This window comes from Meles meles, chromosome 16, assembly GCF_922984935.1.
Source record: "Meles meles chromosome 16, mMelMel3.1 paternal haplotype, whole genome shotgun sequence".
Classification (NCBI taxonomy): Eukaryota; Metazoa; Chordata; class Mammalia; order Carnivora; family Mustelidae; genus Meles; species Meles meles.
The window spans coordinates 76,860,105-76,914,218 of NC_060081.1; the positions used below are offsets into that span (position 1 = coordinate 76,860,105).

The window sequence follows — 54,114 nt, forward strand, 5'->3', positions numbered from 1 at the left end:
CACAGGAAGAGCTTGAACCTGGGCTTCACGCCAGACTTACTCTCAGCCTCGACTCCAAGACCGTAAATGTCCACCATGTGGGGAAAGGGGTAAACCACTCCTCCAGGGCCACCACGGGAAAGACAGTGCAGCCCTTTCAAGAAGGACGAGGCTGCTCTGGGTTTACCCACAGGGATAGACGTCCTTGGTAGGACAGTGACTGAAAAAGCAGAAGGACACATTAGGGTCCCATTTGAGTCAAAAGAACAGCTAGATGGCATCATTCATGCATAGGAACCTGCCTGGAAGGTCACAAAAGCACTAAGACGGGCTGAGGTTAGCAGAGCCTTCCCTGGTCCTCTTGCTGCCAGTTCAGGGCACATGGAACTCTTCAGTGACATCTGCCCAACAAGCCTATTTGAAGTCACCTTCCCCGCCCCCCAATTCTCCCCAATCCTTTACCTGATTTCCACAAGGTATTTCCTGCTGGGGAACCCATGGAGTATACTTACTTGTTTACTGCCTGTCTGTATAAGGGTGAAAACAAACTGAAAAAAGTTAATTTTCCGTGGTGCAAAAAGAGAAGAGACCCCCTTCCTTCTTAGGTATTTCCTTTAGAAAACTTAAAAAATCCCTTTTCTGCCCCTATGAGATGCATGCAAACCTTTTTAAAGGTGAAATAAGTTCTTGCCAGTTGTACAACCCAGAAACGGGTTTCTTAAGCACCTGAGAGCCATATCTGGGAAATGAAAACATGAAGAAAGATAGTATCCTGAACTCCTAGTCTAGCTGAGGGTCTCACTTAGGTGGCTAGCTCCCTGCTACAATTGCAAGCTTGTCGTACAGACATGAGAAGTTTATTATTCCTTCAGATAAAGACAATTAGCAATCACAAATGGCCATCCCAATTACCAGTGGATTTAAGATGAAATAACGTGTGACAAATAGTGCTGTCCAAGCCCCTTACTTGAGACCTAGTTATCATTTATCTTGACGATGTGGGTGTAATGCGTTGCATCTGCTGAGCTACATAAGAGGGTACGATGTCTTTCCGTCTTTGCAGTCTATTTAGTGAATCGCCTGCGATATGCATCACATTCTGCCTTAATGTTTATTCAACAATAAAACTGTGCTCTATCTCTTTTCCTTTTGTGGAAAGGTTTTCTGGATTGGCAGGCGATTTGTTTATTTTTTTATTTTATTTTTATTTATTATTTATTTATTTATTTATTTTTTTGGAATTCTATTTCCCCCACATCTTTTCCCTACTAGAGCATAAGCTCCACGGGATTTGTCTTCCTAGTTCAGGTGTCCACAGCACCTGGAAAGGTCCAGCACTGAGCAGGTGTTCAAAATGTGTTTATTGAATGAATAAACAAATTAACCTGCCACCTTGTTTGAATTTTATTTCTTGCAATGAGCAAGTATTGTTATAATAAAAAAAAATCAATTGAGCTTTTAAAATCACCGCAATTGCCAAGAGAACAGGTGAGCTGCTGGTTTGCTCTATGGATATTGATTTTATGTCCTGTGAGTCTTCAGGCTTCTCAGATGTGAGCTGTAGTCTTTAAAGCAGGACTAGGAACTCCTCCAGACATTCTCATTAGCAACTGTTTCAGACATTATACAAAAAAAGAAACAAAAAACCTCAGACATCACAGTCCCAGTTAATCCAGAGCCTTTCTATGCACAGAGAATGATCTGTTTGGTTTTGTGGGGTTTTTTTTTAATTTATTTGTCAGAGAGAAAGAGAGAGAGAGAGGAGCAGCTGGCAAAGGGAGAAGCAGGCTCCCTGCTGAGCAAGGAGCCAGATGTGGGACTCGATCCCAGGACCCTGGGATAATGACCTGAGTCAAAGGCAGACACACTCAACCACCTGAGCCACCCAGGCATCCCAACAACAATCTGTTTTCATCTCAAAGACGGTCCAGAGGAGAGTCTTCGATGCATCTCAGCAGCTCCATCCTCCAACTCCAAAAACTACCACTTATCTCAGGGTGGGGTTTAAAAGCAGCCTGTCTCCCTGAGCGGCTTCACTGAACTGGACATTCAGGTCCCACGCCTTGGGCCCTCCACCACCAGACCTTTATTTACATCTAGCTCACACCATTCACTGTCCTCTCTGAATGAATGAATGAATGAATGAATAGAAACAATAACGGTCCCCGTGTGTACTATGATTATCTTTCCAGAGGGCACTGTATGCTCTGGGCCCTGTGCCAAGCACCCTATGTGCATCATTTCCCTGAATCTTCACAGCAACCCTGTGAGGTGGGCAGGTCCCGACCTGTATAACTATTCCCAGTTCGCAGAGAAGAACTGATGTTCACAGATGCTGGGTGACTTGCTTAGTCTCACGGTTAGGACACAGGAAGGTGGGGGGACACCCCAGGCCATCTGATCCAAAGCCCCAGCCCTTGGCTCCAAACCACAAAATGTCATTAGTTCCAAAGCACTGGGTCAATCTTCTACCTTATTTGTGGAAAAAAAAAAAGAAGAGAAAACCCAATCAGGCAGGAACCTAGGGCAGGAGGATTCAGAATCCCCGTTAACAGCTCACATTGTCTGAGTCTGAGCTCCTGCCCCCGGTCAGGCTCTGGGGTGAGCACTGGAAAGATGATCCCATTCCAGCCTCACACCAGTACCAAGGTGCATACTCTTCTGTCACCGTTTCAAAGATGAGGACCGAACGCACTGAGAAATGAAGTGACTTCTCAAGGTGCCACAGTTAGTAAGTGGCTGATTCAGAATCAAGTCCAGGCCCATCTGCCCCCAGAGCCCATGATTCTTCCTCAAAGATGGAGAAAAGCAGAGAAGGTGACCCAAAGTCGGTCCAAGTGCAAACAGGGCGGGAGTTACCACGGGGTGAGAGCCAGAAGGAGAAAGTGAGAGGCCACCGCTACCACTGGTGACATTTCTCCACACCAGCTTAAGGGCGGGAGGGCTGGAGCGGGGGGGGGGGGGGGGGGGGGGGGCATTCCCTAGGAATGGAGGAGCTTGAGGGCTTTTTCTGTGTTTGTCGTCTCAGTGACTAGAGCCCTGACCTGTACTTTTTCTCTAGTCCCCTTTCTGCCTAACACAGCACCAAACACCATGAACCCCCAGTTGCTGAACAAATGAGTAAATGAGTAAATGCCCACCTCCCTTTACAAGGAACTGCATAGCTCAGGTTTTCATGGTTTCCAACTCAAAAGTGGTCTACAAGTGGGACCTGGGTGGCTTAGTCTGTTAAGCACCTGACCCTTGATCTCAGCTCAGTTCTTGAGCTCAGGGTCATGAGTTCAAGCCCCACCCTGGGCTTGACACTGGGCATGAAGCCTACTTTAAAAAAAAAAAAACGAAAAACACAAACTTGTCTGCAGAGTCATGTTTTCCCCTCTGCCTTCCTCCTTCTTCCATTATTCCCCGCAAAGCCACTTGTGATGAGGTGGAGGGAAGGGGGCTGGGGAGTGAAGCCTCTGGGGCACTTACACCACCCCTGCCATGCTCCCACGGGGTGACTTTTCATCCTGCCAGGAAGCCACAGAAGCACTGTTGTTATTTCCGCATTACAGAAAAAGAACCCTGAGGCTCCAGGAGGTTGCATACCTCCAGAACACATGGCTAATGGTCCAGAACTCACCTCTGACCTGTTTGCCTCCGAAGACCCTGCCTCACGGAGGGACAGGAATCAGCAGGCACCACGTGATGGCCGCAAATCCCGCACACGTCATCAGCACCCAGTAAGAACACAGTGACTAAGCCAGTAAATGAATGGATGAGATTGTTTCAAGGAGAGGATTGCTAACAGGATCTGTTGCTGCAAGACCTTACAAATAATGGGTATTGAAAAAAGGGCTAGGAGACTTGGCCATTAAGTCTGAGTTATTTAAAAAAAAAAAAAAAGGAATTCACCTATATATGTCCGTTATAATATATATTAGTCTGCTTGGGCTCCCATAACAAAACACTACAGACTGGGAGACTGGGGATTTAAACCCCAGAAGTTTATGTCTCACAGTTCTGGAGGCTGGAAGGGTGCCAGCTCGGACAGGGTCTAGTGAAAGCCCCCTTCCTGGCTTGCTGACGGCCTTCTTGCTGTGGCCTCACACGGCAGACAGAGAGTGAGCTCGGGGTCCCTTCCACTTCTTATAAGGGCATGAATACTGTCCTGAGAGCCCATGCTGTAACCTAACCTAACCCTATTTACCTCCCAAAGTCCTCCTGTCCGAATACTATCGTAGCGAAGTTTAATGCTCAGCACAGGAATTTGAAGAGGTGGGTTGAGGGGGGACACAAGCATTCAGCCCATAACATCCGTTACTAGGAGGTTGGATTACACAAGTCAAGACACATCAACACTATTGGATACTCTGTAGCTTTTAAACAATATTGCACTATTGTGGTTTCAGCAGGAAAGATATCAGTGACATAAGAAGTAAAAAGAGTCATGTTACAATTCAATTATACAGCACGACCTCATTCTTTTGTTTTTCAAACATATAATGTATTATTAGCCCCAGGGGTACAGGTCTGTGACTCATCAGTCTAACACATTCACAGCACTCCCCATAGCACATACCCTCCCCAATGTGCATAATCCGGTCACCCCATCCATCCCCCCACCACCCCCAGCAACCCTCAGTTTGTTTTGTGAGATAAGAGTCTCTTATGGCTTGTCTCCCTCCCAATACCATCTTATTTCACTTTTTCCCTCCTTTCCTCCCACAACCTCCCCCCCCCACCCCGAGCCCTGCCTCTCAAATTCCTCATATCAGGGAGATCATATGATAATTGTCTTTCTCTGGCTGACTTATTTCGCTTAGCATAATACCCTCTAGTTCCATCCACGTCATTGCAAATGACAAGATTTCGGGTTTTTTAATGGCTGCATAGTATTCCATTGTGTGTGTGCGTGTGTGTGTGTGTGTGTGTGTGTGTACATCTTCTTTATCCATTCATCTGTTGATGGACATCTAGGATCTTTCCATAGTTTGGCTATTGTGGACATTGCTGCTATAAACCTTCGGGTGCACGTGCCCCTTCAGATCATTTCCTCTGTATCTTTAGGGTAAATACCCAGTAGTGCGATTGCTGGGTCATAGGGTAGCTCTAATTTCAACTTTTTGAGGAACCTCCGTGCTGTTTTCCAGAGTGGTTGCACCAGCTTGCATTCCCACCGACAGTGTAGGAGGGCTCCCCTTTCTCCGCATCCTCTCCAGCATCTGCAGCACGACCCCATTCTTTTCAATACCAGGGACAATGGGTACTTCGGCAACACCTGGATCCTGTGGTCCAGCCTGACCAGAGGGCAGGTGGACCGCTGAGATTTTGACAGCCACTCCTGAGCTACGACAGGAAGAGAGGTGCACTCCTCAATACAAAGAGGGAGCTGAGTAGACAAAAAAAGGAAGAACTAGCAGCCATGTTTCCATCTCTTGAGTCCTTACTCCATGCCAGGCCCAGTTCTACAAGCCCTGAAATGTATCATCACGTTTAACCTTCACAGTGCCCTTTGAGATGGGTGCTCTTACTCCCACTTCCTACAAGGAAAGAAGCAGAGACTGCATTGGAGTCACTTAGCAAAGGTTCATGGCAGAACCAGTTTCTAAGCCAGGCCTGGACTGCACCAAAGCCATGAGGCTAACCACCAAATCCTAAAACAACAAGACCTTCCCTTCACTGTGTCACTCGCTGCCAACACAGCAGCGGGCACACAGAGTCATCAGAATAATAAACGCTGATTGGAAATGAACAGAGAGGGACACAAGAAATGATGGATGGGCTGGGGTGGTTGGTTTTGCCTTGGGAAAAGGGACAGAAACAGATGCGAGGACTCCAGACAGGCCAAAAACATTTGGAACAGTCATTGCTTCATCTAAAAGAGAAAGAGAATGGGAATAAAAATGCTCTGGTCCACAGGAAGACTTGCGTATGATCAGAGAAGATGCCTTGGGAGAAGACTCAGCATTTGCTCCCAAACACTGCCCACTCTCCATTTTAACACAGTCCCCCTGCCTGGGCTCAGGAATCTATCCCCCACATTACTATAGAAACAAGCCACATGAGTAATCACAGGCCCCCAAACCCAGAGCAGATTAATAACATGTTCCCTTAGAAACCAGGAAAAAGGGGTTCCTCTGATGGGAAGGAGGAAACTTCTTCCTTCAGCACCTCACCCGCTTCCTCCTCAACACTGGACACACACACTCAAGTGGTCCGCTTCCCATTTGCACACATGCCCTACCGTATTATTCACTCTCCACCATACGTGCACACACAGCCCCCCTGTGGCACCATCTGTGAGGTACCACCTCCCGTCCCAGCAGCCATCCCCTCTAGCTCTCTGCCAACGGAACCTCGGCTCTGTTAGGAAGACACTGTGCATGCTGCTTTGCCAACTCTGCTTTCTTTTGCCGGATTCCCTTGCAGCTTACAGTGATCATGTGACAGGCGGAGTTCTAGCCAATGAGACAGAGGGGCTGCTCGTTGGGGGGGTTCTAGAAAGGGTTTTTATTTGCTGTCCTACTGAATTTGGGCAAATTGATCCCATCTCTTTCCAGAACCTTCCTGGGAGAAAAGCCAAAGTTTCCCAGACTCCTTTGCAGCTGGGCTGCCGATTGGATGCATTTGCACAATATTTTGAAGGCAGAAACGGAGCAGAGGCATCTTCCTGTGGTTTGACCTCTTTGCTGCTGCTAAACAAGTTTGCAGAGATTAGGGGTTTTCTGCAACAGAATTCAGGTGCCAGTCGCCAAGCCATGGGTATGGACAAGCAGTTGTGGCAGAGACAGCAGCCTGACTGCCTTTCCAGGGCCTGGTGACCTGTTTTGTGGAAGCTGGAAAGCAGTCCTGAACCCTGGATTAGAGCTGTGGCAGTGAGTTCTAGAGCACATTCATTCCACTGGCCAACTCCTGATGCCCACCTTCCCGGTGTTGCTGTATCCAGGCAGTCTTTCCTGGGGAAGAGCCTAGTGCCCACTCCTCTAGCTTTTCCAATTATTTTCCAAGCACTAATTCCCTGTGCTAAATTATTTCCTGCCTAAAATAGCGAAGATCTAGAAACATTTAGAATCCTCTAGTTTCAACCAAAAAATGCTAAAGATGTCGGGCATGAAAAGTGTATGAAGATGCCTCAGGGAAGTCACCATTTCTTTGAAACTCAGTTCTTCTGTAGTGGAGACCAAAGATTATTATTATCATTATCATCAGTTAATAGTTATTGAGTACTGTGGCAGATTGCATCTCTCAAAGATGGTCACAACAGTATTTCCCATCCCATAAGCCTTCCACAGGTGACCTCGCCACTTTCCATCATGTCGTTGGAATCTAACCCCTCGCTTTTGAATCTCGGCTGTCCTCTGACTCTCTTGTAACCAACAGAATACAGCCCAGTCGACACCGCCTGAACTCCAAGGATGTGGAAAAGGCACGAATCTCCCGCCCCGCGAACTCTGCCTGGCGCTCGGGGTCCGGTCCCGCCCACTCTGCTCGAGGCTGGAGCTCCGGTGGGGCGGGGCGGGGCGGGGCCTGGGAAGAATCGCGCGGCTCGGCCCCGCCACTCCACGTGAGCCTCGGGCCCCGGAGGGGCGGGGTCTGGAGGGCTCGCTCCGTTCCGGCCCCGCCCACCCCGCGTGCCGTTCCGGAGGGGCGGGGTCGGTGGGCAGGGCCAGAGAGGGATCGCGCGGCTCCGGCCCCGCCCACGCCGCTCCGGTCTCCGGCTCCGGCGGGCCCCGCCCACCGGCGGTAGTTTCCCCTCCGGTCCGCTGCGCCTTCGTAGCGCTTCGCCGCGCGCCATGGCCGGGGTGCTGGCCTTCCTGGGCCCCGCCGGCAGGGTGGGCGCCTGGGTCCGGCCTCGCGCTTCCTGGCTCCTAGGCGCCGCAGCCCGCTGCGCGCCGCGCCCCCTGTTGCTGCCGCTGCTCCGGCCCGAGCCCGACGCCCCACTGATGCGCCTGGTCGGCGGGGACAGCCGCGGCCGCCAGGTAAGCCTCCCCACCTCCATTCCGGCCCCCGGGCGCCCGGATCCCGGTCCATCTCCGCCAAAATAGAGCTTTAGTCGTCCAGCTCCGAGACCTAGACACCCCCACCCCCTCCAGGGTTCCCGAGGCCCCAATCCCTGCAAGCCAAGGAAGTGATCCTCCCAGGTGACAGCTGGAGAAACTGAGACTCAGGGAGGTCTGGTTATCTGCCCAAGGTCACACAGTCTCTGGCAGAGCCCCAGGTTCCCAAAGCGTGGGCTGGCACAGTGGCGGTAGCCGAGAGAACTCTAACTGGGGCCTGGACTTGCTCTCAGCGTGCTCACACGGCTGTCAGAGTCGTTTCCCCCTTCAAGCAGCGCCAGAGCCTCCTCCACACTGGGCCAAGGAGACCGGCTCCGGGGGTGCTGCTGTCTTGAACACCCCACCACTTGCTGCTACTCCCTTGTTATCTAAGCAAAAGAGCAGGCCTCCCTGCCAGGCTTCAGGCGAGACTCAGGCAAGAAACATTCTGTCCTATTTCATCTTGGTTACCTTCTTTATATGATAAGGGAAACTGGTTTCCCTTCAGAAGGTAATCCGGACTTTCTTGGAAAAAAAAAAAATGTTTTTAAGTTTTGTTTTGTTTTTTCTTCTTTTGAAGTTTGTCTCCTTAAAGAAAAACAGTAAGTAGCGCAGTCTGGAGACACAGGACTGACGAGTGAGAACACGCAGAACCTGGCCTCCTGCAGTCCCTTTCTTTGCTTAAGAATGGAATCCCTGCGCCTGCACTCACGAGCCCTGTGACCTCACCGCACGTAGGCTGCAGGCTCTGAGCCTGTTTGCTGACCTTTCAAAGGCTACAGATAGCGGCTTCCCAACAAGAGTTTGGGGGACGATTCCATGAGCTGAGGCAGGCCTGAGCATGGTGCCGGTGGAGTTTCCTGAATGAATGTTGCGTGGGGACTTGACTCACACCCTTAACATGCCTCCTGCCATCTGCTCCCCCATCGAATGGCAGCGGATCTTGTCTCTAAACCCTGAGCCCTCCACACACATCTGGCTGCCTCCTGGTGATTCTTCATGGATCAGCCCTCTGTTCCTCCAGGAAGCCTTTCCTGACCACCAGAGATGCCCTGGGTGCCTCCACTGGCCTCCCTCGGCCCCCTGGGTGTGGATTCTCTCCACAGTCATCATCTGGGATGGTCTCCAGAGGCTTGTCTGTCCCATCAGCCACATCAGTTTTGCCCCCCAGCCCAGGCGTGTGTGTGTGTGTGTGAGCATGCGTGAACATGCGTATGTGTGGGCATGATATGTGCATATAGTAGTAACGAGTGTGGTCTCAGACTCCCCATATTCCTGTCTATTCAATAGTTCTGTGGCCTTGATCGGATTCCCCCACTTCTCTGTTTCTCAGTTTCCTCGTCTGTAAAATGGGATGTTAATAATTCACATTTCCTAGAGCGTGAGTGTGAAACCTGCCATCGGGGACATTCCAAATTAACGTTAGCTCTTGGTGTTACTGTCGCGATAGATGTATAAATCACGGCACCCCACAAGCGGTGCTTGTTTCTCCTGCTATCCGGTAGATGAGAAGGATCCAAGTGGGGTCAGAACCTAACAGGATGTTAGGGCAAAAGGTGCTCATTACTCAAAGTGTCATCTTCTTGAGAAAATACGTCGCCGTTGGGGCCTGGGAGCAGGTGCAGGGGTCTCCCCTGTCAGCTGCTCCTGGCTACCCACAGGCACCTTGTTTTTGGCCATTGGGAGGAGGGAGTGCAGCTAGCGTCTCCAAACATGCCAAGATTTTAATTAAGTACCCGAGAGGCCTTCCCACGTCTGTCTTCAGCGGGGTCTCCACTCTAACCGAGAGGAAGGAGGGGTAAAGCCACAGGAGAATCCTGCCCCTTTCCCCTAACCTGATTCGCGTCATGTCACCTCGCAGAGCAGCCCAGCTCTACACTTACACTATGGGAGGGAAATCTTAGACAAATGATTGGCTCTCGTTGAGCCCCCATGTCTGCCTTTCCAGGGATCCCCTCCTCGATGAGCTTAAACTGGCCGCATCCCTCCCCACAGTCCTGCCAGTCTGCCTCCCGTCCGTGGTGTTTCTCCATTGCACTTGTCCTATCTAACAGCCCTGATGCTTTCCTTTTCTGTTTATTGTCGCTACCCTCCCCAACTAGACCATAGGCTCCCTGAGGGTAGAGTTCTTTTTCATTCATTGTTCTGTCCCCCCAGTTAGAGCAGCACCCGGCGTAGAGCAGTTATCCCTGAATAAGTGAGAAGCACAGCATAGTTGTTAAGAGCAAAAGCCTTGGAGCCAGTAGGTTTCAATCCCACCCCTGACAGGTAATTCCCGTGTGACCCTCTGGAAGTTACTCAACCTCTCTGGGCTTCCAGGCTCCTCCTCTGTTCAGGGAGGACGACAGGACTGCCAATCTCAAAGTTGTTGTGAGGATTATCTGAATTAATATTTTCAAAGTACTCAGAAGAGTGCTTGGAACAAAATAATTACAATGGAGTGTTGTGTTTAAGTAGTATTATTATTATTGAATGAAAACAGGTGGTACTCCAACCAATGTGAGCAACTCGTGAGCAACATCTTTGCCTTACTCTTCGAACGTTCTATTCTTCGAACGTTCCTGCCCCTCCTGATAGAGCCTTTTATACCTTAATAACTATTTGGCTTGGGGTTGGGGGGCGGCAATTGTGCAGGCACACGCAAGGATTTGAAAAGGCACTTTGGCTGAGTCTAGACACCAGGGCCCGTATCGTGTGACAGGCACCCAGGGCAGTGCCTGACGACATAGCACAGGGACTTAGGGGAATATTTCACAAAGACGTGAATGTCTGAAAAGTTTCCGTTCCTTGCAAGCCACCCCCTCAGAAATTCCCTTATTTTAGCTTCTTCAGTCTCCTCCAGGCTTAGGAAGAAAACGGACTGGTTCACAGTGCTTAAAGATACTTCCTTTTACCACGATAAAAGGAAGATAATTGTCAAGATTCTAACTCTAGGTTCATAAAAGGAAGATAATTGTCCCAAGATTCTAACTCTAGGTTCACAACGAACCCGCTACTGGGAAGTGGTCCATTGTGTCTGAATATTTTCTCCCTCCCATTGTTTCACAGCAGATGCGGGTCATTCTGTGGCTGGAAGTCTGGCTGCCTCTTTATTTTTCTTTTGTGGCCAAAAGGCCTTTTGCCAAAATAGAGGTTGTAAAGAAAAGAGCCCTCAACAGAGACAGCTCCGCTGGGCTCTGGTGAATGGACAGATGGGGCATAATTAAGTTTGGTCGGGCCAAGTGTCAAGGGTGGGAAATGAAAGGGGCTTTCTCCCTCCTCAGCCTCAGAACGCCGTGTGGCACTTGGACTGGGGGTTGTAGATTATTGTCCTATCAGGGCCTGACGTCTGGCAGCTCTCCCATCGGCACTGCGTGCTCGGCAGCCAAAGGCGGGTGGGGCCGTGTTTATCAGAAAGAACCTGAGCTCTGAGCTGCCATTCTGGAGGGTGGGAGGAAGAGGCAGGCGAAAGCTTTGAAGAAAAGGGGAGGTCACACGTGCTGGCCAACCTTCAGGAGACTGACCAGTTCTCCTTCTCCCCGCCAAAGCCTTAAGTCCTGGAGAAGTGTTCCAGAACTTTCAGAGTGTCCAGCTCTTACGGGACGTGAAGCCCTCTGGCCGGCCAGTTTGCCACTCCCCCCCGGCCCTGGTGAACCTCATTCTCCCACCTGTCAAAGTGGAAGCCACAGACATGCCCACATCATGGGGGTTACCGTGAGGGTTTTTATGAAATGACACCTTTAAAGCGCTATGCCCAGCACCTGGCTCAGTAGAGGGACCTAAGCTGAGGACACAGGAAGTTTCCCCGGAACCTTTCGAGGGAAGTTGTGCGCCACTGCCTAGCAGAATGCACTCTCTGAGGGGCAGCTGGCTGGCTTGGTCGGTGGAGGCCGCGACTTTTGATCTCGAGGTTGTGAGTTCGAGCCCCACGTTGGATGAGGCAGGATTGGTAAGCAGGGGTTTACCTGGCAACCCTGGACACCTGATAAGGAATCCCAGCGCCCAGGCCTCTCCCCAGAACACGAAATCAGACGCTGGGCACCTGGACACACATACAAGTGGACCAGCAGCACCTGAGCCCCCCGGAGCTCATGAGCAAAGCTCCCCCAGCCCGGCCCACCCCACAGGCAGGGCAGGGGCTCCTGAAGCAGGGCAGGGCTGAGAGGTCCCTTACAGCCATGGGGAGCCTTGCGAGGTTTGGAGGTGCTGCTCTGGGCCCCTATGGTTGTTTCATTTTCATTTGGGGAGCCCTGTGCCTCCCTCCCAGGGACTCTGGGCGTCATACTCCTCCCTCTTGCCTTTGAAATGCTGCTCGGGTGCAGCCTGCTCTAAAAATACAAAGAAAAAGCCATCGTGCTACAAGGCAGAAACTGGAGCTCATTGACCCAGATACTTCCTCCCAGGAAGAGCTCTGAGACAGGTCATTAGGATTCTAGAGATCTTTTCAGAAAAAAAGACACTCTCCATATTGAGGAGAGTTTTTTAAAAGAAATCCAGCGTTCTTGGGTTTTTTGTTTCTCCCAAACATCCCAGGCCATGTAGGTGCTCGATAAATGTTAAGAGAAGCCAAGTCCAGTGGCTTGTTTCTGTGCAAATTCAGGCCAGTGCATTTATGGCCCGGGACTTGGCCCTCCCTGTATCTGCTCAGATCTCTAGGGAAAACCTTGATTCTGGTAGTAAATATACCGTAGCTTCTGCTCCTTTTTTTTTTTTTTTTTCCACCCACTGTCCTTGTTTTGTGGAGTCTAGAATGGTTGTCACGTGCTCAGGCTGTGGACCCCAGTGACTGGGGTTCTAGTTTTGGTGACTTTGGGCCAATTCTTTGGCCTGTGATGCCTGTGTTGCTCTTCTGGAAAGTGGGGGGAAAAAAACAGTATCTACCTAGAGGGTGGTCATGAGGATGGAAGCAGACAGCAGATAGAGAGAAGCATCTGAGCGCTGCCGGGCTGGGAGACAGTGCTCAGGAAAGCATTATCAGTGGCCTCAAGTGTGTGTGCCCCAAGGTTTTAGTACTGTTGATGCTCCAACAGCTGGCCAGGAATCCAGTGGCTTCAAACAGCACACATTTATTATCTTTCAGGCCTGGAGGCCCAAAGTCCAAAACAGGTCTCACTGGGCTAAAGTCAAGGCATGGGCAGGGCTCGTTCCTTCTGGAAGTTCTGAGGGAGAATCCATTTCACGCCTTTTCCAGCATCTAGAGGCCACATGCACTCATGGGCCTGTGGCCCCTTCCTCAGATCTCTGACCCTGCGACTGTAGTCACATCGTCCCTGACCCCCTGCCTCCCTCTCTTCTCCGATAAGGACCCTTGTGAGGACTTTGGTCCTACTCAGAAAATCCATGATGCTCTGCCTGTCTCAAGATACTTAGTCCCATCTCCAAAATCCCTTTGCCATGTAAGGTAACATAGTCACAGGTTCTGGGGATTAGGACCTAGAGATCTTGGGGGCCATCGTTCTGCCGATCATAGCCGGCACCTAGCCTTTCAGCGTGCTCAGTGACAAAGTGGGTACCAGCCGACCAAGGAGGTGGGGAGTAACTGGTCCATCGCTGGGCAGGAGGAAGGGTGGAACACTGCGTGATATGAAAGCTGACGGCCGCTCACCACCTTGCTGCTGCTGCCCCAGAACATCTCCCCTTCCTATTGTGCGCAGGACCCCAGCAAGATCACTGTGACGCCAGCCCCTCCTGTCGGCAGCTCAGAGGGGGAAAAGCAAAGCAAGTCACAGCAGCTGAGGAAGATTTTCCAAGAGTATGGTGCCGTCGGCGTGTCGCTGCACATCGGAATCTCTCTGATCTCCTTGGGGATATTTTACACGGTGGTTTCAAGGTAAGAGCTCTGGCGGGAACATCTCTTTGTTCTTCATGGTCATGTAGGATTCTTTGCGAATGAGAACATTTTTCCTATGAATGTGTATTCATCTAGCTGCTTCCAGCGTGTTTTTTAAATACTTTAAATCTGGGCACCTGGGTGGCTCAGTGGGTTAAGCCTCTGCCTTCGGCTCAGGTCATGATCTCAGGGTCCTGGGATCGAGCCCCGCATCGGGCTCTCTGCTCCGCGGGGAGCCTGCTTCCCTCTCTCTCTCTGCCTGCCTCTGCCTAGTTGTGATCTCTCTCTCTCTCTCTGTGTCAAATAAATAAAATCTGAAAAAAATAAATACTTTAAATCTTAGAGCCACATCGGCCGCCTAATTTAACCCCCTGTGATAATCCTTTTTGTTGTTGATGGTCTCTTTCCGCAGTGGCGTGGACATGTCTGCAATCCTGCTCAAACTCGGATTTAAAGAGTCACTGGTGCAGTCGAAGATGGCAGCAGGCACGAGCACCTTCGTCGTGGCCTACGCCATCCACAAGCTGTTTGCCCCCGTGCGAATCAGCATCACCTTAGTGTCCGTGCCCTTCATCGTCAGATACTTTCGCAGAGTGGGGTTTTTTAAACCTCCAGCTGCAAAGCCTTGATGAATGCTTCCAACCTGTTTCTTTTAAATAAAAATTTTGGGTTAGTTTTAGGATAGAGCTTTTGGGGGGCGGGGGTTAGGAGTAGGGCGGGGACAGGAAGCCAATTGCTCTGTTCTCATGAATACGTTTTCCCTTTGGCAACAAAATTCAGGTGTTTTAATAACTAATTATTTTGCTTTACAAATGTTGTTAATGCTGTTCCTCGTGGGGCTTGTACGCGTAATCTGAAATGTCAGCGAAACGTCACAATTGAGCTGTCGTCACAGACCGAGTTGTCATCTCAAACAAAACTGTCGCCTACAAATGGTCCTTCTGGAAGATCACTGTTGAGGTTCTGGTCTGCGAAAGCCCTCAGGGGTTAATCTTCGCTCAGATTCTTAAAGGGCACCGATTCATGAAGCCGGTTTTTTGAATTCCCCGTCCCCCAGTATCTGGTGCCAGGCCGCCTGCAGTTTCATACGCCGCCGCTGCAAAGCAGCTGCCGGTGTTACCGTTAGTGAAGCCGAATTGAGGACCTAACAATATGTAATCAATATGTAAATTAGCACCAACGCTTCGACGTTCATTACCCTTCTTTTAGGGAGGAAGAATAACCGAGTATTTCTGGTGTGTTTCATTGATGCTAAAACACCTTCCAGTCTGGACATTCTCAAATTTCACTGCAGTAGGTCAGGGTCATTTGTCTCTGCTGGGGTAAAAAAGGAAATTCTGTTCAGTAGTAACGGCATCACGTGGCTCCTGACGGCCTTCTCCACAGGTGAACTTGGACACTGCACTCATGGAAAGCTAAGACAATCTTTGCTTAACCCTCCATCTCTCAAACGTCAGACATTCCAGAACTATCGTCACCATGTGTACATTGTGTTGCTACTTATATTTTTTTGAGTTGAAGTTGTTATGTAGAAAGAGATTTTATATCCCTCTCTAAAAAGGAAAATGAGGGGCACTTGCTGTAAATGGGAGGCAGCTGGAAATACAACAGAATACAAGCCGGGGAGGGAGGGGGCGGGCAGGTGTAATTACCTTCTGTTGAGCCGGTTTGACCTGAACTTCCCACCCTCCCTCCCTGTGCTGTGAGGGACATTACTAGTTAAAAACTGAAACAAGGGCGCCTGAGTGGCTCAGTGGGTTAAGTCGCTGCCTTCGGCTCAGGTCATGATCTCAGGGTCCTGGGATCAAGTCCCACATCAGACTCTCTACTCAGCAGGGAGCCTGCTTCCCCTCCTCTCTGCCTGCCTCTCTGTCTACTTGTGATCTCTGTCAAAAAATAAAATCTTTAAAAAAAAAAACTGAAACAAGCACACAGATTCAAATGGACATTTTTGTCCCTGGAATGCTTAGGAGCAGGCAGACTGGAGGGAATGCCTTTCTGTGGGATTCATGTAATGCTCCCTTCCGGTATGTATCCACCCACAGCATGGTCCACACTGCGACCCCCGATTCAACCAGTTCTGCCGGGCCACCCTGGTCGAGGGAGATCCACTTTGGGAGTTGGGGGGGAGGGTTAATTAAAGAAAGGACAATCAGAAGACTAAAGGAACTATAAATTGACCATCGTGGTTTTACCACCCGGCTGCTGACCGTTCTCTCATTAAGCCTCAGTAACCTGTGTCCGTTACTTCAGTTAACTTTTACAAGAAGCTTTATGGAACAAATTCTCCACTGGCAAGATCATTAAAAGTGGATTCTGTCCCCCGCCCCTGCCCTTTTAAAGCAATTAGCCCATTTCCAAAAGGCTTTATCGACTTCAAGTTGGAACTGCCTTTGTGGGATCTAATTCCAAGGACAGTTGGCTTCATGCTCCTAACCACCTTCCCGACAGTCTCCCCACCACTCAGATCCCTAGTAATGCCTATGCAAAAAAAAAAAAAAAAAAAAGCTGACAGTGAGTCCTACAGGTTTAAGGGCTGAAATCTTAAACTTTGACTCCACGTTTGGAGGAATGGAAGTGGACTGACAGGAAAGCAATAAAACCAGTCACCAAACCAAACAGCCATGGCCTTTTCTTCTAAGCCCACCTCCGCTCCACTCCTGCGGCTAGTGGCCCAGCAGAACCGAGAACCTGGAGAAGATGAGGAGATCAAAGGATCAGGGAATATGTGACTTCACCAGCAAGATGTACAGATTGCTTGTATTTACACTGTTTTTATGGAACTAGGGAATAAAACATGATCTATTTTAAAAATGTAAGCCACTGTTCACCCCGATTTTGTATTTGACCAAATGAGCCGCTTAAATTCCCTGAAACAAATAAACATCTTTGTAGTGTACAAAGAACTTTGGATTCCTCGTCTGGTTAAGCCATAACTGTTGCCGATTAGGAAGCAGCCCTGCGTGTGACTGGTTTGTTAGTGGTGCGCTACTACAATGAGCTACTTTCTTTGCTCATGTGGGATTCTGGGGAAATGACAGAACTTTAGCTGGTGTCACTGGTAACGTTAGTCGTGTCATACTATCCCTTGGGTGGATGGTGCATGAAAGACTACTTTGGGAATGTAGAAGTTGGTGAACTCAAGGCTGAAAAGCTCCTTTATCCCGAGGGGGCTAACCAGATGGACACCTGCGGCTTTACTCAGTTGTGTCCTGAAGCTTCTGTCCCAGTGTCACCAAAGCCGACATGGAAGTAGTCAGTCATTTCTAGTATCTAGCTCCTTGTGTTGAACAAAGGTCGGCCATGAAAGCGTCGCTCTCTATTATTAGTTTTCAGGAACTTCAGCATTTCCAAGGTCAAGTTCGCCCTCTTTGGTCGAGGAGCTGAGGGCAGCTAGAAACAGATACGTAGCCTTATGCGACAGGAGTGCACAGCACACAAGATCAGAAAGGGCTGCGCCGGAACTGCTCCTTTCCAGGCCAACAGTGAACCGATAGTGAACAGAATTACCCGAGCAGCCTAGATGTATTTGCGTCCTTACTTTTAAAGTTTATTAAAAAAAGAATGAAGTTTATATACGTGCCATAACTCCAAAGTAATAAATTTTAATAACTTGCCGGGTGTCCCTTGGGAGCCAGATAACAAAGGAATCCTCTACCAGGGGTACTGAAGGGGCAGCAGGCTTGATCCCTCATGGCTGGAAATGAGGGGTTTCTATTAAGCAAACATTCCTTCAGAGAATTAAGACCCATGCTTGTACAATCAGTTTGCAAGGAACTAGTTTACCCCACGCGTAAAGCTCTTTGCATCTTACTGAAAACATGGTCAGAAGCAGGTCTGCTTGAAGACTTTCTCTGTCCTGACCACCTGCAGCTCTGGTGAACCCCGAAAGGTCCCAGGCCAGGCCAGCTGTACCCACTTCTGTGAACTACTGTGGACACAACAGCTGATTCCCCAGGGTGAGGACCCACCCAACATTCCGGCTCCACGCACTGGACTGCGCTCCGGCACTGGATGTCCGGAGCCTGCAACAGAACTCACACTTCCTGGCACATAGGAGTTTCCAGGCTAGAGAGAGGGTGCTGGCTTCATGCTCCTAACCACCTTCTCCTAGCCACCCCCACATCCTGACTCCTGGTTCCCCCTCCAGCACCCAGTCACACGGCCCCGTGCCTGCCCCCTGTGCTGCCATGTTTCCTGCTGCTCCTTCCCTGGGCTACGGGGACCTCTTGCCATCCCTGCCTCCATCCTGTCAATCCTCCCTGTCTCTCAAGTCTGGCTCAGATGCCACGCCCTCTGGCTGCCTCTCCTACCTGATTACCCACCATAATTCGTGGGCTCCCTGACCTGCTCCTCTTCCCCGCCTCTGGTTGGTGGCTACCCTACTAAGTCATGTCCCCAGTTGTCAAAGGGGATATGCTCACAGGCCGGGCCAGCTCCAGAACCGCAGCCCTGACAGCACCACCGAGGGGCCTTCCCACCCTCCCAGTGGGCCCACGCTCAGCCTGGCGTTTCTCAAAGGGTAGAATGAGCTGCAAAATGCATTATCATTTCAAAGTTAGACACAGGAGAACATGAAGTGTAATCATTTTATAGATGACTTAATGTGCTTTACAAAAATTAAAACCTCAAAACCATGAAATAAGCCCTTTAACATTTAGAAACAGCTGAGACAGGTCTGTTCTAGCCAGCCCCAAGATGAGGCAGAGCACACGTTTCTGTATCACAAAGTCTCAGGGGCGACGAGAACTTGCTAACCAGGCTTCACCGCTCGTGTCTGGCAGACGTGTTGGACACGGAGCGCAGTCCTCAAGGGATGCCATGGACATGAAGATAGAAGTCTACACAAAAATCTTTATTTTAACATTAAAAGAAAGAATCACATGTTCATCCTGACGGCTTTCCCAGGCTTGGCCACCCAATAAGTTACACGCACACGAAGGGACGCAGAAGGTTATTGCACGCCTGTGTCACTGACGGAGTCACGGTGATGTGGCCACTCTCCCCGCAGTCAGACCCCGAGCCGGTCCCCCCCCACAAGGAGGCCTCACTCCAGCCGGGCTGTGGGGAGGCTCCAGGTGAACCTCGCCTCCAGGTTGTGAAACTAGTGACATTGTCACAACTCCTGTGGCTCCTTTCACTCCAGAGCAGTGTTCACTGGAGTGGACTCTTGGGTGGGGAGACTGAGGCAGCGACTGCTCAGTAGGCCTTTGTCGGGAGCGTCCTCGGGCACGGGGAGGCCTGTTGCTGACACCAGATGGCAGCCCTGCCTCTCAGATCCCTCCCCCTGCACCGTTCTTAAGATTGTTTGCTAGTTGAGTCTTTGCTTTTTTGGCTACTTGATGGTTTTGATGAATTCGCTACAATCCAGGGGTGTTCTAGTACTTCTCTGAGAGTCGGCCTTTGGCTGGGATTATGTTTCAACAGTCTTGAAATGAGGTCCCTGGCTCCTTCCGGCACGAAGTCAGGGAATGTGAATTCAACCTGGAGTACAACAAGTTGACAGTCAGAAAACGCGGCTTCGAACAGTGCGGCTAGCCAGCTCACAGGCGGTTAAGGCTGGTAAGAATTCTACCACAAGCAATGGGTCATTTCTCATTAGGTCTTACCCGTGATATTCTTTTGTAGGTCTCTTGGTATGTGCTTGCCTCAAAAGGCGGCTTCCCAACGAGAAATTCATAGCAAAGAACCCCAAGGCTCCAGAGATCTACCTTCTCGTCATGCATTCGGCCTTCAATCATCTCGGGGGGCAAGTAATCCAGGGTGCCACAGAGGGTGGTTCTCCTAAAAACAGAGGCAGGCTCAGCTGGGTGTGCTCCTGTTCGCATCGGCACAAGAGTGGCTAAACGCCTCTCACACCGACACTAACACTGAGTGCGCGCTCCTCCTAGGCCGCATCCCGCGCTAGGAGGCACGTACTATTTAAATCCCCGGTTTGAGGGGCGCCTGGGTGGCTCAGACACTCAGTTGAGTGTCCCACTCCTGATTGCGACGACTCAGATCATGATCTCAGGGTCGTGAGATCAAGCCCCACGTCGGGCTCCACGCTCAGCAGAGTTTGCTTGAGATTCTTTCTTTCTCTCCCTCTGCTCCTCCCCACCCCTCTGGCTGGCGCGTGTGCACGCGCTCCAAAATAAATGAGTCTTTAAAAAAACAAATCCCCCATTTTAGATAGAAAACAGATGGAGAGATGTGCAACATCACACAGCTAGCAACCAAGTCATACCCCAAAGGTGTCCAACTCCAGAACCTTCTTAAACGATCTAAAAAATGAGAAACTTCAAGAATCCCTACTACATAAAAGCAACCGTCAGAATTCTCTGAACACAATCGAGAGTTCCAGATTTGGTTTTACATTGCAGATAGGCTAAGCAGCTCAACAGCCAGCGGGCATGAGAAACTACAAACCGTGCCACTGAGGAAGCACGAGCTTTGGCCTCGGATACATGCTGCCTCTACCAAAGAGACACTTCAATTTGGGGGTGGCCTATGAGGTATTCTTGCCAAAAGCACTATGTAGGCCTTTTGACCGACTTCCAATTCTCAGCCATTACGGAGGATGGAGGACCAAGTGACACCATTTTAGGTGAGAAAAGTCCATTTTAAATTGTGGGACAACTGGTGCAAACTTAGACTAAAGCAACACAATCAAATACAACACGCGGATGGACATCGGCTGGCGCCAACTTGTAAGAACGGCTCTAAAATTCTGTGGCCAACGAGGGAAACTGAATCATGGGCCGAACGGACAGTGGCAAGGCGGCCGATTCTTGGGAGTCGCAGTGGCTGTGGGGAGGACGGCGTCCTTATTTCTAGCGGACGCTCACACTCAAGTGCCCAGAGACGGAAGCACGAGGTGTGCGACTTATTTTGGAAGGGTCACCAGAAACACAGGTCCCGCCAACTACAGCGAGTGTGCTGTGCGGCCACACGTATGGCAACATGCGGCCGCCTGCTGAACGCAGGCGCCGGACGGACCGGGAGCAGCCAACCACCAGCTCGGCATTTCTGTGTGTTTGAGTTTTGAACGAGGGCTGGAAGTAAGCGGAGGGCGGCACACGTTGAACTAGGAGCAAACACCATGTAGGTTTCATTGTTTTCTATCAGTTATTCTTTGCCGTTGGCTCTTCTAGGGGGTCGTGCCGAGGCCGGTCACCACACCTGGCACCCCAAGAACACACAACAGTGCACTGAGCTCAGTGGTGACCCGCGGCCTGGGACGAAGGCGCTACGTCTCCAGACCAGGTGGGGCGAGGTGAGCATCCACATGCATGCAACTTCTCAGTAGATGTATGCTTTCAATGCTCTGCCTCACAGGGCCTCAAAAGCTTAATTAAACCCAAATTAAATCAAAACAGTGTTTTAGCTCTTGTTTGCAAAGTTAAGATTTAAATTGTTTCATTAGATTTCTCACTGTTAAGAGGGGACAAGAAAGGACTCTGCTGTTGACAAAGGCAGACCGCAGAGAATCCTCACCACCATCCTGAAAGTTCTATCCAAACCACTTTGGTTTGGGAAATTCCCCCAGAGAAAACTGTGCTCTCAGTTCTAGCTGTGTGTGTGTTTGCTGCGCCCGGAAATGATCTGTCCAGGAAGCAGCAGAGTCTCCCCCTTCCCACTGCTGCAGTCATCCCCCCCAACACACATCCTGCACCTCCTTGGTCATGTACTCGTCACACAGGTCCCCTTCATTAGCCTCTAAAGACATTCAACATCTTTCACCCAGTCCTAGGACACATTAAATAGCCTCAAAATAGTTGCAGAATTCTCAAAGACACTTCTATCGGGCCCAAGTTACTCCAAGGTGCCATCAGTTACCTGCCCCGAATGCACACATCTTTGCTTAAGGGTTTATTTCTATTCAGCTCCTAAAAGCCCCCAGAGCTTTTGCTAAAGTGAGTAAGTTCCACCTGTACAGGTACGTACCTGGAGGATGGGGCGTGCACCGACCACCCGAAGTCTGCGATCTTAAGCTCTCCGGCCGATCCAAGGAGTAGGTTCTCTGGCTTAATGTCTCTATGAATGACTCTCTTTGAGTGACAGTAAGACAGGGCATCTGCCAACTCTGTGATATACTATTTTAAAAATAAAAAAGTATAGAAAATCTGTATCTTACATTTTATTTAACACAATTTTAGACATCTCTTCTGAAAGGAAGCCCAACAGAGATTTAACAGGTTTTGTAAATTTTGAGGCAAAAGCTAGAAACAATTGATGACTCTTAAATAAAAAAAAATTTTTGAACCAAATTAGTGTTTAGCATAAAACACTAATTATCCTGTACTAAGTGATTTATTTGCTAATACAGCAGACAGGATGCTGAAGGAAGAGGGAAAAACTGATTAGCTAGAACTCATCACCGCATGGCAATTTATGGCCTAATAGCAATGAATTATGATAATACTGAGAAACTGGCACAAATCAGGGAGTCAGGCACGTAAACAATTATTTTTTTAAACTTGCATGTAGTCAATTCCCATTCTAAAACCAAGATCAGGGGCAGACTGGGTGGCTCAGTTCGTTAAGCATCAGACTTCAGCTTGGGTTGTGATCTTGGGGTCCTGGGATGGAGCCCCATACTGGGTTCCCTGCTAAGAGGGGAGCCTGCTTCTGTTTCTCCCTCTGCCACTCCCCCTGCTTGTGGTCTCTTGCTTTTATGCTCTCTCTCAAATAAGTAAATAAAATCTTTTTTTTTTTTTAAAAAGCGAGCGTTAGAGCTCTCCAGCACCTACCTCCCTTATCAGACTGTGAATATGTGTAAAAGTCCCTAATATTTCTCTACAGTTAGTTCTATTTGAATTAATCAGAAAAGGGAAACAGGAGTGTATAAATAAATATTCATTCTAACTACGAGGGAATCTAGAAAGAACCAAGCTGGGCGCCTGGGTGGCTCAGTCATTAAGTGTCTGCCTTCAGCTCAGGTCGCGATCTTAGGGTTCTGGGATCAAGCCCCACATCGGGCTCCCTGCTTCTCCCTCTCTCGAGGTCTCTCTGTCAAATAAATAATCTTAAGAAAGAAAGAAAGAACCAAGCTTTCCTTTCCAATAACTATGTGCTTATATCAACATAAACTCCATCTGGATTAAACTAAATGTAGTAGTAGTGTAAGTATTAACCGCCGATTAAATAAGACAAGTAATTAGGTTAGCTAGTATTTGAAAAGTAAAATGAATCTATTTCTACTTAGCTAAAAAGCAAATGCTTAAGTTTAAAATGCCTTTTTTTTTTAAAGATTTTATTTATTTATTTGTGAGAGAGGGAGAGAAAGAGCCCTAGCAGCGGGCACAGCAGGCAGAGGGAGAAGCAGGCTCCCCACTGAGCAAGGAGCCTGACATGGGACTCGAACCCAGTACCCTGGGATCATGACCTGAGCCAAAGGCGGATGCTTAACCAAGTGAGCCACCCAGATGTCCCTTAAGTTTAAAATGTCTTATTGCTGAGGCAAGACCAAAGGGTCATTCACCAATAAGGCTATGATTTCAAAAGTATCACCACCTGAAAGTAATGCCATTTAAACCAATGCCAAAAAGCAACTGAGTACCCATACTACCCAGAACAATCAGCTGTCAGTTCAACAAAGAACCGCCCAGACTCTATTTCTTCAAACAAGTAATTTCACTCAAATAAAGCAGTACAATCCATAGGGGAAAAAATAAAATCCCAAAATAAAAACTGCTTATGTTGGACTTTAAGATTAGATCTAGGTAAGAGAATGAAAAGACAAGCCAGGCAGGCAGAGAATGAAAAGAAAAGACAGGCAGGAGAGAACCTTTACACAACACATGTGATAAAGGACTTGTCTCCAAAATATACAAGAACTCTTAAAATTCAAGACGACCAAAAACCCAACTGAAAATGGGCCAAAAAATCTGGCAGAACCTCAGAGATGATCTACGCACGGCACATAAGCACAGGAAAAGATGCTCATCGTCCGTCCCTAGAGAACTGCAAATTACAACAACGAGGTGCCACGCACACCGATGAGAATGACGGCAATCCAGAACACTGGTAACACCAGTCACTAGAGGGGGAGGAGGAACAGGAACACATGCATCGGGGGGACGCAAAGATGGTCTGTCTTCAGTTTAACTGTTTTTTTTACAAAGCTACACGTGATCTTACTCACAAGCCAGTTTTCCAATCTGTTGAAAACTTATGTCCCACAAAAACACGCATGCAGATGCTCAGTGCAGCTTTATTCATGATAACAGTGACCGGAAGTAACGAAGATAACCTTCAACGTGAACCAAACTACATCCGTGCTGCAGAGTTATTCAGCAATAACAAGTGAGCTCCCGTGACCGCGCCCTGTGCCCACTGAAGGACACAGGAGACCCTTCAATGCGTACAGCTGTCCGCGGCCCCGCCCGCCCGCCCCGGGCTAACTGGTTAATCATTCGATGCCTCCACCCATAGACACAGGAACTGAATAATTGAATGGTTGGTGGCTGGTAGGCTCTAGCGTTTTCAAGGTTGGAATGGGAGACTGCAGATAAATAAGGGGAAGAGGGTAGAATGAGCCACGTGGCACCGGACTCATGTTTGGCTTAATGTACATACAAATGGATAAAAATACAGATATGTGCATGCACAGATTAATATAACATATATGTCCCTGTTCTGTCTGCCGAGGGCCTAGATAAAAGGCCACTCCAGTAGCAATGAGCATATCTAGCTCCCAGATCTTGGTTTCTAATAACATTTTTCAATAAAAGGAACAATGATGGGGGTAGGACAAAAAAAAAACTAAAACAGGGACCGTGTGAAAGGGATCCCAAAGGCCAAAGCTCGAACAATTTGAGCAGCAAAATAAAGGAGTATGAGATTATAACACAAAGTATAAAGTAGCTATGAGTCCACATTAATAAATGACCGAGTAAATGAGAACAGACCAATCTAATGCAGAAGCATCTAAATGATGTACGCAGACAATGGGGCGGGACGCAAGCCATGTTCCTTCTTCAGTGCCGGCGGACAGAGCACGGCACAGCATGGAAAGACAGAAAGAGCAACTTCCCAGCAGAGAAATCTAACGAGTGTGACACCTCAGCCAGGTCACCAAAGCCAAGAGCCCCAGCCGTAAGCCAGGTTCTAGTAGGGACCACACTAATGGACGATGAACAGGAGAAAAGAAGTATGCACTATCTCCACATTCTCGAAATCCAAAACTATTTTAAAATAAACTATTCTTTAAAAAGAGGGCAACTATTCATATATACGTTTCCACAAAAAACAGCTGTAGAGATAAACCAGCCCCAGTATTTCACCTGGTACCCGAGTTTACCCGTACTTAGGGTACAACTATGGTACTCTGATTCCTTCACTCAAACACCTGATCCCATTAGGCTCTCTAAGCCGCTGGACACACTGTTACATAGCACAGGAACAAAGGAAACGGAATTAGTCGAGACAATAAATGAAAATTTACGGTAGCAGTTCTCTGCTCATCAAACTTCGACAGTTTCTGAAGTTCTCTGTAGACCGCTCCGAGAGGTGCATATTCCAGAATCAGGTAAACTCTGGTGGCGTCATGGAAATAGCCGTACAGTCTGAGGATGTTTGGATGCCTGCAACAAAGGACGAATGCTCTAACCCCTGGTTTTGGAAAAGATACCAGATCTGTACTAACTACTAACCAAACCCCTCAGATAAAACTAGTGAAAATTGGTCCTGAACACAGATTTCACCAACACACACCCCCAACCTGATTTGAGAATCGGGGGGAAAAAAACACATACACCTGCAGTCAGTGACCAACATTACAAGGTATTAATGGACCTCAGGTCTAGTTAAGACGATTTCCTTCCTTCAGGCCATCTTTATTCTTTGACGGAAAAATTCAGCTAAATGTTAATTCTCTGCACATTAGAGAAAGAGAGACATGGTATCCCCACAGCATTTTGATCCCCAAACACTAGAAGACACAGCTTCAAAGCCGTGTTCAGCTGAGGACTTGGGGCAGCTGAGATCACGGCCCAGGACCGCAGCCCTCAGCTCCGGCCAGCGGTTGCCAGGGAAGGATACAGGCATGACGCAGACAGATTTGTCAGTATTAACGACTGATTCAAGTCTGAAAAAAAAAAAAAAACACTGAAAGCAAAAAAAAAAGAGAGAAGAAAGACCCACTGGCCAAAGTCAACCTGCAGCTGCTGCCAGTTTGCAACCTCTGCTTAGAGCTCAGAAGTACACTCCCCTTCACTACGCACGCGCGCGCACACACGCGCGCACACACAAACTTGGCTACTCATGTACATAATTCATCAACAAAGCATAAACATCCAAGGAATTTTTCAGGACCACAGCACTTGTCTAGATAAATTCTTGGAAAATGACGAATCAAATCCTGCTCTGCTGTCCTCTGGAGCGGGTCTGCCCTCACTAACTCTCAGTGACGAAGTTCTGCACCACACGCTTTGGAACATCAATCTGGAAACTCACCTGAGGTGGGACTGTATTTCTACTTCTCTTCTCAGCTGATGCTCAACTCCTGCTTTCTCCAGCTGAGCCTTAAATAATACTTTAAGAGCCAGGATAAACTTGCTTTGTTTTTCTCTTGCCAAGTAAACATTACCAAACTTTCCTTTGCCCAGGGGACGACCAATTTCAAAATCTTCCAAAGCCCATTGCCTTCTAGGAAAAAATGTGAACATGTTAAAATGTGAAGAGAACAACTCTTTTCTAACAATTTATTAAGGAGTTATAGATATACCTATCAATAATTTTATATCTGAAGTCATACTCAACATGTACCTTGGCAAGAACCAAGCCATAACCACTCTATGTGAGTCTCCACCAACTTTAAACCCCCCACTCCCTCACCTGCCAATGACTGTATGAGTCTGTGACAAGGAACAATCTGGACTTTTAGAGCTAAAGCACTAATGCAAAGTGTCCCACGGCACTACTACACTCTGAATTACAGACCCATTACCACCAGCACCGAAGACCACAGGAAAGGTTTGGTAAGTAACTGGAGGAGGTCTTCCGATCTCTCCGTGGGCCTCTCGCAGACTACACACAGCCTCCTCCTCTAGCCCAGAGGAGCTAAGCTCTCTGGCGTGGAGAATCACCCTGATGAATCAAAGGGGGTGGATCCTACAGGGCGGTGAGGTGAGAACCCCTGGATTTAGATTCTTAGAAAGCTGCTATCATACGCAGCTAAAACACAAAAGCCTGTGAGTTCATTCTTGGCTCCTCCTCTGCCATTCTAGAAATTACATTCTACATTCTAGAGTCTAGACAGTTCAGAAATTGAGAGCAGACTTTTGGAAAATATCCGGGGGAGATACTATAAAGAATAATTCAACTGATACCGTCAAAGTTATTCAGTCACATACATGTGGGTCAGTTTTGCAACATGACTGCCTTTTGTTGAACAAGCTTGCTCTTTTGTTAAGAATAGAGATACAGAAACCTATCTAAACTATCTGTAGTGGTTACTTCTGAGGGTAGAGAGAAACTTATTTTACACATTTCTGTAACAAATTCATACAGGTTCTTTTCTAAATTTGGAAAAGCAGTAAGAAAAGCCTGAGTCCCTAGAAAACATCATTAAAATTCCTTTTTTTTTTTTGCAAGTTTAGAATTCGGAAACATTTTTATTTTCTGAGTGAAAATATAAAGACCTTTTTATTTTTTAACATGTTCCCATAATTAAACTTGCAATGCTGTATTCTACTAAAATGATAGCACAGGACTTTGTAAATAAGATAAAGCTTACTTTTTCGATTCTTCATTTTTCTGTTTTGTTGCCAGTTCCTTTTCAGAATTACTTCCTATATAGAATAAATTAAAAATCCATTTTTAGAATAACTACAATTATTTTAGAATAACTGTAAGTAATTAAAACCCCATGAGCAGAAATAAAGAATGGTCACCAAAATATTAATGGTATGTCCAGAATGGCCAATCTGGGCTATTTTTAGTTTTCTTTATAGAAAAAAGACTATCACACCATAACCTGACTCATACCAGGTGAAGTCTTTATAGGTTTCTAGAGTAAAGATGAGCAGATACATATACAGCTAGGCCCTCTGATAATTTCAAGATTTAAGGCTATGCAGATTCGGGGGCGCCTGCGTGGCTCAGCGGATTAAGCTTCTGCCTTCGGCTTGGGTCATGATCTCAGGGTCCTGGGATCGAGCCCTGCATTGGGCTCTCTGCTCGGCAGGGAGCCTGCTTCCCCCTCTTTCTCTGCCTGCCTCTCTGCCTACTTGTGACCTCTCTCTCTCTCTCTCTCTCTGTCAAATAAATAAATAAATAAATAATCTTTAAAAACAGAAAACAAAAAAAGCCATTCAGCCTGAAATTTCCTGTTAAGCCTTTAATGCTTTGGACATTCTTCACCTGGTGTCCAGCTGCACTTTAAAAACTCAGGCACTGAGTGCCCAGCGTCCAAAGTCTACCCCTCAAGGAGCATGCTAGCCAGAAGTGCACATGAGAACAGTATAACGCAGACCCAAAACACAGTCCCATCTACAAAGCTGGTAAATGATCCCTGTGACTATCCTCCCAGCTCCACCGAGCTGAGGCCGCTGCAGGCTGTGACCGAACCCCACCAGCTGAATCCTGTCAGCCACCCTGCAGTGCAGCGCTAGGACCTTCCACGTCATTCCACGCACCCAGCGGAAGCCTCTTTCTAAAAGGCCAGCCCCTCCTCTGCTCCAAAACCTTTCAGCAATTTCCCCATTCACAGGGACTGAAGCCCCACTCCGCGACATAGCCACACAGCCAGCCTACCGTGACCTTACCCGGCCCTCCACACACCCAACCTTGGAACTCTTCAGTTCCTCAGGCACACAGAAGGGTAGGAAGCCACTCTCCATCCTGGGCGTGGGGCTGGCCTCCAGGAGACACTGCTCTCCAACCTGACATCAGATTCTCTCCCCGTCCACAATAAAGATGAAGTAAATGCGAGGGCTCCAGACAATAAATGCAAGTCTATCCACTCGCACCCCCTTTATTGAAGCAACTAAGACGAATATAACTATCCAATAGAAGTCTCGAAAGCTGATTTACCAGGGGCTGATGATGATGGCTGCTCCTTCTTTTGGGTATTATTCAGTGGCTTAGAGACAGGACGAGGGACACTGGTTGCCTGCAATTGCTTCTGCTTCAGATTCTGAACCGGTTTATGGCTGGAGACGAGCTTTTGTGCTTGTGGAGGAATCCGCTGGGAGGAGTTTGAAGGACACAAGACCCGTTGGGCCTGGCCAGTATTTGCAGATAACGGATTTAGAGGAGGAATTTGCTGAGTCACCGGAACACGTTTTGGACCATCACCGAGTGCAATCGTGGTCTAGGTTGGGAGGGGAAAATTTCATGTCTTCATGAACAAAAGCTGAGTATTTTGACAATTTCACAAAGTCTGTTTTCTAGTATAACAAAATACTGAAGGTCACTGATAAACCATGGAAGGGGAAAGCTATTTGCATCAGCACCCTCAGAGGAGCTGGCTAACATAGGGCTGAAAGGAATATTAAGGGTGCTGCCCACCCACCCCAACACCCCACCCCTAAAACCATGCTCCTATAAATAACTGTTCATTTACTCAACTTCCATCTGAAGAGGGAGACATCAAACACTTTTCAAGAATTCTCAACGACTCAGAAATTATTACTTACTAAAAAGCTACGACACAGAAACTTTATACCAAAATCCCAATTCCATAAAATTTCTTTGGCAATACCATACAGATATTGAGAATAAAAGACAAAGAAATACGTCAAAATATTCATCAGTGGTTATGTTTCAGAAGACAGTCTGGGGGGCGCCTGGGTGGCTCAGTGGTTTAGGCCGCTGCCTTCGGCTCAGGTCATGATCTCAGGGTCCTGGGATCGAGTCCCACGTCCGGCTCTCTGCTCTGAAGGGAGCCTGCTTCCCTCTCACTCTCTCTGCCTACTTGTGATCTCTCTGTCAAATAAACAAAATCTTTAAAAAAAAAAAAAAAAGAAGAAGAAGACAGTCTGGGGGCACCTGGGTGGCTCAGTGGGTTAAAGCCTCTGCCTTTGGCTCGGGTCATGATCCCAGGGTCCTGGGATCGAGCCCCGCGTCGGGCTCTCTGCTCCTCGGGGAGCCTGCTTCCTCCTCTCTCTCTGCCTGCCTCTCTGCCTAGTTGTGATTTCTCTCTGTCAAATAAATAAAATAAAAATTTTAAAAAAAAGAAGACAGTCTGAAAGGCGCCTAGATGGTTAAGCATCTGCCTTCAGCTCAGGTTATGATCTCGGGGCCCTGGGTTCGAGCCCCACTTCTGGCTCCGCACTCAGCAAGGAGCCTGCTTCTCCCTCTGCCTGCTGCTCCCCCACTACTTGTACGCTCGCTCTCTGTCAAATAAAATCTTTAAAGAAATAAAAGTCTGAATTTTCGCATTCACCTGATTTTACACAAAATACTTATTACTATTAATTATTCACTAATGTTTCATTGTCCAAGTACTCACAAAACGGGTCTGAGCCGAAAGAGCTATGGCCAAGAGGAAATAAACAGGTTCTTCGAAAAGTTATGGCAAAATGCACTACTTACATGCCTATAAGTAGGGGATCACAAGCCTAAGTACAGTTAATTCTAAGACCTTGAACTAATCAAACTAAACTTCAATGGAGGAAATTTCCTCACAAACGAGGGAACAATGCTGGCAAGGGAAGCCTCAGAGTACCTCATAAGAGATGGTTTCCAACTTCCAAGTAAAAAGTCAATTACTTCTGAAATTAGGAACCTCCACGACACAGTAGATAGTCAGGCAGTGACAACCATTTCACACAGAGCAGTTTTTTTTAAATGATCTTTATCGGGATGCCTGGGTGGCTCAGTTGGTTAAGCGGCTGCCTTCAGCTCAGGTCATGATCCCAGCATCCTGGGATCGAGTCCAACATCGGGCTCCTTGCTCAGCATTGAGCCTGCTTCTCCCTCTGCCCGCCACTCCGTCTGCCTGTGCTCTCCCTCTCTGACAAATAAACAAATAAAATCTTTTTTTTTAATAAATAAATAAATGATCTTTATCAGGGATGCCTGGGTGGCTCAGTCGTTTAAGTGCCTGCCCTCGGCTCAGGTCATGATCCCAGAATCCTGGGATCAGCCAGCATGGCGGGGTGGGGGGGGGAGACACAACCCTGCTCAGCGGGGAGCCGCTTCTCCCTTTCCCTCTGTCCCTCCCCCTGCTGGTGTACATGTGCTCACTCACAGGCTCTCATATATATCTATATAAAATCTTTAAAAAAAAATAAAAAATAAAATGAGCTTTATCACAGGAATTGAGAATCAAATACAAGGACTCAAGTTAGCCTTTTTCTAATTGGTTATTTTAGACTTCCAGCCAGTAAAAAAATAAGGTTAAGTATCCATTTATTTGAAAATGAAAACTTCTCATACCTGTCAGAATAGCTAAAATCAAAAACACAAGAAACAAGTGTTGGCGAAGATGTGGCGAAAAAGGAACATTCATGCACTATTGGTGAGAATACAAACTGGGGCAGCCACTGTGGAAAAGAGTATGGAGGTTCCTCAAAAAGTGAAAAATAGGGGCATGTGGGTCACTCAGTAGGTTGGACATCCAACTCTTGGCTCCAGCTCCAGTAATCTCAGGAGGTCCAGATGTCGAGCCCCTGATTGGGCTCAGCACTGAGTGTGGAACCTGCTTAAGATTCTCTCTCTCCCTCTTCTCCCACCACCTCCCACACCCTGCTCATGCATGCTCACTCAAAAAAAGAAAACCGCCACCAACAACAACAAAAAACAAAACACCACACACAAACACACACACACAAAAAAAAAAACCCAAAAAATTGAAGAGAAAAACTTCTAAAAACAAGAAACCCCCCCAACACACAAATCAAGAAGATTTGTGTTTTTATGCTGACATCCTAGAAGGAATAAAATCTGGGGTTTGTTTACATTAAAGGATGTTTATATAAAGATTCATTCACCCAGCTGCTTCTCAAATACTCACTAAATTTGAAGAGCCCAGGGTCTTTCCTAGGTGAAGCCTTCCTGGGTTCCAACATAGCCCAATGTGTACTGAGCACCGCTTGGCAGAACTACTCAGGTCATTTCATTTACACACATTTTAGGAAGGCATGTACTGGCTCACAGAACTCCCCAAAAGGGCTAAGTTCCTCAGTGTGAAAGACCACGTGCTCTTCACCACTGTAATCACCCCTGCACCTGACAGAGAATCTGGCTTCAAGTGGGCACCCAGGAAACGTTCGCTACAATGCAGCCTGACGGCCTCTGAGCTTACCATTCGCCGAATCCTGCCCAGAACAAACTAGGGCAAAGCAATTTCATTTCTGGCAAGCCAAGAAAGCACAGGCAAGTATTGGGCACCTGTTGTGTACAGTGTTATCCTCCACACAATGGAGGGATACAGATACTTAAACAGCTAGCTAGAAGACAAGGCAGAACAAAATAAAAGCTACCGTGACAATCCACAAAATGTTACTGAATGCCAAGAAAAGGGACTGACATCCAATAATATAGTAGAGAGTTCTAAAGTTACAATCCAAAGTAAAAGGAACTCCAGATATAAAACCAATCTCCGTTGGGTTTTATAAATACGATCGAGATTACAGATTACCCAATTTACCTTAAAAGGCCCCGCAATGCAGTTTTCTTTAGATCTGTCCATGATGCCTGAAAAGAAAAAGAACCACCTTTAATTTATACAAATCCGGGGCACCTGGGTGGGTTAACAGTGGGTTAAGCTGCTGCCTTCAGCTCAGGTCATGATCCCAGGGTCCTGGGATCGAGCCCCGCGTCAGGCTCTCTGCTCAGCGGGGAGCCTGCTTTCCTTCTTCTCTCTGCCTGCCTCTCTGCCTACTTGTGTTCTCTGTCTGTCAAATAAATAAATAAAATCTTTTAAAAAAAAATTTATACAAATCCTCATGCTTCCAAGTGCTGTTAAGCTAGATCAGGGTAGCTAGATCAGGGTTATAGCTCCTGATGAAAAAAGCTTCCACAACACAGAATTTCATACTTTTTCTTTGTGCAAATGAAGCTGGCAAGGGAGCCTTGTTTTCTCGAGTGACATAGGGACAGGTGTGAGACCTCCAGCCCGCACTGCCTCCCCACCCAGCCCCCAACTCCACTCCTTGAGTCCTCCCGCTCGACCAGCTCATCTCTAAAGGACTACTTCCATCAGTGAGGAGCCTCCTTCCCACACTGCTGCCTTTTAAAAGCAGGTCCTCGGGGGCGCCTGGGTGGCTCAGCAGGTTAAAGCCTCTGCCTTCAGCTCAGGTCATGATCCCAGGGTCTTGGGATTGAGCCCAGAATCAGTCTCCCTGCTCAGTGGGGAGCCTGCTTCCCTCTCTCTGCCTGCCTCTCTGCCTACTTGTGATCTCTGTCAAATAAATAAATAAAATATTAAAAAAAAAAAAAAAAAAGGCAGGTCCTCTCTTCCCCGTAATGGATTCTGGCCAGGACAGCATCTCCTCCCTCACCCTTCAACACCAAAGCTCCAGAACAGTCATTTACACTCACCACATTCACCGTTCCTCTCAGCCACTTACCCTCCCCCATCACTATTCCGCCCCCACTGAGGGGGACCTCTAGTGTCACCAAACTGGCATCCCCCAGCAGCGTTTGACAGGGTGGCTCTTTTCCCAGCCTCTGCTAGCTTGCAGTGTGGTCCCCCACACCACCAGCGGCCCTACTGCAAACTCCTTCACTCCATCAGCCTCTCTTTTGCCAACCTGAAAGTCTGGGGTGACCCAGAATGAGTCCTTTGACCCCACTACTCCACCTATGCCCTTCCTAGGGCCCCTCATCCAGCACCAGGGCTCTAAACAATCTTTAAGAGGATATGAATTTACATCTTCTACCCTAACCTCTCCTCTGACTGCCAGACTCCTACCTACCTACCTGCTCAGTATCCCCCAGTTCTGCCAAGCACCTCAAACCTAGCACATCAAGAAAGAATCTCTTCTTCCTCCTGGCTTTTCTTCCCCTCTGCTCTCAGGAGCAGCCTGAGCTTAGGCCCAGAAACACTTTCTTTTGCAGCTATCCTTATTCCCTAGAGGAACTCATCCAGTCTCCTGGCCCTCAATACCATTCAGAGGCTCAGGACCTCCAGACTTCCATCTCCAGCCCAGAACTCTCCCCTGAATCCCTACCACCTATGAAACATCTCCACTTCTAATTGGAGACCCCTCAATTTTAAAACGTCTCAAGCTGAATTTCTGCTCCCTCTACTCCCATCTCTCCAACCCTGTTCTTCCAGATGTCCCCATCTCAGTACTGGCAAACCCAGCCTGCCGGTTGCTCGGGTCAACTGTCTTTTCACACGGTTCTCTCTCAACCCCACATCTGATCCATCAGCGTATCTTGTCGGCTCTACATTCAAAAATCACTGCTCAGGACCTTTAATACTACCACCTGATCAAATCAATGCTCTCTCCCTTCAATTCTTTGCAACAAGCTCCCTGTGGTCACTCTGCTTCCGCCCTTACCCCATTATATTCCATTCACAACACCACTAAGTCAGCTATGTTGGTCCTTGGTTCGGAAGCCCCTCATGGTCCCACAATGCAAATTCAAAATCCTACTTGCATAAACAGGCCTACAGTCTCATAGAGTATGGACCCTGACCACCATTTTTGCCTTATCTCCTCTTGTCTATTGCACACCGGGCATACAGGGCTTCTTTCTTTCCTCAAAGCAGTCCCCTGCCACAGGGCCTTTGTACTTCCCATTTGGCTCTTCCTCAAATAGAAGTGTGGCTTGCTCCTTCATTACGGTCAAGTCTACACTGAAATGTTGCCTTTCTGCCCGTCTTGCTTTCATTTTCTTCATAGCCCTTACTTAACATCTTATGTAACATTGCTTGTACTTGTAAGCTTGTAAGCTCCATGAGAGTGAGGGCTTAGTCCTTTTGTTTATGTTGCCTTCCCAGAACATGTCTGCACAGTTCCTACACCAGTGTTTGGGAAATGAGTTAATCCATTAAGAAAGCAAATCAATAATGCAAATAGTTCACAGCACTTACTAAGCCTATACTGTGAGTCAGGCACAGCAACCTATCAGGTAGGTAGAACATAAACTCCAAGAAAACAGAAACCTCTCTGTATTTTTCCTACCCAGGTGCTCTCTGAATTCTGGAATCCAATCAGAAAATATCCCCCACACTCACACTTTCACATCCATTTCACAAATAAGCAAATAACTCCACCTTGACGATGGAACCACAGCTACAGAGCAAGGAGTCTTTATATCAAACGGGTTACGAGACATGACAGAAAGGAAAAAGGACTTACAGGCTCGTGTTAGGCAAACATTAATTTCACATACGCTCTTATGCTTTCTTCACTCTCCCGAACAATCACAAGCAGCAGACTAATGAGATCACACAGGCTTAAAGACATTTATTCAATAGTCTTCCACAAAAGCTAGATTATTTGCCTCAACTGAATACAGTTTACCCTCTCAGGGAGATGAATGATAAAAAAGAGAATGGCGTTAAGATTCTGATCCACAGATTCCAGAGAGACCCAGGAAAACTGCTTCTCAAATGATTCCAGTCCACAGCCAGGCTCACATGAGCTGATGACCTTCACAAGATCCCGGCAACTCAAGCCACCACATACCCTACTATTCTAAACAGGAAACTGTTAAAGATTGTACAGCAGTGTGCATTTCGACTTTTTCTTCATCAAACCTGCTAGTATCTGCATAAACTCCGAAGAGAATGGGAATACGTTATGTGGCTGAAAAGCATTTAATTCAAAGAACAAGAAAGGTTACGGAGAGAGGATGAACCCTTCAAAGTTAAGGGCAGTAGCTCCATCTACAGCTGGAGGGCATTTGTTAGAAACGGAGACTTTGGGCCCAACCACAGACCTAATAAATCAGATTCCGCATTTTAACATCCCCAGACGTCTAGTACGCATTGGCCTAGATCGCTGGTTGTCCACGAAACATCAGAATCACCTGGGAAACTTGACAAACTACAGACACCTGAGTTCTCTATGCCCAAGCTCTTCTGATTCATCAGCTGGCTCTACTTTTTCACAAGGACCCCTAGAAATCCCGGTAAACGCGGTCCAAGATCTGCAGTTTGAGAAGCACTGGCCAAAGAAAGCCTCTTTGAGGAAGTTTTCATTTATTCACCCCTCATCCATCCAGGAAAAGCGTCCCGCCTGGCTATCTTACCCCGGGGTAAGCCACACCACTGTTTTCTTTTGCAAGTTCTCGGGTCAGTTCGTTGTCTGGCGCCCCACCCCCGCTAGAACACAAACTACGGGAGAGCAAAAGCCCTGCTATTTTTTTCTTACCCAGGTGCTCGACGAATACGCCATCAGAAAGCACCCCCACCTCCAATGCCACTCAGCAACCCCATGCACCGCAGGCGTTTAGGAAAAACCAAGCGGCATCTTACCGGGCGCCCCAGGACCCGGAAGGAGGGCACAGAGCTGGGAAAGCACGGGGGGTGGGGGTGGGGGAGCAGTGGAGGGGACAGGGGAAGATGCGGGTGGGGAGAGGAACAGGAGGGCTGAGGAGGCCAGAGGAGGACCAAAGTGGGGACGGAGTCACCAAGGGAGGCCTCGTCTCCATTCTTCCCCGAGGACCCCGAAGCCCCACCGCCCTCTTCCTTCTCACCCGTTCCGCCGCCCGCTGAACATCCACCAGGCCCGCCGCCCTCGCCCACCCGTCTCACAGAGCTGTCCCAGGGTCTACGAACCCGTCGGCGCCCACTCCCGACCCAGGGCAGCCGAGTGCTCCTTAGAGCTCAGCCGTTAAGATTCAAAGTCTTCATTTTAAATAGGAGTTAAACCCTCTAATCTGAAAGCTGATTGGCCTGGGCCAGAGAGGCGCTGCCTTTTGATTGGTTCACAGCCAACCTGACGGCTTGAGTCACATCCAAGGCGGTGACAGCGCGCAGGCGCACTTGCCCGGTAAGGCCCCGGAAGTGGAGCCAACCGCCCGCCAGGCTTTGGCCGTTCTAGCGCCCGCGGTGCTCTCCGGGATCCGACATTTGTCCACGAAACAGCATTGCCCTGGTGTCAATCAACGTTGTCGCGCAAGAGGTAAAGTCGGAGGAGGTTAACGAACCACTCGAACGCGCCAGTAAGTAAGATGGCGAGAAGGACTGGAGAGAGTGAGGCCGATCGATAGCGCAGCGCTCGGCGTTTCGCCCTTTGCGCGTGCGCAGGGAGCGTGCGCTCAGAGCGATCGATTGGGCCGAATTCGTGCCTCCATTTTTCTGGGAGAGAGCGGGAGATCGAGAGAGCCGGACTAGAGGGTACTGGGGGCCTGGGATGCATGGAGAGCGGCTGGTGCGGTTCGCTGGGGTCTTTATGGGATCACAGGAAAGATGAGTGGGGCGGGAAGGCCGGATAGTGAGAGGGTTGGCATGCGCCCTGAGTTGCCAGGCCGGGCCTGCACACCCCCTTCTGTTCCTCGAAGGCCTCGCTCCCACCCTCACTCCATCCTTAGTTCGCTTTTACCGCCGGATGGTAGCGGAGCCTCGTGAGGGGGCTGCCCTGGTCTCTCTTCCAGTTCCGGGTGTAGACAGTTCTTACGGCTTGTTCTTCCCGTCTTCGGGCCTCGGCGTCCTCATCTGCAAATTGGGGGTGCTCATTAGGCACTTAGTAGCCCAGCGAGCGAACGTGCTGTGAGACTTGAGAAGCGGGCCTCGTCCTTACTTTTCTTTCTTAATCTTTGTGTACCCCGCGGTGCTCCTGGCGGGAGGGCAGAGGCGGGAGAGAATTGTGGTTAAGTTCTGGGCCCTGCTGCGAGCAGTCCTGGCGACCACTTGATGCGTTTATTTTCAGTTTCCTAACTTCTTTGTGCCGGTTTCATCATCTCTTGTGTGTCCAAGTGTTGTCTACACAAGCATAGATTTGCATACAGTTGTTTCTACGTGTGCTTAAATACTTTGATTTCATTCAGTGAGCTGAGGCTTGTAAAGTGCTTAACACTGTGTCTGGCAAGTACTTAATAGATGTTAGCAGCTGTTATTAGCACCCATCAGTGCAGCCCAGTAAGGCCTGGAGCTCTGAGGTCAGATAACCTCTCTGCACCTCAGGTTGCCTATCTCTAAAATAGGATTAGGTGAGTATTAAGTGAGATAATGCATACAGGTTGCTTGCACGCTGTGTTATATACTACACTTATGTCTAATAAGTTTTAACTCTTACTTGATTTTGTTAAGTTTTTTATTTATTTGAAAGCAAGAGAGGGAACAGGAGCAGCGGGAGGGGCAGAAGGAGAAGCAGGCTCCTCCATGAGCAGGGAGCCGGATGCAGGAATGGATCCCAGGACCCTGGGGATCATGACCCGAGCTGAAGGCAGACGCTTAATGGGCTAAGCCACCCGGGCCCCCCTGTCATTAAATTTTCAAGGAGCGCTACAGGTAGTCATCAGCAACAACACAGTCTAGAGTTAAGCCATCCGTATTCTAGTCCTGGTTTCTCCATGCACTCATCGTGGGACCTTGGACAAGTTATTTTCCCTTCTGATCTATAAATGAGACGACAGGGTCTCCTTTACAGATTGGTGTTGAGGACTGAGTAAGAAAAAACATGCTAAATACTCAGTACCTGTTAGTTATTCTTATGATCAGTAGCTTCAGTTATTCTCCAGAGGGAGTTAGAAAACATGGTTCCCCACCCCTTTACTATAAGACACCCCCCCTTCCAGAATCTTTCCCAGTAAAGTACAGCAGTCCAGGCAGTGCTGGTGTTTCCGCTCACTCCTCCTTTCTGGTGTTCCTCTCTCCCCTGTGCTCTGACTTTCAGTTTCTTGTCTGCCTGCACCTTCTTTATTACTGGCCCCAGACTCCCGTGGCCTTCTGATAGCTGTCCAGACATACATATGCATACAAACATTGATTTTTGGAAGTCAAATTATGCACTCATGTTCACCGTTTGTGCTTCCTTTTTTTGCATAGACCAGAAACCATCATCTGCAGTTTTCATTTTACTTTCTAAGGGAGAACTTAACCACTTCTGAACCAATCTAAGGGCATAATCCTTCAGATTTTTGCCCTTTTTTTTTCCATGTTTTTATTGTTTTGGCCATATCCTTTTTGCCAGTATTTTATTAAGCAATTCATCTTTGAATCTTTCCAAAGTATTCAATTTGATTTAGTTTTCATAGCATTGTGGATTTTGTGCCCTTGTGTCTCTCTTTACTATGTAATTATATTATGTAATTTAACAATTTAGTTACCTTAAAATGTGTTTTAAGAATGAATATCACCGGGGAACCTGGGTGGCTCAGTGGGTTAAAGCCTCTGGCTTCGGCTCAGGTGGTAATCCCAGAGTCCTGGGATCGAGCCCTGCATCCGGCTCTCTGCTCAGCCTGCTTCCTCCTCTCTCTCTGCCTGTCTCTCAGGTCCTCAAAAAGGAATGAACATAATTGGGGGGTGTCTGTGTGGCTCAGTCAGTTAAGCGTCTGCCTTCGGCTCAGATCATGATCTCGGGGTCCTGGGATTGAGTCCCACATTGGCTCCCTGCTCAGCAGGGAGCCTGCTTCTCAGTCTTTCTCTCTCTCTCTAATAAATAAATAAATAAAATCTTTAAAAAAAAAAAAAAGGAATGAACATAACTGGAGCTCCTGGGTAGCTAAGTTGTTAAGCGCCTGCCTTCAGCTCAGGCCATGATCCCAGCGTCCTTGGATCGATTCCCGCATCGGCCTCCCTGCTCAGTGGGAAGCCTGCTTGTGTTCCCTCTCTTGCTGTGTCTCTGTAAAATAAATAAATAAACCCTTTTTTAAAAAACGAACATACCTGACATGAGTAAACATGTAGCTCAGCTGGTGGAAACAGCGTCTAGACATTCAGCAGTAGCCGCTGTCTTACCTAGTGCAAAAACCAGTGTCTTTTTTTTTTTTCCTAAGATTTTATTTATTTGACAGACATATCACAAGGAAGCAGAGAGGCAGGCAGAGAGAGAGAAGGAAGCAGGCTTCCCCTCTCCCAGAACCCTGGGGTCATGATCTAAGCCGAAGGCAGAGGCTTTAACCCACTGAGCCACCCAGGTGCCCCAATCAGTGTCTTATAACAGAAGAAATAGAAGATTCTAGGATAGCAATATAGAATAAAAATGGCAAGCAGGTAGTTTGACAAAAAAAATTGATGAAAAGATCTGTAATATTCTGTAACTATTCGCTAACATGATTTTGAATAACATGATTTCAATGCTCTGCACACACTATTCTTTTTTTTTTAAGATTTTATTTATTTATTTGACAGAGATCACAAGTAGGCAGAGAGGCAGGCAGGGGCCGGGGGGGCGGGGGGGAGCGGGCTCTCTGGGACCCTGAGATCATGACCTGAGCTGAAGGCAGAGGCTTAACCCTAACTGAGCCACCCAGGTGCCCCCACACACCATTCTTTTTTTTTTTTTTTTAAAGATTTTATTTATTTACTTGACAGACAGAGAGCACAAGTAGGCAGAGAGGCAGGCAGAGAGAGTGAGAGGGAAGCAGGCTCCCTGCTGAGCATAGAGCCTGATGTGGGACTCGATCCCAGGACCCCGAGATCATGACCTGAGCCGAAGGCAGCGGCTTAAACCACTGAGCCACCCAGGCGCCCCCGCACACACCATTCTTGCTTAACCTTCACTAACTTGCTTAACAGCTGAGGAACATGATCTCAGAGGAAGGAGGTTGATGACCAAAGATGACGCGACTAGTAGAGCTGGGATGTACGCCCCGCAAGTCTGACCAGATTGCTGTGTTGCCTCCGTGACTTACTAGTGCCTCTGCCCTTCACCATCCCTGTTTTCTTATCTTGCAGCCGGCAAGGAGATTGTCTTCCTCTTCTCCAAGATGTACAGAACCAAAGTGGGCTTGAAGGACCGCCAGCAGCTCTACAAGCTGATCATTAGCCAGCTGCTCTATGATGGCTACATCAGCATTGCTAATGGCCTCATTAATGAAATCAAGCCTCAGTCTGTTTGTGCGCCCTCGGAGCAGCTGCTGCATCTCATCAAACTAGGTAGCTCTGAATGCAGATTCATTGAGTCCGTGACAAGGTTCCCGATGTTTTCGCCGTCAGAATTGTTCAAGATTATTTTTGTTTCGTTTTAGTGCCTAGTATGTGTCAAGTACAGTTTTCCATACTGAAAGAGTAAGCAAACTCCAGATTATGACGATTTCGAGCTGGTTCTAGCCTCAAGCTCTGTATAAGAATTATCTGAAGCATTCTTTCATTGTAATATGGTTTCAAATTTCAGCTCGAATGGTATTTCAGAGTCATCTTCTCCTTTTCTAAAGTAACCCCCTATCTCCCCAGGTACTCTAAAACAACAGTTCCGTTTCTGTCGTAATAGAATCACTGTCTGAAATTTTCTTCACTGTTTCAGGTTGTTCCCCACGCAGTCTGTACTCCCCAGAAAAGACAGTAAGCTCAGTAAAGACCAGGATCTTGTCTTGTTCAACAGTATATCCTGATGCTTGCCTCAGTTGTAGAAAGCACCCAGTAAAATATAGAATGACCATAATGTTCATACCCTTTGACTTAGCAATGCCAGTTTTGGTAATTTTTATACGAATTTGAGGAAATGAATACAACTGAAATACCCAAAAATAAGGAGTTAGTTGTGAATATTCTTGTATCCATCACATTGGATCCAGCAACATGATATAGATAAACATTACACTGGCCAGATGTTTATTCTGTTTGAGTAAATGATCAAATAACAAAATATCATATAGTACGGTTCTATTTTTAAGAATTGTAACAAAGGTCCAGAAGAATTTCATTCCACCATGTTAACAGTAATCTCTGGGTGATCTAACAGAAGATCATTTTTATTTTTGTGTCATCTGTATTCCTAATTTTTCTTATACTTAATAAACATACTGTTTATGTGATATGTGAAGTTATTTTTAAATTTAAAATGCATTTTCTTGAGAAACTTCTGTTTATTTAAATATCAACATGCTTTCAAATATGTTTCACTAGTGTTAATGCTAACAATGTATCTGACTCAATGAGTCTCAAAGCTGCTACGAACAGATCTCAACGCTAAAAATACTGAAATACAGAGTGGGAAAAAATGGACAACATAACTGCAGAATTGCTTTTTTTTTTACATTTCTGTAGTTGTAGTTAAAGTAGGAAATTTTGGAGGCAGCAGTCGGGGGAGCTGATGGAACCTCTTGGAATCTAAGCTTCCGTGACCCGTGCCGCCTACCGTGTTGTCACTGCGGTGCCCTCGGTCGGCAGACGTAGTCCGGGAAGGGCTCCAGGTGTCCTGCGGCTCCAGGAGAGGAAAGTGACCCTGGCTCCAGATTTTTGTCTTGGCCTTTGACAGTAACTTTTTCATGCACTTCATTTGTTTTGAAGATTTTATTTATTTGTTGAGGGGAGAGACCGCATGAGCAAGGAGAGGGGCAGATGGAGAGGGAAACGCAGGCTCCCCGCTGAGCACAGAGCCCAACGCAGGGCTCGATCCCGAGAGTCTAGGACCATGACCCAAGCTGAAAGCAGACACTTAACCCACTGAGCCACCCAGGCGCCCCTCATGCACTTAATTCTTATTCCTTTCAGGAATGGAAAATGATGATACTGCAGTCCAGTATGCAATTGGTCGTTCAGATACAGTTGCCCCGGGCACAGGAATTGACCTGGAATTTGATGCAGACGTCCAGACCATGTCCCCAGAGGCTTCAGAGTACGAAACGTGCTATGTCACATCCCATAAAGGACCGTGCCGCGTAGCTACGTACAGTAGAGATGGGCAGTTAATAGCTACTGGATCTGCTGACGCTTCCATAAAGATACTTGACACAGAGAGAATGTTGGCCAAAAGTGCCATGCCGATAGAGGTAACAATGCCAGTGACGCGTGTGCTGTGTGCCTGTTGTTCGCTGGGAGAGCGAGAGACCGGTAGACCAGACTTAACTTAGCATAGTTGGGACTTTGACTCAGACAGATTTTAGAGTTTGAGCACCTATTTTCTCATTGGTCTAGGTCATGATGAATGAGACTGCACAGCAGAACATGGAAAACCACCCAGTGATTCGAACGCTTTACGACCACGTGGATGAAGTCACATGTCTCGCTTTCCACCCAACAGAGCAGATCCTTGCCTCTGGCTCAAGGGATTATACTCTTAAATTATTTGATTATTCCAAGCCATCTGCAAAAAGAGCCTTCAAATACATTCAGGTTAGGAATGTTTGGAAAGGAGCTTTACATTTTTTCTTAAAAACGAAGAGTTATTACTGTATGAGTATTCCCTTTTTTTAAAGTTGACTCAGTGATCATCCTATAAAACAGGAGCAGCAAGGACACGTGCCGCGGGTTGCTCGGGAATCTGATTTGCATGGACGCGTGGTCCGCATGTTTCCTGTGCCCCCCTCCGCTGGCTGGTCAGGACTGCTGGCCACTGTTTATGCAACAAGGGCTCACAGTCTGTGTCACTTTTTAAGGGTTGCAGAACCCTGTTCAAAGACAAAACCAACTCCGCTGAAGCGTAACTTAATGGCAATCAAAAAAATCATTCCATTGAAACTATGAGATGTTTCCCGGACAAGTGACATTTGACGTTTGGTACTGTATTTTGAATTTGAAGCTCAGAAATACTAATGTTTTGGTAGTGGCTTCTACCTTTTTATAATTTAACTTAGTTTTTTTACTCAATGTTTGGAGACCCAGGACAAACTGAAGAAGCTCTTCCCGGGTACAAGTTGTATTTATCCTGGTTCGTTCATACGTGAATGTATCCTAGCCCAATAATGTTCCATTCTGAGTTCACCCAGTGTTAATTTTGCAAATAATGAAGCTCGCTCCTGTGGTTCTTGGAATAAATAATCTCACCAGTAAATAGTTTTTGAAATCTCTGTTCAAATGATACTCTAGAAAGTTCATTGTTCCTTCTTACACCTGTGTAGCATCTGACCATTGTCTTACGTATCCTTTCCATCAACGAGATACTTTCCACATTTCCTCTGGATTTAGTTGTTCACCAGTTGGTTACTTAATGTTAATGTCTGTGTCCTAACAGGAAGCTGAAATGTTACGCTCCATCTCTTTTCATCCTTCCGGAGATTTTATACTTGTTGGGACTCAGCACCCTACTCTTCGGCTTTATGATATCAATACATTTCAGTGTTTTGTCTCATGCAATCCTCAAGATCAACACACCGATGCTATATGCTCCGTGAATTACAATCCTAGTGCCAATATGTATGTAACTGGGAGCAAGGACGGCTGCATCAAGCTATGGGATGGTGTTTCAAATCGATGCATCACAACTTTTGAGAAAGCCCATGATGGTGCCGAAGTTTGTTCTGCCATTTTCTCCAAAAATTCGAAATACATTCTCTCCAGTGGAAAAGACTCTGTAGCTAAACTTTGGGAGATATCGACAGGACGAACGCTGGTCAGATACACAGGTATGTGAAAAATTGCTATTACTTACTGTTTCTGAAGCATTTTATGGTTTCCAGAACTCTTAAATCCTCACGAGAGCCACACAGTAAATGTATTCATGGAGCAAGGCAGATATGATCCCTCTTTTAAATAAGAAATTGAGGCTTAGGCATTAGGTCATTCAGCCAAGGCTGCAGTTCGTAAGAAGCAGAGCTGGCAATAGAACGGTGCTTTCATAACCTTATTCTTCTCCGTACATTGTGGCTTAAATGAGATCTGATTCCATGCAGTTAACATTTGAGTTTCTGGTGGTCCATTTGTAGACCAGTGGTCTGCCTTCTTGCCTCAAACATAAGAGCAGTCCAGAGAAAAGCCTGAGTTAGTGCATCATAGTAAATATATGCATTAGGGAAAGAAGGCTGAGAGGGAAGATCTTGGCCTTTTCCTAAGAGAGCCGGTAACCCTAATAGTTACTTGGGTTACCCTAATACTGACTTGAGTCAATAGTGAATGTTGGTAAAATACTGTGTCTCATTCCCTGTTCCTCGGAGCTGCAAAGGCTGTTTGGTAGAAAACCTCCAGGAAACTTCAGCTAGTATCCTGTGTTGTGAGATGTTTGTGTTATACACTAAAATCACCAGAACCGGAACTTAATAAGAAAACAATTTATAAGGGCCTGGCTGTGGTGGTTATTAGTTAGCCTTTTAGAGAAGAGAATTGAAGAGGTGGAGACTGAGACATCTGAACCACTAGGGTGCAGCATGACCCCTTCCGATCTGTCTCCTGGCAGCCACAGTTCGCTTCCTGCCGTCCGTCTGGCTTCTGACAAAGCCTGTACAACTGACAAGTCTTGGGGAAAGTCATTTTTATCATAATTCTTGGTGACTTTGTTGAAACACTTTTGTATGGAGCTATTTTGAGGAATCTCTTTAATTCTTACTGTTCAAGGACTGTGTGCTTGTTGCAAAAAGAAGATACAAAAGTGATCAGAGTGAAAATGGGAAAGCCTCCATCTTCAGAAGTAACTTGAGTGCAGTGTTTCAGGAAAGATGCACACTAGAGTCTCGAGATTTATTGTGTTTGTTTTGTCTTGTGACTATTGGGATGTTTCATGCTTACATGTGGCTGATGAGTTCGTTTCGGTGGAGAATTGGGATTTGATGTCAAAATGAGATCCTACCGAATTTATATGCAAATTCCCTCATCTTCTAATTCACAGGTTAAGATTCCTTGGCAGCATGCTTAGATCTGTGTTTCCAGCTCGAGTGTCTAGTTAGAATTCAAAGGATTTTTGAAATACTGAAAGACAAGGAGAGACTATCAAGTGTTAGAAATTTCAGTGTTAAAAATTAACTTAGAACACTAAAAATGCTGAACTAGGGAAGCAGTACACAGAGCTTCTGAAGTGGACACGTGTGGTCAGCGAGCTCCAGGAGAGAGCAAGGTGACTGGCAGTTCTGTAAACCTAAGAAATGGAAATGGAAGTATCTTTCTGTATGCGTCAGGTGGCGGGAATTTATAGGATTGCTATTACTTTGTATTGATCAACATTTTAGGAAATTATATATCCTATTGTTAGTGTCAGCTGGTAAAGTATTTCTATTGGGCAGGTTGGTGTCCTGTATCAAAATTTTCAGCATTGGACCAACGAGGCGCACTCTTAGAAATTCAGTCTAAAAAGACCCTGAGCAAGCATGCACGTGCGCACACAGCAAGGTTCCATGCCGACGAAATCTAGAGTAGGTGAAAGGGAGAGAATTAAGTGAGTTGTTGTTTGGCATCCTTTTCACAGGGTGCAGCCTTGAAAACCAAACACCCTGCAAAGCTCGGTGTGTGTTGTACCCTGTGCAGATCCTGGCAGCCACTGTGTGAGTGGGTGCTCTCATTACCCTCCACAGAACAGAAGTGAAGTTGAAGGCGTAGCAGGGCTATGTGATCTGTCCGTGTTCGCATCACTTGTAAGTGCTGAGTCCAGATCTGATACCAACACTTGTATTTTTATCCATTAAACCGTAGTCCTTCCTCATCCAGCTCTGCCCCAGCCTGTTGAATGAAAGCAGTGGTGTGTGCTCTCCTTTACAGATGACGGACAACGCACAGAGACTCGGAGAAAGGGTGCTCATCAGAACACTGACTCAGTGCAAAACTATCAGGCAGTTCTTTTTTATGCTTCATACAGTATTTTAAACATAAAATCTGTATTTTCCTGGTCCTAAAAAAGCCTAAAGGTTCCTTTTGGAGAGAAGATGTTCATACATCCCAGTAATTCTGTTTTAGGAATTTAATCAAGGAAATAATGTGTTCGGTACAAAGAATTTGTCACAGTGTTATTTGCGATCAGATACAAACTAAACGCCTAGCAGAAGAATTCACTAGTAATAGTGCTGCCTAACAGTGGTGCATTTTGCAGCCAGTAAAAAACATGGAAGAACGAATGTACCCAACAAAAAGTTGATTTAAACTGTGACAGGAAAGACATATAGCACCAATTTTGTATCTTTTCTTAAGATGTTTGTATGCCTAGAGGTATATCAGAGCGTTCACAGTTAGTTGCCCGAGATAGCAAACTGGGGGTGATTTTCTTCTGCACGCTTTCCTGGAGCGTCCCAAATTGCACAACAAATGTGTATTCCTTCCATTTTAAAACACTGTTTTGCCCGTGGCAGGATAGTTAGCCAACGTGCGAGAGTCCGAGGATGGAAAACATCAACGTGGACGGCCAGCCTTGGCACTCAGACCCGTAACCTCTCATCTCTGTGCAGGTGCCGGCTTGAGCGGGCGGCAGGTGCACCGAACGCAGGCCGTGTTCAACCACACCGAGGACTACGTGCTGCTGCCCGACGAGAGGACCATCAGCCTGTGCTGCTGGGACTCTCGCACGGCCGAGCGCCGCAACCTGCTCTCCCTGGGCCACAACAACATCGTGCGCTGCATCGTGCATTCGCCCACCAACCCCGGCTTCATGACGTGCAGCGACGACTTCCGAGCACGGTTTTGGTACCGGAGATCCACCACGGACTAACCCGCCTCCAGGATCTAGGGTTCTTTTCTCGAGGACTGTGCCCCTCCTGCCCCCGCGCCCCGTCACCAGCTCCGGTCGTAAGTCACTGCACCACCTGGCAGTTGCGCTGCCATCTCTCCATCCTTCTTGGATTTGTACAAAAGAATCTTTTTTTACCTTGATGTAGAATCATGGTGGGAAAAGTTGGAAACGCAGATCTGTGCGGTGGTTCTGCATTCACTGATTATTACAGTGTGATTTTCATCGGTTTTGTAAATACAGGACTTGCCATTTCTCTTGAATCTCTTGATCATTTGAAGAAGGATAGAGTATTAAAGTGCTTTCTAGATCTCAGCTGAACCTGTCCCGAGGAATTTTCATTTGGTGGTTTTGTCACCTTTCATACCTGTTCGCCACCCTCCTTGTCTGTGTGTCTCCATGCAGAATATGTATCGACCGACAAGTGGGCGCACAGCTCTGAGAATCGAGTGTTGTGCCGTATTAAAACCATTTTAGAGAATCCATCGGTTCTATCCTAAAATGACATCATTCTGATAATAAAGCTCAGATCTCCAACTTTAGTGTTACACTTTTTCACTTCAGTAAAATTAGCGGCCGGTTTTTCCTGAAGATTGTAGGAGACAAGATGTTTCATTGTACCTCCCACATTGTCCTTTCAGTGCCTGCCGTGCTTTTCTTCCGTGAATACTTCCAATAAGATCATTGCTGGTCTCTATAGAAAAGCTAATTGAAGATCCAGCCGATCTAATCAAAATTAGGTGACCCCCGCCGCTGCTCGCTTGTTTCACAGATGATTAATACCGATTGACTCTGTTCTTGTGTAATTTTAATCTCGTTTTTCAGTTCTCTTCAGCATGAATCATCACTATTCGTTGTGGATGCACACAGCAACTATGGTCTTGGAAGATTTTTGCAGTTAACCAACCGATGGGGGTTTTCTTTTTCTCAAAACTTTTTAGGATGTGACACTATTTCTCTGGATTCAGATCAAGCTAGATGAGGGAACCCTAACCTCCCCTCCGAAAGATAGACTTTGGTTTATATTTATCCCCAAATACAAATACCTCATGATCTGGGTAGGAGTATCTAGAATTGGAATTTAGGGTCATTTGATAAAAATATTAAATAGATTAAAGTGTTTTATGTCATAGGAATTTTAAAATCTTCTGAGGTTTACTGCATAAAAATTCTTTAGTCGTCCGCCTTAAGGATCATTTCAAGTCTTTGGACTATGAAACCATTTTAGGTATTCTTAATGTGTTAAATCAGAGTTTTAGTTCATATTTCCAAAGAGCGATATTTTTTAGTCTTTAGGGAGTTTGGATTTATTTTTATTTTGTGTCTTGATTCTCCAGCATTTGAACTTGGCCATCTGTGGGTGCTGCTTTTGTAAGATTGGAAGAAACCTACTGAATAGGAACAAGAATAACAAGTTCCATAGAAAATTACCAGCCCAAACTCCTCGCTTCTTTTTTTGCTGCTTCTTTTGCTTTCAGCCCTATGAAACTACAGCAGAGAGTGAACATTTCCACGTCCTTCTGCTCCAGCACGTGCACCAGAGTGACCCCGATGCATTCCCAGTTTAAGCTCTGCTGGGTCTTTTTAACTGTTCATGAATTTAAATAATGATGCCTGCTTTTTCCAGTTTCTGGAATAGTCTCAGCAGTGGATCTATAGTTTCAGGACTCCCGCTTACAAGATCAAGATACTTTGTGTGTTTTCAAAACAGACTCTTTTTTTTTTTTTTCTTTTAAAAATCACATTTTGGGACACCTGGGAGGCTCAGCCAGTTAAGCCTCTGCCTTCAGCTCAGGTCATGGTCCCAGGGTCCTGGGATCCAACCCCTCGTCAGGCTCCCTGTTCAGCCAGATGTCGGCTTCTCCCTCTCCTCCCTACTCCTGCTCTCTCTTGCTATCTGTGTCTCAAATAAATAAAATCTTTGAAAAAATAAAATCACATTAACATTTTGAACTGGTATAAAGGCCAGGAACATTACATGGACTCGACATCAGCATGTCACTAACTGTACCGCGTAACCCTGGCTTTCAGGCAGTGACTAATAAGTCAGGGTCGGAACTTACAACTTCTGTGCTATTTTTTTAAAAATATGTGATTTCTAAAATAAACTTTTTGTATATAATGATAATTTAAAGCTAGTACTTTTTTTTTTGGACCTTACTTTGAATGTTTCCATATTTAAACATGTATTCTCATATAACAATTATGATATTGGTACTTTTCATACTGTTTCTTTAGTGTTTTGGTCTAGAAGTCAAATTTTTTTTTTCAGTGTTCCAAAATTCATTGTTTATGTACCACACCCCGTGCTCCATGCAATCTGTGCCCTCCATAATACCCCCCATCGGGCTCACCCAATCCCCCCACCCCCTCCCCTCCAAAACCCTCGGTTTGGTTCCCAGAGTCCACAGTCTCATGGTTGGTCTCCCCCTCCAATTTCCCCCAACTCACTTCTCCTCTCCATCTCCCCATGTTCTCTGTTATTCCTTGTGCTCCACAAGTAAGTGAAACTACATAATTGACTCTCTCTGCTTAGAAGTCAGATATCTATAGCCAAACCTCCTTTAGCTATGTGCCTTACCTAAAACTAAAGTGTAATTCCATATCATTTGATGACTCAGAGAAACCAATCTTTCGCCTTAGACTTCAGTTGAACCTGGGAAAGGTGATGTTGTGGGGTGGGGGAGGTGTCTCAGCAACAGATTGGGGTGGGGGGAGACTTCTGTTGATGAAAATACGGTGGACCGGATACTCTCAGAACCCTTTCAGCACACACCTGTGCAGAGTTGATGTTTTTTTAATCTCTAAATAGCTGAGCCAGCAGTAAGTTCTCAGGGAATTTTTGAGAGGCATAAACACCCAGAAAGCCCAAATCTAGATAATCAGGAGCTATGGGGCGGCCAGTTGCTCTGAGGACATTTGTCAAGTCCCTGAAGCCGAATGATTTCTGAGCTGTGACCTCATATGGTGGGAGCTTTGGTCCAGACCTGGAAGGAAAGCCTAGAACCCAGAAGGAGCCCCATTCCCTGAAAGGGTGAACTTGACAAAAACTCTGCCTCCTGGGAAGAGGAAAGCTGCGGGACTGGGTGCTGGCTTGGGTTTGTGGGGCGGGTCTTCTCTGACCGTCCCATCTCACTTAAGGTGGGAACAAACAACTCGCACTACCTTTGTGGCTGGAGACAAGCCACGAGTCTAAAGCCAACCCCAAGAACGCCTGTCAGAAGCCAACAGCAATGAAGGAAGAACACAACTTCCCCAGGCCTCAGTGCTCCCGGGTCCAGCTCTGAGAATCACGGGGTCATAATCAAGTATGTAAGGACTCCCCCGTGAGGAGAAGCAGTAGAAACTAGACCCCAGAGTCAGACCTGAAGACTTGGAATTAATCAGATGCATGAAATGTGAGTACATCGACTATGAAGAGATGAAACGGGACCGAGGACCAAGACACTTTAAAAAGTGACCAAGAGGATCTGAACAACAAAAGCCTTGTAGAAAATAATCAACATTTTTTTACAGATCTTTTAAATTTATTTGATAGAGGAAGAAGCAGACTCCCTGCGGAGCAGACTCCCCGCTGACGTGGGGCTCCATCCCAGGACTCAGAGATCATGACCTGAGCGGAAGGCAGACATTAACCCACGGAGCTATACCCGGGCCACCCAATAGTTGACATTTCTCTAACTTGCATTCCTCAGGCTTTTGGCCTTTTTCTGAAGCTTTTCTACTTCGCCTTCTGACTCCCTTGGTGGGTGTTCTAATCCTGTGAACCTCTTTCCCACTCACTGGCCGCTCACCTGACAGCACCCCCTTGCCGGTGGCCCCATGTGCTGCCCTGGGATTTTCTCGTGCTTCTGCTAACACTCAGCCCCTCTCCTCCAGCTTTTGGCCCCCTTGATGCCTTCAGCGTTTTGTTTGCATCCTGTTTCTCAAGTCGTGCTTTCTTTTCCCTCCACCATGGCATCAAAATTCAGACTTTTAAACAGAGTCATCAATGACCATTAAAATCCCAGTCCTCCCTGTCCTACCTTCTTGAGGTTAAAAGCTGCCAGATTATTAGATGATTTGAAAGCCATGCAGTCTGGGGGCGCCTGGGTAGCTCAGTGGTTTAAGCCTCTGCCTTCAGCTCAGGTCATGATCTCAGGGTCCTGGGATCGAGCCCCGCATCGGGCTCTCTGCTCGGCGGGGAGCCTGCTTCCCCCTCTCTCTGCCTGCCTCTCTGCCTACTTGTGACCTCTCTCTCTCTCTCTCTGTCAAATAAATAAATAATCTTTAAAAAAAAAAAAAAGCCATGCAGTCTGAAGTTTCCTGCTAAGCCTTTAATGCTTTGGACATTCTTCACCTGGTGTCCAGCTGCACTTTAAAAACTTCGGACTCAGAGTCCGAAGACTACCCCTCAAGGAGCATGATAGCCAGAAGTCCACGTGAAAACAGTATAAAGCAGACCCAAACACAGTCCCATCTACAAAAGCAGTCTACCTTCCTGTGCATTTATTAGGAGCTCTAGAAGTGAAGTGGTCAGATGTCCCAGGCTTTGAAGACAAAATTCATCCAAAATACCATTCTCTGTAGCATTTGTCCAGAGAAGGGGGATAATTATCTCGTTAGAGTCTCGGACTCGGTTCCCTTGAACTGCAGCTGTTTCAACCTTCAGTCAGTGGGATGATACAAAAGCCACCTAATTTCCTGGAATAGCAAACTCTTGGAATATTTGTGCACAGGAGGACACTTTTGCCTAAAGAAGTAAATATGAATGGCTTGCAGCAAAATGTCTAAGGGTCTTCATTCAGAAAAACAACAGGGCCAGATGGGAGACTGAGAAGCCAAGCCCCTCATTCACAAAATTCAAAAGTAGGAGTCTGTGTACGAGTGAGTCTGTTTCCTTTTGGGACCCAATCTGTGACTTTTGTGACTTCATTCTGTTTCTTAATTTAGGTTGTTTCTCCTAAATAAGTAAATAAGACGTGCAGATTACAGCTTTCTAACCTGTATCAGGAACTCAAGGGTCAGCCCTTCAGTCGTGGGAAGGATCACTGTCGGGAGTTTGCAGAGATGGTGGGAACCGTCCAGACTGGACCTTGTGGGAAGTCTAGCTTTCTTCTGAGAGGCTTGGGTCTGGATTCTGCCTCAGTCCCATCACCGCGTGACCTTGAGCAAGTTTGTCCATCCTTTTTACTTCTTTTCAAATATATGTGAAGGTGCATTATACAATTTAAAAAAAAAAACAACAATGGTTGCCGGGAGCTGGAGTCCATCAGAGGGATGAGGAGTGACTGCTAGTGGGTATGGGTTTCGTTCCAAGGTGATCAAACTTTCTCGAATTAGATAGAGCCGATGGTTGCACAACCCTGCATATACCAAAAAACAAAGAAAAAAAAAACAAAACACTGAATTGTGCTCTTTAAAAGGACGAATTTTGTGGTAGTGAATTCTATCTTAATAAAGCTGCTGTTTTTGTAACTCCATGTCAAGAGTACAATGAATTTCTATGTGCTCGTCACTCAGACTCCCCAGCCAGCTCCTCCTAGCTCACCTTCAGCCACCTTTACCTCTAGCCACTTCCCCTCTCCTGAATTATTTCGAAGCAAATCTCAGATCTTTATCTGTCAATATTCCAGTATGTATGCCTGAGAGGTAAGGACTTTTTAAAACAAAATCAGGACATAATTACCACTAAATAGACACGGAAGCCTCAAATTGAGGTTAATGGGTTCCCACCCGGGAAGCATGAACCTCAGCCCGAGCCCAGTAGTGCCTGCATCATCTGAGCTGTGGGACGACCCACGCCCACCAACACAGACGTGCAGGTTAGGGCCGGAAGAAGGCAGGAGCGAAGAGGCACGCCCTGGCAGAATGTCCAGATTCACAGTCGACAACATGGATATCACCTGCCATTTTGTCCAGGCCTTTGCCTGCGAAGCATTACCAGGTGTACGCCTTGCAGGAGCACCGCTCTCGTGATTCGTCCTGTCTGTAAAGACCAACGGGATAAAATCCGTGGGCTAGTCCGGCTGTCACTCAAAACCTCAGCCCTTATGACTCATTGCTCTTCCATCCGACCCCGCTTCGTTGCCTTAAATGGAACTTGCTAATTCCATCTCTTTTTTTGCATATTCATGGTGTTGCCGCTGGGAGCAAACTCTGCCTCTCTCCCGATCTGCCCCGCCTCTCCGATCCTACCTTCCTCGTGAAGCCTTCCCTCAGTTACTCCCCTGTCTCCCATCTCTGTCGTCCTCTCTGTGAATTGAATCTCCGCTGTGAACTGGCTGCTAAGCCAGCTCCTGTTCTCATCCTGTGGGGTCGTCGTTCCCTCCCTGCTGATCTGCTCCCATCTGTGACACGTCAGTCACTTGGCCCCAGGAGTTAACTTCCAACAATGATAACAATTTAAAATATGAATTGTCTCAGCCAGAAATCAGCCAGCTATTTCCAGTAAATCCTTCCTGGTGCTCAGACGTGGGAGCGCTGACTACATAGGGGTGGATACCCGGCAGACCAGACAGTGAGGGCTGTAATGGCAGGAAGGTAGCAACGGGGAGAGACAAAGTGTTGGAGGTGTAACCTGAGCCAGGCTCAGAAGAATGGGGACCAGTTCACGGTACTGTGACTGTGCCTAGCAAGTCTTCTTCCCTGTCTGTCCTCTCTGAACGTTTACTCTGAATTCAGGAAAGGTAAAAATACTTAGCAGGTAATGCTGAACTGCCCTGAGCCAGTGCTGTGGTTTCAAGTGATGGGTGGGTGAGATTTAAGAGATAATTTAAGAGGTAAGAGAAAAGTGCTCAGCAGAGAGCCCTGGGAAAGAGTCAGCACACGGAAAATGTTCATCATGAAGTTTTGTGAGCCAAGACCAGGAGGTGGGCCTGGGTCAGAGCAAGGATGCATCAGAGGAGAGATGAGTCGGGACGGGGTCCTTTAGGGCATTCCCCTTGACTTGTTTTCTCCCAGCTGTTTGTGG

At 47.1% G+C, this 54,114-nt stretch overlaps 3 protein-coding genes across 11 annotated transcripts; 2 read left to right on the forward strand and 1 right to left on the reverse strand.

Annotated features, from left to right (window-relative positions):
• Positions 1-7,689: 7,689 nt before the first annotated feature.
• On the forward strand, positions 7,690-16,712 carry FAM210B (family with sequence similarity 210 member B). Its single transcript, XM_045981843.1, has 3 exons — positions 7,690-7,940; positions 13,631-13,806; positions 14,219-16,712. Exons 1-3 carry the CDS (start codon positions 7,755-7,757, stop codon positions 14,433-14,435), a joined length of 579 nt encoding a protein of 192 aa, XP_045837799.1. The 5' UTR covers positions 7,690-7,754; the 3' UTR covers positions 14,436-16,712.
• A 667-nt stretch (positions 16,713-17,379) lies between these two features.
• On the reverse strand, positions 17,380-36,590 carry AURKA (aurora kinase A). 4 transcript variants are annotated; one of them, XM_045980997.1, is made up of 9 exons: positions 36,492-36,555; positions 32,387-32,435; positions 28,825-29,104; positions 27,527-27,581; positions 26,245-26,436; positions 25,235-25,373; positions 21,733-21,881; positions 19,416-19,590; positions 17,380-19,290 (listed from the first exon to the last, which is right to left on the reverse strand). In XM_045980997.1, exons 2-9 carry the CDS (start codon positions 32,426-32,428, stop codon positions 19,105-19,107), a joined length of 1,218 nt encoding a protein of 405 aa, XP_045836953.1. In that variant the 5' UTR covers positions 32,429-32,435; positions 36,492-36,555; the 3' UTR covers positions 17,380-19,104. The 4 variants fall into 4 exon arrangements, with proteins under 4 accessions (XP_045836953.1, XP_045836952.1, XP_045836954.1 ...); XM_045980996.1 differs by having other exon boundaries at positions 17,381-19,290; positions 32,387-32,433; positions 36,476-36,590; XM_045980998.1 differs by lacking the exon at positions 36,492-36,555 and adding an exon at positions 36,069-36,290 and having other exon boundaries at positions 17,381-19,290; positions 32,387-32,433.
• Positions 36,591-36,719: 129 nt separating this feature from the next.
• CSTF1 (cleavage stimulation factor subunit 1) lies at positions 36,720-47,699 on the forward strand. 6 transcript variants are annotated; one of them, XM_045980992.1, is made up of 6 exons: positions 36,720-36,821; positions 40,538-40,738; positions 42,296-42,573; positions 42,719-42,916; positions 43,755-44,145; positions 46,885-47,699. In XM_045980992.1, exons 2-6 carry the CDS (start codon positions 40,570-40,572, stop codon positions 47,142-47,144), a joined length of 1,296 nt encoding a protein of 431 aa, XP_045836948.1. In that variant the 5' UTR covers positions 36,720-36,821; positions 40,538-40,569; the 3' UTR covers positions 47,145-47,699. The 6 variants fall into 6 exon arrangements, with proteins under 6 accessions (XP_045836948.1, XP_045836946.1, XP_045836945.1 ...); XM_045980990.1 differs by having other exon boundaries at positions 36,721-36,861; XM_045980989.1 differs by lacking the exon at positions 36,720-36,821 and adding an exon at positions 36,958-37,036.
• Positions 47,700-54,114: the final 6,415 nt, after the last annotated feature.

Excerpts from the sequence above, each read along its gene's own strand:
- FAM210B (XM_045981843.1), top strand. The coding sequence starts at position 7,755 with ATGGCCGGGGTGCTGGCCTTCCTGGGCCCCGCCGGCAGGGTGGGCGCC. Across the intron at positions 7,941-13,630 it reads GGGACAGCCGCGGCCGCCAG|GACCCCAGCAAGATCACTGT; the intron begins GTAAGCCTCCCC and ends TATTGTGCGCAG. Across the intron at positions 13,807-14,218 it reads TTTTACACGGTGGTTTCAAG|TGGCGTGGACATGTCTGCAA; the intron begins GTAAGAGCTCTG and ends CTCTTTCCGCAG.
- AURKA (XM_045980997.1), bottom strand. The coding sequence starts at position 32,428 with ATGGACAGATCTAAAGAAAACTGCATTGCGGGGCCTTTTAAG. Across the intron at positions 29,105-32,386 it reads GCATTGCGGGGCCTTTTAAG|ACCACGATTGCACTCGGTGA; the intron begins GTAAATTGGGTA and ends CTCCCAACCTAG. Across the intron at positions 26,437-27,526 it reads AAAAATGAAGAATCGAAAAA|AAGGCAATGGGCTTTGGAAG; the intron begins GTAAGCTTTATC and ends ATTTTTTCCTAG.
- CSTF1 (XM_045980992.1), top strand. The coding sequence starts at position 40,570 with ATGTACAGAACCAAAGTGGGCTTGAAGGACCGCCAGCAGCTCTACAAG. Across the intron at positions 42,917-43,754 it reads GAGCCTTCAAATACATTCAG|GAAGCTGAAATGTTACGCTC; the intron begins GTTAGGAATGTT and ends GTGTCCTAACAG. Across the intron at positions 44,146-46,884 it reads AACGCTGGTCAGATACACAG|GTGCCGGCTTGAGCGGGCGG; the intron begins GTATGTGAAAAA and ends ATCTCTGTGCAG.